Genomic DNA, 52,932 nt, shown 5'->3' on the forward strand with positions numbered 1-52,932 from the left:
TATGTCATCAAAAATGTCACCAAAATGTCATAGTATAGTATGTCATCAAAAATGCGACAACAACACCATAGTATAGTATGTCGTCAAAAATTTGACAAAAATGTAATAGTATAGTATGTTGTCAAAAACAGGATAAAAATGTCACAGTATAGTATGTCTTCAAAAAATGTGATAAAAACGTCATAGTATAGTATGTTGGCAACAATGTGCCAAAAATGTCATAGTATAGTATGTCGTCAAAAAAAAGGATAAAACATCATAGTATAGTATGTCATCAAAAATGTGACAAAAATGTCACCAAAATGTCATAGTATATTATTTTGTCAAAAATAGCATAAAAATTTCATAGTATAGTATGTCGTCAAAAATGTCATAAAAATATCATAGACTAGTATTTCGTCAAAAATAGGATAAAAACGTCATAGTACAGTATGTTGTCAAAACTGTGACGAAAATGTCATCGTATAGTATGTCGTCAAATAAAATGATAAAAATGCCATAGTATAGTATGTCGTCAAAATTGGATAAAAACGTCATAGTATAGTATGTTGTCAAAATTGGGATAAAAACGTCATAGTACAGTATGTTGTCAAAATTGGGTTAAAAACGTCATAGTACAGTATGTTGTCAAAATTGGGATAAAAACGTCATCGTATAGTATGTTGTCAAAAATGGGATAAAAACGTCATAGTATAGTATGTCGTCAACGTTGGATAAAAACGTCATCGTATAGTATGTTGTCAAAAAAGGGATAAAAACGTCATAGTGTAGTATGTCGTCAACATTGGATAAAAAAGTCATAGTATAGTATGTCGTAAAAAATGTGACAAAAACGTCATAGTATAGTATGTCGTCAAAAATTTCCGAAAAATGTCATAGTATAGTATGTCGTCAAAAATGTGACAAAAATTTCTTCGTATAGTGTTGTCAAAAATTTCACAAAAACGTCATAATATAGTATGTCCCCAAAAATGTGATAAATATGTCAGTCTTTTATGTTAATCAAAATGTGATAAAAACGTCACGTCTATGTCATCAACAATGTCACAAAATGTCATTGTGTAGTATGTCCTAAAACGTGTTAGAAATCATAGGATAGTATATCATTAAAACAAATCAAACAACACAAAACATGTTGCATGCATTTTCTTTTATTCTTAAATATGCTTGTTGAATCAGAATCACAGTACAGAAAGAGCTACAGAATTTCACCTCCTATCATAAACCTAGAGTATGTATGTATTTTTTCATGAAAAAATAAAAGGGCTCAAAGTAACCTTTTCTTTTTATTAACCAGTTAAAATCAAGTTTTTTTTCCATTTCTTTGATGGTCTGCTATATTGTAAGAAATCAAAGTACAGTTTCAACATTAGCCCAAAAAAGAAAATCCAAATATGAATATGGTCCAAACACCAAACACCACTGTAGAACAGATATTTCATTACCGCCAATACACAGCATCTACAATGAGTTCTTTACCCATTCCTTCTTTCCTTTTATTAGTTCAAGTTTTTATTATTTCCACAGAAACCACAAGAGAAGAAGAATAAATAGTAAAATCTGCTGAATTTCTCAGCCAGTGGCAGATCTTCTGGTCCTGTCCATGTGCAGAGGTGAGATGTGCCCGGGAGGAGACGTACATCAAGGTATTAAAAGCATCAGTGTCAGCAAGAGGGTGAGGACAGGAGAGCACACCAAAGCAACAGAGGAGCCAAAAATGCTGCAGCAGGAGGAAAGGAATGGATTAAATTAAAGACAGAGGATTTTTGACACATGCCTTATAGTACTTTGGAAAAGGCCCTATGACACCTCACTAAAAAAGGCTGCTGTGGTTTATAGGAAAATAGTTTGTGTAGTCTGCAGGTTACTAAGTAGCTGTGTGCTGATCTTACTGCTATTCTGCATTGTATTGCAATCATATATCTACTTATTGCAGCCTTTGTTGCATTGCAGTGTTTCTATTTTTTTTTTTTGCTTAATATGAACATACACACCTGTTTAGCCCCAACAACATCAAATTAAACTTTTCAAGCCCACTGTGTTTATAACTAACAGTGAGTTGCAAGTGTAACATGTGTGAGTAAATCTGAATACCTGTCATCTGTTGTTCTAGATGGATGACGGGTGATCTCTGGATGAGTGGTGGGATGTGGATGAGTGGTGATTTCTGGATGAGTGGTGGGATGTGGATGAGTGGTGATTTCTGGATGAGTGGTGGGATGTGGATGAGTGGTGTGTTCTGGATGAGTGGTGGGATGTGGATGAGTGGTGGGATGTGGATGAGTGGTGATTTCTGGATGAGTGGTGGGATGTGGATGAGTGGTGGGATGTGGATGAGTGGTGTGTTCTGGATGAGTGGTGGGATGTGGATGAGTGGTGTGTTCTGGATGAGTGGTGGGATGTGGATGAGTGGTGGGATGTGGATGAGTGGTGATTTCTGGATGAGTGGTGGGATGTGGATGAGTGGTGATTTCTGGATGAGTGGTGGGATGTGGATGAGTGGTGTTTTCTGGATGAGTGGTGGGATGTGGATGAGTGGTGGGATGTGGATGAGTGGTGTTTTCTGGATGAGTGGTGGGATATGGAGTAGAGGTGATTTCTGGATGAGTAGTGGGTGATGGAGGAATGGTGGTTACTGGATGAGTGGTGGGTACAATCCTGTAAAATGCATAGCATCATTTGAAAGGCATATTAAAATCAAATAATTTTCATTAAGTTTTGTTTTAAAATGAGAAGTTGTACAAGTGCTGAAAGTGTACTCAATTTGATAACACAATGTCCTACCGTGGTGAGCATGGGGCGTTATCCAGATCTTCAGGCGGATGTGTCATCATCACCGGTTCCACTTGAGGACATGGAAGAACACTTCCATTAACCAGAGGAGTAAGATCTAGCATAGGAAGGAAGTGTCAGTAATGATATACAACAAAACGTCCACTTAGGTGTACAGTAATGTTTCAAAGTTAGTTGTAGAATTCCAAGCAAAACAGTTAGACGGTTAAACAGTAAAAAAAAAAAATAGAATAAAATAAAATATTTGCCTTGGAAGCTGAAGACAAAAACGACACTCCCTCCCTTGAGGAAGTTTCTGGTTTGTATTTCCTCTGAATCAGCAAAATAACGTTTGCCAAGCAGAGGTCCAACAAAGATGGTCTCATTATTGTCATCTACATATGAAGTTCCAATCTCACGAGGATTGCCCCATAAATAGGTACCTGTTTACAGAAAGCATACAGAACATTCAAGATAACCGGTGAGGAAATGCTGTTACTGACTTTTCATTCAAGAGTTAATGATTTTTTAACCATTTCTTCGTGCTCTTTAAACTTACCATCATCGGATGTGCCTAGGTCAGTGGTGAAACTTGCTTGTTTGGACATCTGCAGCTGGATGTTGGGGTTCTGATCCAGCATTTGGAAGGTCACCTGCCTGTTTATGCAAGGCCACTCCAGCTGGTCATCATTTTCACCAGACGTCAGTTGCACAAACAGTCCAAAATATGTCCCATACAGCCCAACCCCAAATGAGTAAGCATAGCCCCCACTGGAGTAGTGCCGAGGGCTGTTTAGAATGGTTGCATATGCACTCGTGGTCAAAAGGTTGTCAAAATCATCAATCTGCATGGTTACGTCTGGACATTCAAGTTCGGACAGATTGATGTCATCAATTGAGAAGCCGCCTGATGATGTTCCTGCTCCTCTACGAACCTCAAATTCCACCCGGAAGTGCTTGGTGGCATTCAGGGAAACATGCTGGAGCTGCCAGTGAGATGTTGGTTGACCTGGAGGGAGAGTTTTGTGATGACTGTATTACATCACTTGAATACTAATGGGTGATATATGAGGTAAAGCTTCAGTCTTAAATACTTTTAAGAGCAGATGATAGCAGACAATCATACAGCTTTACATTACCAGTGATCTGTCCCATGAGATGGAGGGTTCCCATGGGGTCCCATTCATCTTGAAACTCTCTGATCCAGATGTTCAGCTGGTCTGACTGGTTTCCGCTATGGTAGTAGTAGAACTGGAGACACTGGACATGACAATCTCTATTAGGACTCATCGTGTGGGTCTCCAGCCGGGCTGAGTCTCCCTCCATCCCTCCCGCTGTGCTAGCATGCATGAAGTAACCTGTATCTTGACCTGGAAAATTGTGGTCCGGAATGAAAGTGTTATGGCAGATCTGCATGGAAAAGGTCCCCAGCTGGTTGGGAACCATATACTGTATACAATAATGGAAGTAGCTTCTATGGACCTGTTTCGAAGCCTAGAATTCAGCCTTTCGGCCATCACCATCTTGATTTTTTGGAGCCAGAAGTGAACGAATTTGGACAAGAGGATGGAGCTTTGGAGCAGCGAGGGGTGGATCTGACTCTAGACTGTGGTAACTTCGTGCAGACAGCCAGTCACATAAAGAAGCCCTGTGCTTAATTATGTGTAACTGAAAGCATTACTACAATGTAAATGGGTGAGTTACACTATATGGACAAAAGTATTTGGTCACACCTGTTAATTATTTAATTCAGGTGTTTCAATCAGACCCGTTGCCACAGGTGTATAAAATCAACCACCTCGCCATGCAGTCTCCATTTGCAAACATTTGTGATACAAAATGGGTCATTCTGAAGAGCTCAGAACTCAGGAAAAGAGTTTGACACTCAGACGAGTCGACAGTCTGACGCTCTGTGATTTGTTAGTTGCTTTGAGTCATTGAGTTAGTGACATGTTGTTTAACCAGTGGCTGCTGCGCTTTTCAAGTGTGGTACTGTGATAGGATGACACCTTTGCGATAAGACGGTTTGTAAAATTTCACCCCTTCTGGATATTATTAGAAAGTGGAAGTGTTTAAGAACAACAGCAACTCAGCCACGAAGCGGAAGACCACATAAAATCACAGAGCGGGGTCAACGACTGCTCGGGCGCATGTTGCGTAAAAGTCGCCAACACTTTGCTGATTCCATTGCTGAAGAGTTCATGGAATGGGTTTCCATGGCTGAGCAGCTGCATGCAAGCCTCACATCACCAGGTCCAATGCCAAATGTTGGATGGGGTGGTGTAAAGCACACCAACACTGGACTGTGGAGCAGTGGAAACGTGTTCTGTGGAGTGACGAATCATACTTCTCTGTTTGGTAGTCAGATGGGTGAATCTGGGTCTGACTGCATTGTGCCAACTGTGAAGTTTGGTGGTGGAGGGATAATGGTATGGGGCTGTTTTTCAGGGTTTGGGTTAGGCACCTTATCTCCAGTGAAGGGCAATCTTAATGCTTCAGCATACCAATACATTTTGGACAATGCTATGCTTCCAACTTTGTGGCAACAGTTTGGGTAAGGCCCTTTTCTATTCCAACATGACTGTACCCCAGTGGTCAAAGCGAGGACTATTGATGAGTTTGGAAGAACTTGACTGACCTGGACAGAGCCCTGACCTCAACCCCATCGAGCACCTTTGGGATGAACTGGGACAGAGATTGCTAGCCAGGCCTTCACATCCAACATCAGTGCCTCACCTCATAAATGCTCTACAAAATGAATGGGCACAAATTTCCACAGAAAAACTCCAAAATCTTGTAGAAAGCCTTCCAAGAAGTGTGGAAGCAGTTATAGCTGCAAAAGGGGGATCAACTTCATATTAAAGTATATGTATTTGAATACAATATCATTACAGTCCCTGTCGGTATAATGGTCAGGTGTCCGAATACTTGTGTCCATATCGTGTAAATTCACCCCCTGAACAGTTATCATAAATGCTGACATGAGCTGTAGAGACCAAATCCATTTTATGCACCAGGCTGTAAACATGTTTATTTCTGCTGTAAAGTTGGGCATTTTAACATGGGGGTCTATGGGGATTGACTCGCTTCTGGAGCCAGTCTCAAGTGGGCCGATTACAGAAATGCAGGTTTTGGCACTTGAGCATCGGCTTCATTTTTCATCCCTAGAGGTTGCTGTTTAATGGAAACAGGGAATATTGTGGTTCATGGTCAGAACCTTAACCACCAGACATGAAACCCAAAAAATTGTATTTCATTAAACTTTTTACAATAAACAACTGCAGACTTTTAACTTTAAAATTCTGAAATCTTACTATGATTAGAAGTGCCACTGGGTAGACTGGTGTGGTCAGATGTAGGACCCCCGGGAGCATGTGTTACCATTTCCCAGCCACTGCCACTCTGTGAACAGCCATTCATTTGACACATGTTCCCGTCAGAGAAGCTGCAGTGCATCATAAATGCAATGGTTGAGTCTGTAGAGGTGAAAGAAGAACACAGAAATGACGACTATTCATTGAACAGTGAAAGCCTCTCAGTTTATTAAAGTCTGTAGCAGATGAATCAGTGGATGATCGTTATAGCTGTAGTCTGAGGTTTGAGGTTGTCATTAATTTATTTAGACTTTTACACAAAAACATTTTAGGAAACCCTGAGCTTGCTGCGCACCATAGCCATCACAGTATAACCTTATAGTTATTAATCAACCTTAACTTATCCCAATTAGTAGACAGAGGGGTCTACAGTCTGTGTTTGAAGGATATTGGTCAAACTGACTCAGCAGCAACAACAGGTTAAAAAGACAAAGATAGTTAGAAGCTAAAGCCGAACTATAGGCTACAGATCACAGTGTAAAAGTGAACCACCACACCACTGCTGATCGCCACAGAAGACAATGAATATAAAGGGAAACTTTGCTGATATTGAACCAGCTGTGTGGCATCACAGTGTGTGCAGATGAACGGTGTTTGGCTTTGCCCTCGTGCTGCTGCCAGCACCTGGGCCTCTGCCGCCAAATGGGCAGGGATCTCCGTGGGAAGTCAAACAATGTTCATCTGCACACACTGTGATGACACACTGGTGGTGGTTGAATATCAGCAAAGTTCCCCTGCTTCCCTTCACTGGTTCCTGTACAGCAGGGTCGGTCTTTGTTTCACTGTTATAATCATTAAAAAGCAAAAGCAGCGTGTGTATACATTCAGTAGGCTATATCTTCAGTAGCTAGCTAGCTAACCCAACACTTTTCAGGGTTTGATTTTGGTTTGGAACAGGGAAGAAACGTATATCTTTTTCCAACCTCTCCAGGTAACGAGTATCATTAATACACGATGTGCCCCAGGCACAACATTTAACTCCAAATCCACAAAACCAGCCTGAAAAAGAAGGAAATCTGAAACGATTGCATTAGACTCAATGGAGCACAGCTGTGTTGTTGTCAGACTCAGGTCAGAGCTGGCCTGATGCTATGTTATGATTGGCCAGTCTGCGTCTGGGGGCAGGACATAGTGAAGGGTCAATTACTTTTTTTGTCACAGGAATAAACAATACTTCCAAACACTTACTGCAGTTGTAGAGGAGGTTCAGCTCCTGAACATCACTGGGACTCATTTCCAGTCTTTGACCAATAACATCCTGGAACTCTGGGTCAATGGTGATAATTGTTGATCCATTGCCATTGCTGAATGCATCTTTGCCATAATGCATCACTGAATTGTAGTCATACGGGACTCCATGGGTGGTGCTGGTTTCATTGCTGACTTTATCAAAATTATGCTCACGACCTAGGTGACACATATAAAAGCCAAACATCAATTACAGCATAATGTAGGCCTATTAAAAAATCTCAAGAGCGACATAGGTGCTTAAAGCATAATTCACTTATCACTGATTCAACCAGTGGTTCTCAAACTTTTTCTTAAAATAATGTACCCCCTTTGAAAAAGTTTTTCAGCCACTCAACATTTTTGGTAGAAAAAAATAAGCAGGTACAATTCAGCAGAGAGTCAGAGTTAGTAAACAACAACCTGAAAACACTGAAATGATACATTTAAAATGTTCAGAATCCATTACAAAATTCATGGCAAACCATTTTTTTGGAATCATGCAGTGACACTAAGAAAGCATCATAGTTCCATTAAATTGCACCCTTAAGTTGCACTTTCACTTTGGTGATATGATTGTTCTAGGAATTATGAATGACTAATATTAAAAAACAAAACAAAAAAACAATCTCACATACCCCCTGCAGTACTCCAAAGTACCACTAGGGCTACATGCATACCCCTCTTCAGAATTGTTTAACGTATTAATTTTGACATTAATTGACTGATTAATTTGTAAATACTCTTGATAATCCTGCTTATAGTTTAACAATTACTAAACTGATTATAGGTTAATGAACGTATTGCTTCATACGCCTTGATGTAACACATATAAAGAACAGGAATATTATAATGAAAGTCTTAATGAAACCTTCTTCGATGTTCTCGTAGACAATGGTCACATGCTCATCTCTGTCATGTCTGGACTGTTCATGGTAGAAGCCAAAAGCGTGGAGGAACTCATGTTCAACGGTGGAAATTTCATCACAGTACCTCCCGATGGAAAGGACCTGTCCGTTGGGTAGTACTCGGCCAATATATGAAAAACACCTACAATGGAAAAGGCACTCATCAGTAACAGCTCATTACCTTTAAACCTTCATGTAACTGATCTGACCAGGGTCTTTATTTATCAAAGCAAATGTAGAGCAAGTTAAACATCTATGCATGAGAACTTGTTGAGTTACTTGTAGGCAAAAGTAGCAAACAACTGTCATTGGAAAACATGCAAAGTAAGAAAACCAAACATACCCGTCTAACTTTTGGACAGAAATGTAATAGGCCTCAGAGTCCCTTGGTTTGAAGTCAATGCATGACTTTAACCTGAACTGGTTGAAGGCTCTCAGGGTGACTCCTTTGGCATTCAGCTCTTCCGTTGTTCATGAACATTATGTTACAGGAAAGAACAAAGAAATGACAATGTAAATGTAATGCAACTGATAATCCTGCGTGTGTGCATTATTCTGAGACTCTACTCTCACAAAATTCCTCTGTGTATGCTCAGGTGGAGGGGTGGGGTGGTTGTGTTGCACAACAGGATGGTGTGAAATGATGTTGACATGACAGTAAGCCACGTCTCTTTGTTTAAATCAATGAGCTGCTGGTTTCTTTCTCCACTGAGGGGCATTGTTATGTGGCTCCTCACTGGTAAAAGCCTCCAGCTGATTGATGCCTATTCAACTATACTGACTGGTGTACAATTGATGTCACAAATTTCACTAGTTACGTAACATGTCCCAAAGACGTGCTCCTCCTTAAATTTAGACAGACATTATTTGTTATAAAGCAGAAAAAAATATATTTACCAAGGCCATTGTCCAAAACATATGCGACTGGGGAATCCCACAGGCTGTCCACATCAGTAATGGAACTCCTTTGTATCCTTGGTTTCTAAGAAGATTTATAAGAAATGTGTTGGGTGACACACATAATCACAGATACATGTTTATCATTTTAGTAATTCACTACAAACTAACCCATACCCATTGGTAGCTTTGTCACCTTCTACCTATGCCAATCCTCAATGCCTATGTACAGTTTCACATAGATTGACCACGTCAGTGAGTAGAAAAACGTGGGACAGACAGAATGACTGACTGACAGAATGACTAACTGACAGTTTCAGTGATTATGTACAGCATACCATACCATGACTTAGTCATAGCAAAACTTAGAAAAACCCCCAAAACATTGGGCCACAGGGGGAGCCACAGTGATCGGTCGCATTTTAGCCATTTTTAAGCATTTTTCTGTTGTTATAGCGCCACCCAGTTGCCAATTAGAGTTAAATTTCTCCAGTCACCTTGAGGCGTCCTGTTCTACATATCTACCAAGTTTAGTAAAAATCGATATGGCGGTTAGGCCTAGATAAGAAATTAGCTCTCTAGCGCCCCCATTTTGTTTGATGGGGTCAATAATGGAGGGGTCCCCTCAGATTATGTGTGGTCATATGCCTACAAAGTTGCGTGGTGATCGGTGAAACCCTTGAGATGTTATACACCTTTATGTGATGAGCCACGCCCTCCGCAATATTCATTGCCTTATAGAAGCTCAGTTTTAGTAAGTTTTCCAACTTTTGCCAAGAGGGAACTTTAGATATTGGTCCCTAGATTATGTTCACCGAGTTTCATACAGATCGGTCAAACTTCCTAGGAAGAGATCGATTTTAAGTGTTTTTCAAAAAATTCAAAATGGCAGAAAATCTATATAACCGGAAGTTATTGAGGCAAATTTGTTCCTCATGAGGAGAGGCATCTCTGTGCAAAGTTTCATGTCTCTACGACATACGGGGCATGAGAAATGCCCATTCAAAGTTTGTGATTTCAATTGGTTGCTATAGCGCCCCCCTTTGGCCAATTGATGTAATATTGCTTCATTCGCATCCTCCCATGACCCTCTACCACTGTGCCAAATTTCACATGGATTGACCAAGTCAGTGAGGAGAAAAACGTGGAACAGACACACAGAGACACACACAGACAGAGTTTTCATCATTATATAGTAAGATAAGATATGCTAAACTCACCTCCAGGATATCATCTTCCAATGAACCATCTGTGTTTTTTTGAGCAAAAACATTAATAACTAATAGTTCACAACACTATGAAGCCACAACAAAGCTGCTCGGCCAAACAAAACACAAAACACTATCACCACATGAACTATTTAATGATACAAAGATTGTTGTCCTCACCCTTGTTTGCTGTTATAATGTCCTTATCTTCACCAATATCTACAAAAAAAACAAACAGATGAGATGCTGCCTTATAATGATACATTGATTAAATACCAATAATTGAGTTGAATTAATTTTATGAAACAAAATTAATGTTAAATAATGCAACTTACTCTTTATGATTGCTCCATTCTGAAAAAAAAACAAACAAACAGATTTATTGCATCACCATATAGCAATGTAATTCTCAGATATACAACATGAAATATGATGAATGGCATGGTAAATGGACGGCACTTGTATAGTGCCTTTGTTGTCATATGACCTCCCAAAGTGCTTTTTATACTACGAATCACATTCACACACCGGTGGCCGAGGCTGCCATACAAGGTGCCACTTGCCACCTGTGAGTGCCAACACACTCACACACCAATGGAAAAGCCATCGGGAGCAAACTGGGGTTCAGTATCTTGCTCAAGGATACTTCGACATGCGGACTGGAGGAACTGGGGATCAAACTGCTGATCTTCTGATTAGTGGACAACAACCTCTTCACATGATTGCATGATTGCATTTCTGTGCTACGCTGGTCTAAAATGAAAATGTACCCAATTTGAAGTCAGGCGGCCTCAAAGCTCATGATTCTGAAGTTTTTCAAATGTGTCGTAAAGTCCAATTTTCCATTAAAATAAATACTTTGTTATTCATTCATTAAATTTAAGGTAATAAAAAGTACTTAAGAAAATGTGAAATTTGTAGCATTAAATACGTCATAATTTACGCTGGTCTAAAAGGAAAATGTACTCAATTTGAAGTTAGACTGCCTCATAGCTCATGATTCTGAGGTTTTTCAAATGTGTCTTAAAGTCCAATTGTCCACCAAAATAAATACTTTGTTATCCATTCATTCAATTTTAGGTAATTAAAACACCTAAGAAAATGTGTGGGATAAAATACGTCATAATTTGACAGAAAGCAAAACAGTAAAGTCACTCTTACTGGGTTTGGGGAGAATGCTGCTGAAACTGCCAAGTTCACAACAAGGAAAATGTAGCCTTTCATCCTTGCAGTGCGTCTTGGACCAAACTTAAATCATACAACAGAGGTTATATGAAGAAACATGAAAAACTCAAAGACATATTTCCTATTACTGAAACACAATAAAGCATCTATAGATTTTTCATTTAACACCATCTGAAATACCCGTTGTTTAACTTGTATCTACAGACGAAAAAAAATGCCCATCAGTATTTACCTGCAGCAGCCCCGACGGTCTGTTCCTCAACTGCACGCCAGATGCTTAGGCTGTGACAGGGGCTTTTTAGTGGGCATGGCGAAAACAAAAAAATGTTTTATACTTCCCGACAATTGTAGACAACTGTAGTCCTGCAGCATTGTTTAAATTCTTTCCAAATACAATGGCTGTTGTAGTTGCAATGCTGTCAAGATTAACATCTTTGTCATTGTCACTCGTCGGGCCATGAGCTTCCAACACATTATCAGAACCGGAATCAGAATCGGTTTTATTGCCAAGTAGGTTTTCACAAGAATATAAAATATATAAAAAAATATGGAGTAATTAGAAGCATACATATAAAAAGGAAATACTATAAACAATTAAATATAAAATCTGAATGCAAGTAACAATAATAATTGTAATATAATGAATATAAAAAATATGTACACTGTAAACATGAATAGGGTTGTCCTGTGTTGCTTACAGCCCTGTGGTGGTGAGTCGTGTTTTGCCTCCAGCTAATAAAATGACACAGAGTAATGCAATAGACAAGCAAAAGTCAATTGGTGTTAAAATATCTGTATATACCACTATGACAAACCTGTCTTAAGACTCATGGCTGGGATTTGGTAAGGTATTAAATTTACTGTGAGGATGTCTGAATGAACAGGGCTGCCAACTCTTCAGCTTAGTTTGTAGTGAGCTCAGGTTATCTGTGAAGTCATTTTATGAGTAGGCCGTAACCCACCACAGGGGTCAGGATCATCACTCCAAAAAATCATGGCCAGTAAGGAGTAAATATGGTTGATCAGTTTAATAGCCATGTCCAGACACCATCGGTTGATTAATGATGCTAAGTTCATTTAAGAAGTTGAAACCAAGCAGCAGCCTCCAGGGCTTAAAAATGGAGTCAACACAAAAACACATTCTCACTCCAACCTCGTCACACATTGATGTTTTGGTCATGGACCTTCCACGTCCTAATACTTCGTGCAGGGTGCCCCGGGGTATGTTGGTTGTTGACATTCTGGGACACAGTGTCAAGTTCTCTTCTTTCAAGATACACTTGCATTTTCACAGGAAATTTACTGTTTACATACAGTCTCTTTCAAAGTAAACGCACTACGTTGGTACAACACCGCAAACTGAGTTTTTTTTCCTTCAACAACAAAAACACGTGGTTAGGTTTAGGAAAAAAGAACAGGTTTTGGGTTTAGAATGTTACAGGACGTGAACACCACTCTCTCGGGTAAAGGTCAGTGTTTGTTGGACCCATCCACCACCACTCGGACTTTCACCGCCTTAACTTTTGTCCTTGTCCCGCTGTGTTCCCCCCTGATGATATTAAGGAACACCTTTTCTCGTTGGTTTCTGATGCCACAAGTCACTGCCCAAGTGCCGGATTTCGACGACTTTGCACCTCTTGTCTGAACTTTTACTATTTTTAATGGTTGTTTATTTTAAATTGTAAATCATTAAGTAATTTTAAGTAATTTTCTCTTTACTCTTTTATTGTAAATCTGTATCCTTTATTATGTTTTATATTTTATTGCTCTGTAAAGCACTTTGAATTGCTCTGGTGTATGAAGTGCGCTATCCAAATAAAGTTGCCTTGCCTTATGTCTAAAGGTGCAGACACACCAAACCGACATCAAAGAACTAGCGGCGACGAAAGCCAGCTGTTGTGTTGTCTACATCGCCTCACGTCCCCCTGTGTCAGTTGCATATGAACACACTACACGGACTACATCCGACGGCCAAGTAACACGTACGTTCTGTGACTGCGTGAAAAGAGCGGAGTGACAGAGTGGTACATCCTGTCAGCCGAGGGGTTTCCTGTTTGTACAGCCGAGCACCGCAGCATCTCCATGGACTATTACATCCAGACGGTCCCGGTGTTTCCTCCGCAGGCTCCACTTCACTCAGCTTCACTCAGCTGCCCGCTGCTTCTTTCCACTTTAACCTGAATAACAAACCAGGGCTCAGTGCTCCGGTTGGATCCGCTTGGTGTGTCAGGGCCTTAAGCTTAAGAAACAGGAGAATGGTCTCAAAAGAACCCTTAATCCTTCGGTTTATCAAAACAAATAGAAAAAGAAAGAAAGAAAGAGAGAAACAAAGATAACTTGGGTGACATGGGAAAAATAATTTGTTTAATTAATTTGTTTAATTTGTACAAAACAACTCAAAATAGTGAAAGAGAAGAATTAAAGCAGGTGCTTTAGCATGTCCAGCTATAATAACATTAAAAAACAAAGCCTTTCAAACGTCACGATTTATTGCTTTTCTATTCTATGTGTCATTATGAATTGAATATATTTGTGTATTCGAGTAGATGATCAGTCGGACAGAGGTAAAAAATGAAGGAATGGTGACTGCGCTTTTTCCCATGCCTTCAGAAGAGGTAGAGGTTTTTACTGGTTTTGTAATACAAGATTTTCCACATTCTTTGGCTCACAGTGTCCAATGAACCATTACATCTTTCAACATACCATTTGTATTTTGTTTTTTTCTGCAACCTTTGTCTGTCAGCTGCATCTCTGATGGCTGGTTTAGCCGGGTGCCCCTATGAGTCACATGACTCAGGGGGTTAGGCTCAGCCAGGTCTCAGCTGCTTAGCACAAGACTCGGTAAAGCTGTAAATCAAAAAAAGAAACAGGTGTGTCATATTTCTAGTCATATGTTTTTTGCTTGGGCTGATGTCAAAAAGATAAACATATCTTTAACATGAAATATTATTTGTGAAGAAATTTCAGGCCAAATTACATGAACATGTAAACATGCAAAAATGAAGATTATTTCCCATTTGATGTAGCAGTGCAGCCTTAACAACAAGCAGATATATAAAATATCCAGTGTAACTACTGTACTGTACGTTAAAGGTGCTTAAGGGAAGATTTATGGGGAGGCCTGGGTTTTTTAAGTACTATAACACATACTATTGAAGCACAGTGTGAATTTCCATCAGCTCTCATGGCACTGAACCACAGAAATTTAATGGATGCCATGCTGTATTTCCTTCACATGATTTAAATAGTGTAGACGATTAAATGGCATTTAACTAAGCTATTCAGCTCAGGTCTAATTTTAAGACAGTAGGATCAGGATGCACTTGCAAGTCACATGATGGTGCAGTGGTTAGCATTGTTGCCTCACAGCAAGAGGATTCCTGGTTCAAAGCTGGGGAGGAGGATGCGAACCCTGGGGTGGCAGTGCTTGCATGTTCTATCCGTGTGTCAGCGTGGATTTTCCTCCCACAGTTCGGTTAACTGGTGACTCTAAATTGGCCGTAGGTGTGAATGTGAGTGTAAATGGTTGTCTGTCTCTATGTGTCAGCCCTGTGATAGTCTGGTGACCTGCCCAGGGCATATCCTGCCTCTCTCCCAATGTCTCCCCGGCGACGCTAACCAGGATGAGTGGTTACGGAAAATTAATAAATTAAGTGTTAATCTGAGTGTGGCAGTGAAAGAGCACTCAAGTTGATCTTGTTGACATCAGCAACATGTCGGATGACACTTCTGAAGAAGACCGGAGTCACAAGCCCCTTTTACACTGCCGAAATTTTCTGCGAATGTTGGGCCATTTTGCCAGCAAGCTGGGGATCATGGAGCCCCTCCCAGCTGACATTGGGTGAGAGGTGGGGTACACCCTAGACAGGTCACACATAGAGACAGACAACCATTCACGCTCACATTCACACCTACGGGCAATTTAGAGTTAACCTGCATGTCTTTGGACTGAGGGAGGAAGCCGGAGTACCTGGAGAAAACCCACCCTGACACAGGGAGAACATGCTAACTCTGCACAGAAGGGCTCCCCAAGCCCAGGTTCAAACCAAGAACCCTTTTACTGTGAGGCGACAATGCTAACCACTGCACCACCGTGCCACCCCTTCTGTGTAAATTTAAAATTAAATTGAAAAGTCAAAAAGTCAAAAATTTTCAATCATAATAATATTTTATAAACTTGCTTGAACTGCCCCATGCCACATTGTTAATGTTGCTCATGCAGCTTTGTGTTTCATGCCACCTGCACCAGAGTATGACTCTGTACACATAATGTATCCCGCTGTTGAAGGACAGCTTTAAAAACCTGTTTGGCTTGAACAGGACCATTCACAAACAACAAATGTGGGAATACAGCCTTATCACACCACCACTCACACACACCTGACTGAGAGCAGTCACAATAACTTAAGCTGTTCAGTTGTTGATGACCTGCTACGTGTGAAACATGTGAAACGTCTTCTCCTGTAAGCCTGTTTCTTCATTTGATGCTTCCAGTGAAGTTCCTTTAACTGACCCTGACAAAGAAATGCACAGTATTAATTCTCATAAACAGATCTCAGGCAGGTCAAACACCCTGCACCCTCTCTGTTCTAAACAAAGCTTTATAAAACACCAGTAACATAAATACAAATGGACCAATCACTATATAGAACATATGAAAATCCATTGTGAACTAATGTGTAATTTTCTCCAGCCGACTTCTGAAACATGTCATGAGATCAAAATTATGATAATTATACATTTTTTATAAGCAATTATAATACAGATAGAGATGGTTGTGAAGTACCAAGCTGATGTTGGCCTTTGTTTCTCTTTCAGAGTGGCTGATGTGTGAAAGGAATGAAAGGAACAAGAAGTTTTTTTTTTTTTCAACTTTAAATGAGTTTATTTGGTATTTATGTAACCGGTGACTCTGATAAATAACGTATAGTCCCTTAATTACATACTTAAAATGCTTTTTAAAAAGCAAACTGTCTTTTACAATTGATTTTACACATGTAAAACACTGACAACACAGACAGCGACGCTGAATATCACCAAGAGACATTCAATAACTAGTATGTCCCACTGCAACCTCCGTAGTTCACCACGAACTATAAACTGACGTTGCCTAAAAACGCCGACAAAAACAAACCCCAAACTCACTACTACGAATATATTTTCATCTTAACTGTTCCTTCTCACTACAGAAATATTAACGACAATGTCAAACATATTACACAGTGTCTAAACTGTTAACTCACAAGCCTTCTGTCAACTCAACAGCTGGTTGTAGCCGCTATGCTAACAGTTAGCATTAGCTCGTTAGCTTACCTTCCTGCGTTCTCCCGCGCACCTTCAATGCAAGGAACAAGAAGTTACAATCAGTACATCTGTTACAGTGTCTTTATGTATGAAGGTTTGTCATTCTTATTATTCCATTTATCTGTGCAAACGGTTAAAAGGCTTGATGTTTTGCATTTTCTTGACAGGAGCCAGTGGCGTCGCCTGGCCTGGGCATCCAGGGCTTTAGCCCTGAACGTTTTTTCTTAAGCCCTGGATAATTCAACTTCAGAAGAAATAATGATAACTGTACATTAACGAGCCACTAAAGAAGTTGTAGTTTTCCATTTTCAAAGAATGCAACACAGGATGACGTCGAGACTGGTTAATCAGAGAGAGGGGTTGCGTGAAGCATCCGTGTTTTATTGGCTGATAGCCTCGCGTCACCAGGCTCTTCCGGTATCTAAACCGTTGGCGCGCTGGAGGGAGACGTTTTAGCAACAACACGAAAGATCATGGATATAAGACGTTTTTTCAAAAACAAGGAGGCTGACTCGGCTGAGGCTCACGTCTCCGGGGAGCCGTTACCAGAAACAGGTAAATGAATAATTTAAATTCTGTTTATTCCTTCAAAATTATGTGAAACGTGTAGTGTTAGAGGGGCGTGCCGGCGGAGCTGCGGGACAGTCCTCCCCGGTGATAGACGCTCTTAGGTGGGCTGAAAATCCCTGAAGGCTCGGTACGGCTGGCGACTTTTCCCACACATAAATTCAGTGATATTTTTCTCACATAAGTTACCAAAGATACCGCACACAACTACGTAACTGTTGTTAGGTCCTTCTAACGTTGCTGTGTGGGTTGAAGTGTTGGCCTTTTTCTTTTTATTGTGAAAGCTGAGCTTTCACAATAAAACTCCCGAGGACTTCCGAAGGGCTGACGAGCGCTGCCGAGCACCTCTATCTCATTTTGCCTACATATGTTCTGTTGTCATTCAGTATACATTTCTTTGTTTTTCTGGCAGCAGATTCAAAGGATGGAAGGAATGAGCAGATGGAGAAAAAAGAGCAGCAGAGACAGAGGTGCAACACAACACAGTAGGGGTGGAAGGAAAAATAAAATACCAAAAATTAAACTGACTCATGTAATGTGCATTTTTTGGGGAAAATATGGCTCCTGATATAGTCTGTAGGCATCATCACTCAACTTTTTCACATGGTCTGGTGTTAAAAAAAAAGCAAACTAAAAATCGCAAATCATGTAACCTCTAACATTTTTTAAAAATTGAGGGGGTATATGACTTGGCTTCAGTCAAAATATTTACAAAATATTTATTTTTTTGGCTTTAATTCCTGTGTTATCTATAAGTGCATCATCCTGTTTCTATCAATATAATATAATTTTATTTTGACACATTTTGAAGTACATGTTGGCAGTATTTGGCTGTAGACAAGACGCAATAAGGCTCAAGAAAGCATAGAGCTTTTTTCCCAGGTAGTGTCCCCTAGACTTCCCTATAAGGTTCTGGGCTCAGCCCCCAATGTTCTCAGTCCCAAGAAACGCCCCTGACAGGAGCTCATGTTGACAGAAATATCTCTCATCCATCTCACTCTTGTTTGAATGCTGATTAGACTTTGCGTGCACTCCTTCTGTACATGTCATAAGACTGAAACTTGATATGATCAGTATCATACAAGCCTTTTCTTCTGCAAACTGCTGTGTCATTACTTCAAACTCACTGTATCACACTAATATAAAGATGTCCTGTGGTCACATTCTTACCAATCTGCCCTTAAACCCCTCAAAACTTCGTACAAAAGCAACATTCAAGGTAAAAGCTGAGAAATCAATGCTTCCCTAGGTATTACTTATTTAGAGTTTTACAATCAGAACTCAACTAATCAACTTCATTGGGACAGTGTGGGTGTGATTTGATCAGATTTTCTGTGGCAACAACAACAAACAACCCACTCACCTTAAGCTCATGAGACGATCGCAGATAAAAACACATATCAAGAAATCTAGCATTTTTCACGTGATGACTAAAACATAACTGACGTCAGCAGGAAATGTCGTGTTCGTTCTGGAACACAGCGCTCCTAGTTAGGAGCTAAGATATAAAAACTCAGCTAAAAATTTCCTTTGGTACTTGTACTTGTACTCGTTGTCCTCCGCTTATCTGGGTCCAGGTCGCGGGGGCAGCAGCCTCAGCGAAGAAGCCCAGACAGTCCTCTCCCCAGCCACTTTCGTCAGCTCTTCCAAGGGAACCCCGAGGCATTCCCGGGCCAGCCCAGGCCATGTAATCCCTCCAGCGTGTCCTGGAGCGGCCCCGAGGTCTCCTCCTGGTTGAACGTGCCTGAAACACCTCCCAAGGGAGGCGTCCAGAACGCATCCTTACCAGATGCCCAAACCACCTCAACTGGCTCCTCTTGATGTGGAGGAGCAGCGGCTCTACTCCGAGTCCCTCCCGGATGTCCGAGCTCCTCACCCTATCTCTAAGGCTGAGCCCAGCCACCCTGCAGAGGAAACTAATTTCGGCCGCTTGTACTCGCGATCTCGTTCTTTCGGTCACTACCCGGAGCTCGTGACCATAGGTGAGGGTTGGAACGTAGATCGACTGGTAAATCAAGAGCTTCACTTTCTGGCTAAGCTCCCTTTTCACCACAATGGACCGGTTAAGCGCCTGCATCACTGCTGACGCTGCCCCAATCCGCCTGTCAATCTCCCGCTCCATCCTACCCTCACTCGTGAACAAGATCCCGAGATACTTAAACTCCTCCACCTGAGACAGGACCTCCCCCCCGACCTGGAGTGGGCAATCCACCCTTTTCCGGCTGAGGACCATGGCCTCAGACTTGGAGGTGCTGATTCTCATCCCAGCCGCTTCACACTCAGCTGCGAACCGTCCCAGCGAGAGCTAGAGGTCACTGTTCGATGGAGCTAGGAGGACCACATCATCCGCAAAAAGCAGGGATTAGATCCTCCCGTCACCGAACCTGACACCCTCCACCACTCGGCTGTGCCTAGAAATTCTGTCCATGAACAGAACCGGTGACAAAGGGCAGCCCTGGCGGAGTCCAACCCTCACCGGGAACAGGTCCGACTTACTGCCGGCCACGCAAACCAGACTCACGCTCCTTCAGTACAGGGACTGGATGATCCTTAGCAAGGGGCCACCAACCCCATACTCCCGGAGCACCCCCCACAGGATGCCCCTGGGGACACGGTTGTAAGCCTTCTCCAAATCCACAAAACACATGTGGACTGGTTGGGCGAACTCCCATGCCCCCTCCTTTGTTTGTTTTTTTTCAAGAAAGAAAGTTAAATTGAACAAAAAGTATCATATAAATGGACAGCAAAACAACAACAACAAAAAACAAAATGCTTTTATCACACTTACATTGTTACAGTTATTAACTGGATATTCTCCCTTTACATAACCCTCACAGTGAGTGATACATTAAGATCAAGAAGAGTCACAGTTTATTAAAGCTGGTTATTAAAGCTACAATGACATAGGATTAAATAAATCAGTGTATGGGGAACAATGGGTTACTGTATGGGACGTGTGCATGAAGCAGTTTCCATTTGTTTGCAGATGATACTCAAATCTATTTAAGCTGTGATCCAACAAGTGACTCAAAAATCAAAAACATGACTAACCTGTTAAATTGCATTCACAAGAGGATGTCACAAAATTTCCTGCAGCTTAATGCTGACAAGACAGAGATATTGATCATTGGATAAGATACAAGATGTGCAAATGTTCAAATATCAAACAATCTCGGTTCCTTGTCCTACTTTGGCTGGCTTCCATCATCTCAGAAATATCCCCAGAATATGATCATTCCTTTCCAACAAACATCTGGAAACTGTTATTTATGCATTCGTAACCAGTCGTTCAGGTTACTGCAGTTCCTTGCTCTCTGGCATCAGTAAAAAAATCCCTGTCACGCCTCCAGCTCATCCAAAACTCTGCTGCTGCCAGAATCTTGACTCGCACTAGAATCACAACTTCCCTACACTGGTTATCTGCTGCTTTTAGAATTGATTTTAAGATATTATTGATTACATACAAAGCCCTGAGAGGCCTTGCCCCAAGTTATATAACAGATCTTTTATTGCCCTTTGTTCCTTCTCATACCCTGAGATCCTCAGATGCATCTTTTCCTTTTGTTCTAGAGGACTAGATTAATTCACAAAGTTGACAGAGCCTTTGCAGTTAGAGCTCCTTGACTGTGGAAAGACCTGCCTGAGGAGATCAGGGCTAAAAACTCTGTCTCATCTTTTCCCCCTGAAAACCTACTTGTTCAAAACTGCCTTTGGTAATTTTAACTGCATTATTATGTGTTTTTACTCTGTTATGTGTATTCTATTTTTACTGCATTCTTTTATATACTTTATTAATCCCCCTTAGAGGAAATTCAATTTTGTCACTCTGTTGTCATATACACACAGACCTGCAATACACACATATGCACAAACAAGACCTATACATGCATTAAATGGAGAGATGTCAGAGCGAGGGGGCTGCCCATGGACAGGCGTCCCGAGTGGTTGGGGGTTCAGTGCCGTACTCAAGGGCACCTCAGCAGTGCCCAGGAGGTGAACTGGCACCTCACCAGCTACCAGTCCACACTCCATATTTGGTCCGGGTGGGGACCCAACCCAAGTCCCTATGGACTGAGCTACTGCCGCCCCTGCATCCAATCGACGCCATACCTGCTTTGATGCAGAGCCTACATTGTACCCTATGCTGTAGCCTGATCTGCACCCCCCCCAGAAATGTAACTATACTTCTTGGTGACGCAGACTTCCTGTCTGTTTTTGTAAGCTGAATAAAGCATGGGTTTTCTCCAGGTACTCCGGCTTCCTCCCACAGTCCAAAGACATGCAGGTTGGGGATAGGTTAATTGGTGACTCTAGATTGTCCGTAGGTGTGAATGTGAGTGTGAGTGGTGTCAGCCCTGTGATAGTCTGGTGACCTGTCCAGGGTGTATCCCGCCTCTCGTCCAGTGTCAGCTGGAATAGGCTCCAGCCCCCCTGCAACCCTCAAGAGGATAAGCGGTTACAAAAATGGATGGATGGATGGATGGATGGATGAACAATGAAGCCTCCACAAAAATAGCAGTTTAAGTCTTGTGTGTAATTTATCCTTCGGGGATTTATACTTGAGGATTTATCTTGGCTCCATATGAGCAGAGTATCTTATACTTGTTTGGAAAACGTGTTTAGTATAAGTCGGTTGTTTTGTTGGTGAACCTTGTGAGTTGTAATGGAGCTAAATTTTGTTTGCGCTAAAACATTAGCATGTTGTATTTGCGGGGAAAATGTGTCCAGATAAAGACAAGTGCTTTGTCTGTGAATGCTGCAAGTTAAGATGAAGCTGATTTGTGTACTTGTGTTTGAAACTGTCGCTATTGAGCCATGTTTAAATTGTGTTTTGGGTGTATTCTAATCCACTAAAATTTACAGCACTTCACAGAAACCTCCATCGCCAACCCAAGTCCCTATGGACTGAGCTACTGCCGCCCCATTTATCTTGTTTTATTTGCTTTGTCTTTTCATCGGTTTTATAAAACACTTTGTGTTTTGAAAGGTGCTATATAAATAAAGTTTATTATCATAATTATTATTATTATGCCTGTGGTCGTCTGGTGGGAGGGTCTTTGGACAGAAAGAGGAGGGGGGAGCTGCAGAAAAGAGGAAGAGGGTGTATATTAAAAATCTGCCTTTTTTTGGTCTTTTTTTCAGATTTCTGCCTATTATTTTTATTTTTTATTTTTCTGCTGATCTCATTTATCGGTTTTAAAAGAGCTACTCATCAACATAACACCATACAGCATATTTTTAATAAGGTAGCGAAGTGGTTAGAGTGATCTTGAATGGTCATTGCATATAAATTCAACAACATTGTTATTTAGCTGATGCTTTTTACCCTAAAACTCCTAGTATAAGTGCAGTCAACCATGTGGGTACGACACAAAAAGCGCAAGAATCATGCAAGTACATCCATTTCATCAAATATGCCAACAATACAAAACGCTATGCTACACAAATTCTAGCCATGTTACTTTAGTAAGACAAGTGATCCTCTATCTGCTCATGCCTTCTACATTTTCCATCATGACACTGTGAGATCTTTAATTCACACTCAAGGCCTAAAAACTGCTCTGTCACTGTTTCACCACTGGGTGGCAGTGTAGCCTCTTCTATTGGCACAGAGAACACTGGCAGTGTTGCATGATAAATCACAGAGGGATCAAAGATGAATTCAAGTCATTTACTTGAGTGAGTCCTGCAGTCAAAATTCCACTTCAGTAAAAGTACAAAAGAATCATCGACAAAATGTACTCCAAGTATCAAAAGAAAAAGTGTTAATTTGTTAGAATGGGTTCTGCCAGTGTTGTATCATTATATAACTGGACCATTTTATTGCTGCATTAACATGTAAGGTTATAGGTGGAGCAAATTTGAAATGCTTTATATGCTTTTGGGTGGTTAAATCTATAACACAACATCCTGTTTTCTGTACTGATCATATGTTTTGTTTGTTATAGACTTATATTGATCCAAAAGGTTTATTAGTGACTACAGGCGTCAAATAAATGTAGTGGAGAAGTGCAATATTTGCCTCTGAAATATAGTGGGGTAGAAGTAAAGTAGCATACAAAATACTCAGGGTACAACATACATACCTAGAAACTGTATTTAAGTACAGTACTTAAATAAATGTACTTTTTTGGAATCATTTTATATGAACTAACATGTAAGCACTACTTCAATGTCGAGTTGGAGCAAATTTTGACTGTTTCTCAATACTGTTGGGTAGTTCATCCCAAAATAATATATCATATCTTATAAACCAATCAATAGACCACATTAGAACTTTTGCCATTACTGTGCTAGTTTACTGCTTTAACCAGTAAAGCAGAGATAAAGACACAAGTCCCACCTGTAGAATCCCCAAAGCCACTTTCTAGATGATATTCACCCCTGCTTTTCTATGGCCACATACATACAGTGCTGAAGGACTGCCACCATCACCAATCTGTCCAATTCACATGCTAATTATGTCTTTAATATAGAGGCAGCTTTCTTGACAAGACACTCATCTACCAAACTCAAACTTATCTAAAGCTACAAGTTCCCTGACAACTGGACAACAGCTTTGGTTACCCCTATCTTCAAGTCAGGTGCAGCAAACCTGGCAACAAATGATTCCTGTACTTTCTATAGTCTCCAAAGCAACACATTCTCACTTTGACCTCATCACATATCGACATTTGGTCATGGACTTTCTACATCCAGATACGACATGTAAGGTACCCTGGGTGCGTTGGTTGTTGACGTTGTAGGACGCCATGTCAAGTTCTGCCATGTTACATGCATTGTCCTCTTTCAAAATACACTTCTGTTTTCACAGGAAATTTAATGATGACATACAGTCTCTTTGAAAATAAATGCTCTATGTAAGTACAACTACATCCAACTACGTCCTCCAACAACTAACGCACATGGCTGGGTTTAGGCAACAACAACACGTGGTCAGGTTTAGGAAAAAACAACAGGGTATGGCTTTCTAAGCTTACAGGACCTGAACGCCGCTCTCCCAGGTGATAGTTGATGTTTGCTGGACCCACACACCACCCCTTTGACCCCCTCGACTTGGATTTCGCCACCTTAACTTTTGTTCTTGTCCTGCGTTTCCCCCCTGATGCCACAAGTGCCGTTAAACTATAACGGCGACCAGTCACATATCATGCTGATGTCAAATGACAGCTTTTTTGTGTCTGATGCCGCAAGTCACTGCCCACTGCGCCAGATTTTGAGAACTCTGGAGTGAGACCGGGCTCTCCAAAGTCTTAGAAAAGATTGTACCACAGTAATTAATGCCATATTTGGGCGATAATAATATCTGCACCCAAATCCATTTAAAAAATTTAAAGCTTTTAGGATCGGGGGAATGTAGTTACAGCAGTCTTTCTAGAACATTCAATGAGGTGCCCATTAGCTCACCTGCTAGAGCAGGCGCCCCATGTACAAAGGCTCTGTCCTGGCCACAGTGGCTGTGGGCTCAATTCCAACCTATCGCCCTTTGCTGCATTTTTGGCCAAGGCACAGCAACATGAGGCAACGCAGCAGGAGGCCGCTAGTTCTCTGAAGTCGGTTTGGTGTGTCTGGGCTTCAACACTCTAGTACATCAGAAGGAAACTGTAGAATCAGACGCTCTAATATTTCCTTTGCACAAACTGCCTCATCAATTAAAGGAACCAACCTCTGGAATTCCCGACTTGCTGGCTCAAAGCAGGTTTAGGATTTTAAAACGTTTACTACAACAGCTGATTTCTGGTTAAAACTTGAGTTTTAACCAGTTATGTAGGATTCATTCATCTGCACTGAATAGGCTCTACGTCGATGTAGAGCCTACACCGTACCGAACGCTGTAGCCAGACATGCACCTCCCTAGAGATTTAACTGCACGTCACAGTGACGCAGACCTCCTGTCTGTTTTTGTAAGCTGAAACCATTTCCCTCAGTGGTAACGAAGCTTTTATTTACTTTAATTTCACAGATAAGAAACAATAAGTTTTGAAGATAATAAAGCCTCCACTAAAATAGCATTTTAAGTCTTGTGTGTGATTTACTGTGACTGGCCTCATATGAGTAAAGGAAATCTCTCTAGGCTAATTTATACAATGCAAATAACGTTAGCATGTTATTTGATTAGAAAACGTGTTTAGTATAAGACAGTAGTTTTGCTGGTGAACCATGTGAGCTGTAATGGAGCTGAATTTTGTACCGTTACCTTTTTTAAATGTTAGTTCTGTCCCTGGCTTCATATGAGTAGAGGAAAGTTCCACTAACCGCTGGGCTAATTTATACAATGTAAAATGCCATAGTCTTGTGCTAAAAACATTAGCATGTTGTATTTGTGGGGAAAATGTGTCCAGCAAAAGACAAGTGCTTTGTCTGTGAATGCTGCGAGTTATAATGAAGCTGATTTGTGTACTTGTGTTTGAAATTGTCTCTATTTAGCCACGTTTAATGTGTGTTTTGGGTGTGTTTTGAATTAACTAAACTTTACAGCACTTCACTGAAACACTGCCACCGACTAGCGTTTTGGAGGTGTAACTGCAGAGTGACACAGACACACCACCACACAAGTGTAAATGCTAAAGGTGTAGGCCACGTGCGTAGGCCCTGGATAGAGGTCACGCACAAGTACACAAAGTGTCGACTTGTTGGAGATGAATAGTGTAAGCTGATTCTGGAAATACAGGGAAATGGATTGATTCATAGCACACTTTTAAATAACCTACTTATGGCCAAGCCAAAGGTTCAAGTCCAAGTGAAGTCAGGAGTCATTGGTGATTACGTCCAAGTCAAGTTCCAATTTGTCGATTGCTGAGATTGCTTGAGTCTAAAGACATCAACTTTGTGTACCCAGTCTTACTTGAGTCCTAGTCATGTCCACACCTCTGTCTTCAGCTACATACACATGTACATTACATTAGACACTGCTTCTACAGCTGTCAGTGTGTCTCCAGTCGAATAAATAAACTCATAATAAATTAATGATATTATGTTATTAAACTATTTTGTGGTCTAATGTAATTGCTCTCCAACAAACACAACCTTTGTGAAGCTCACAGTGGTCAATTTTTGTTTGGGCTGTTGATTAAAGGCAGAACATTTCGATGCTATCAATGGAAATATAGCTCCTGTCACCGTTTCAACAAAGTTTATACAGTAGCTTTACATATTTCTTGCACAGCTGTTGGATTTACTTAAACTAAAGATGTTCGCCTCCCAAAGAACATCATCTTACCATCCTGTCCTCTCAAAGAGAACAACACAGGGGAGCAAAGAACACATCCTAGGAGCATTTACAAGACCCACGGACACAAGACAGCCATCTTTTCATCTCCACAGGCACTGATCTGCTTATCAAACCTGCAGCGACAGTCTAGTAACAACCTCTCATCTACATCAAAACAACACTGAACCTCTCTTTGTCACTGCGGTGATTAAGGCAAGATGTGTCTTGTTCAAAGAAACTCATGTGCGTCAAACAACACCTCACTCCTCTCAGTGGTCCGTAGTGAGGAGTTTGAATGGGGCAGACGTCAGTCTAGCCGTGTTGGAAAGTGGTCATTGGGATCAAGGCCTTAACGATTCCTTTTGGCTGTTTCGACTGACAATGCAGTGTGAAGAGCTTTTCCCGGTACTCACACAAGTGCTAATCAGGTCTGAAACAGGCAAGAGCATGAAAATGTGAGATCAGATTTTGCATTTGTAAATTCTCAGGGAGCTTTGCAGGGCAGATTGAATTGCAGGAATTTTCAGTTTAGGAAAAAGTACAAACTTAGGCTTTATCCTGTGAGTATGTGAATTATTACTCACTGCAGTCTTTTGAAGGATCAGTCATAAACAAAAATTATTCCCTGATCTGCTCTTCTATCTTCAAAAAAAAAACTAGTGATCTGAGATATCCAGCTATTTCAAGAATGACCCTCCCCCCCTTTTTTCCATGCAGTGTTTGCGGTGTCTGTTTTGATGTAGCCAGGGAACAAATATGCATTGTATGTGTGTGTGCACATGTGAGTGTAAATGTAGTATTGTCGTTGGACTCTGAACCTCCACGTTGGATACTGGCACTGTCAACAGAGGGAGGATAAGGCTTTGTGTTGCATGTTTACATCAGTAGGAGGTTGTGCAATTGTTTTTTTTATGAAAGAAGGAATTCTGTAGTTTTCAAAACACCAAAACACGTCATTTTATAGAATAAAATAAGAATGGATCTGATTTTTCCGAGCAGCACACGTTGCTTTATCTAAAATCAAATGGTATAAATCCATATGTGACTTGTCTAGATGTCTCCCGCATCACGTTGGTCACCCACGTTTTTCACAGCCACTTCTCTATTTTAGTGTTGACACTAGGAAGGTGCAGTTTCATGGCAAGCATTGACAAGTACTAGGTTTAGAACAACAGTCTGCCTCTGGTTAAAAGTCAGAGACGAAACTGTGACAGGAGCCAGGACATGTTAAGACACGGGAGACGAAGTGAAAATATTAATTGCCTCCTGGGAGAAAAACAGCACATGTCCCACTGCGGCTTGTGACCACAGTAGTCCCACTGCATGTTTATGTACTTTCATGAGTAGTGTGTAACGTCAGGATGGCGTGTCAGCACACTGTTTACTCTAATATAGGCAGTGTTGTAGAAACAGATTTCTAGTAGACTTACATATTTTGTAAAAGACTGCAACTAGAAATTAATATTTGCCAGATTCATCTATTTATTTTTGATAACTTACAGAAATTACAGAACAAGTTACAGTTTCCAACTCAACAACACATAGTAAAAACTTTGTATTTACATTTCTGGCAAACGCAGAGGTTTGCTTTGCACCCAGCAATAAATATTAGTTTAATTTGACTTACAGTACAATTCAAACATTTTATGCTTCAAACAGAGGTAGACCAAACAAGGCCAGCATCTTTATATATGATGGAGCAGGTGTGGAGGTTGACTTAGTTGCCTTTGACAAAGGACTGGTAGAGGGCCATCAACTGGGCCTGGAGGTCCTGAGCGTAGGGGTCCAGCTTTTCCCTCAGGTCCTCAGCGTAGGGGGCCACCATCTGTTTCACCAGATTGGCTCTCTGACTCAGCTCAACCTGGACCTTCTCGGTCATGGGGGCCACACTTTCCTGGAAGTCCTGCAGGTGCTGGTCCACCTTCTGCTTCAGGTCATCGGTGTAGGGCCCCAGCTGAGATTGCAAGTCCTTCACACTCTGCTCCAGGCTGGCCTTCAGCTCCTCGCTCTTCTGTATCAGGGTGGTCCTCAGGGCCTCAGAGTCCACGGATTCTGCGTAGGGGGCCAGCTCCTGTTTGAGCTGCTCCACCCTCTGCTGGATCTGGGCCTTCATGTCCTCGGTGTAGGGCTCCAGCTTGTCCTTGACGGTGCTCAGCTCCTCGGTCAGCATGCTTCTTAGCATGTCAGCCTCTGCACTGATCTTGGTCATCAGGTCCTGGGCTGCAGGGGGAAGCTGCTTCTGCAGGGTGACTGCGTACTTGCTGGCTATGTCAGTGCTGTCTGCCAAGCGGGCACTAGAAGATAAACAAAACAATGGTCAGATAATCAGAGGTTTGACTAAAACCATAGGGATCTTTATCACCATGTAACACATGTCACTATAACCCTATTCACAGTCCTGCGTGTCACACAACTTACTTGACTTCCTGTCCAAACTGTGATTTCCTGATCATCTGGAGGGTGTCATCCGCTGTTTGGGTGGCTTTGGCAATGTAGTCCCAGAAAGCATCAGTCAGCACTTCCAGCTGTGGCTTGGGTGCATCGGCATAGAAAAGGTTGGCGTGACAGCCTGTTGGATTAACAGGAGAACAGGTTGAGAACAGTGATTTTTAGCAATTCAGTTCATTCTGACTGCTCTAAGTTGCTCAGTAGGGCTGGGAAATATATCGATATTATATTGATATCATGATATGAGACTGAATATCATCTTAGATTTTGGATATCATAATATCTGTGTTGACTTTTCCCAAATTTAAGGGCTGTAGTACAGTAAAGAGGTGTTCCAGCTGTTCTGTTATTTGCCTTTACAGCCATATTACTGCTGATTATTTGTCATAAATCTCTTTGTTTAAACATTTTGTGAAAGCACAGATAGTCAACACTACAATCCTGTCCCAATATAGATATTGGTGTGATGTTTGACTTAGTCCATATTGCCCAGTAGAAGAGTAGAAAAACACTCAGAAATCCAAAACAAAAAGCTTGCAACTTACCAGACAGCACTGCAACGGCTAGTACAACGAACACCTTCATGACTGCGTCAAGCTGAAAAACATTTATAACTAGTTAACAGTCAAGCTGCATTACAAATGCTGCAAGATTTAAATTTGTTTCCTTAAGTTTGTTTTGAGATTAAGTGTAATTCTCACCTGTTTGCCCTGTGTATCTCTCTCAAGGTTTGGCGTGACTGTGAGTGTGTCAGACTGGTGCTTCGTCTCCGCGTATATATACTAATGCCGCATGACAGTTGTAGTCGAGAGCCCAAAGTCCAGGAGTCCCTTCCATGTTGTCACAATGCCTCTGCTTCTCTGGGCTACACATCACATGACCGCTGACTTTACAATGCAAACACAATCTTAACAGGATATTACGCAGCTTTCCAACACCTTGCTCCAGTTCCCCTCTGACCCCAGAAAGCCTTTAGGAAGAAGTAATTAAGTATCCACGTTGTCCAGTTCCAACAGTTTGCAGATAACTCCAGATAACCTTGGTATGCTGACACCTGTGGACTCTGTGCTCGGGTCAAGCAGCGTTAATAATAAAGCAGCACAAGGCACTAAGATGTTTTTGAATGTTGTTGTAGTGAAAAAGGGTTCACACAATCACACAGTTACTAAACTATCCAGCAGTTTATGAGTCAGTCAGTAAATCAGTCACTTGCCCAACCTTCTTTTAGAAACACAGATTTTCCAGCTGGCTGAAGCACTGTCTTTCAATTTCAGGCCTTCATACTGGAACTCGTCAGATTGTGAAAGACATTTTGCCAGCGAGATTAAAGAGGACCATTTATTTTATAAGAGCACACAGTGGTCATTCTCTGTCTGAGACGGCGGCATAAATAGATAAGGGCTGTAAAAAGAGAGAATTACCAGACAACATTTTTTTTTACAGGTTTTACACTACTGAAGTAACACAAATCTGCAGGGACACTGAAGCATAACCAGGAGCTGGTGCAAACCTCTGAAACAACTTCACAGTGACAGAACACATCACACAGAAATGCATTTTTCTTTCACATCAAAACAGGTCACATATGGACGTCTATAGACAAACTGTATGTTTGATGATTTAAAAGGGAAAAATGCTCAATATAATCTCAAAAAGTGTGAGCAGCAACCAAATATAGACTAAAATCTGATTTGTTAAATATACTTGATACAACCTGCACACCTTGACAGTGAATAAGAAACAGTTTTCCTCTTCAGTGTCTTCTCCAAGATGGCTGTCCCTACTGCTAGCCTTGTAGTCACATCATTTCAAACAGACTAAATTAGCTACTTTTGTATTTGCAGCAGTTCGACAAACAAACTGTGTTTTAGTCTTTTGAAATTAGCTTAATAGAATGTGTCAGTATTGAAGTGGATTTTATTTGGATATAGCTGCCAAAGACTGTGGTTTCGCAGGCTTTTCCATGATGGCTTTTTTACACTTAGTTCTTTTCAGGAAGTGGGACACACTGTTAGAAATTCCAGATCGGAGTTACCGTGTGACCATGACATTAACACTAGGGGTGTTACGATCCATCCATCTGGATCGATATATCGATTCAATGATCAACGATCCAGCATCATTCATGCAAAGTGAAAACATCAATCTAAATCGTCATCTATTGGATAGCTGTGTCACTGTCAAACAGCGGCAGATGGCAAGAAGCCGAGAGAAAGATGATGAAGATATTGTTATTTACTGTTAGCAGTGCTGGTTATGTAGCCTGACAGCAGCAGACAGGAAGGACCTGCGATAGCGTTCCTTCACACACTTTGGGTGAATTAGTCTATCGCTGAAGGAGCTCTCCAGAGCTTTTATCTCCTCCTGCAGAGGATGGGAATCGTTAGTCCTTAGAAATGACAGCTTGGCTGTCATCCTCCTTTCTCCCACCACCTGCACAGAGTCCAGAGAGCATCCCACGACAGAGCTGGCCTTCTTGATCAGCTTGTCCAGTCTCGTCCTATCTGCAGCCGAGATGCTGCTGCCCCAGCAGACCACTCCATAAAAGATGGCTGATGCCACCACAGTGTCAAAGAAGGTCTTCAGGAGCGCCCCCTGCACTCCAAAAGACCTGAGCCGCCTCAGCAGGTAGAGTCTGCTTTGGCCTTTCCTGTATAGTGCTGTTATGTGATTAGTCCAGTCCAGTTTATTGTTAAGATGAACACCCAGGTACTTATAAGATGTCACCATCTCAATGTCCTTTCCCTGGATGTTCACCGGTGTTGGGGGGAGGAGTCTGCGCCTGTGGAAATCCACCACCAGCTCTTTGGTTTTCCCTGCGTTGATCTGAAATAATAAATCGGCAGTGTGGAAATAATTTGGATTTCGGAGAAAATATAGGTCAACAGACAGAGTACATGGCATATTTTACAATGCCCTTACAAGATAAAACACGATGTAATGTTATGCTATGGCAACATATGCTATGGCAACATTAGCTGCTCTGTTTCAACAAAGTTTGGCTGAAAAAACATGCAGGCAGGCTGAAATTCAAGTGAGCTGTTCTGTCGGGAGATGTAGTGACTTAAACCAATGGTGAGCAAAAACAGTAATAATGTTATCTGTAATTTGTTATGCTATAAGTAGAGGAAAAACGAGGTCCACTAGGCGCTAGGCTAATTTATGCAATGTAAACATGCCTAAGCTAAAAATGGGTCACTATGGGCAGCTTCTTCTGTACCAGTTGTGTTAAAGGGGCATATAATATCGTGTCATATCGATTGCAGGCCCCTAAATTGCATCGAAACGAAATTATATCGTGGCAGGCATTGTAATATCGGCAAATATCGTATTGTTGTCCAAAAAATTGATATAAAACTGGTGATATATAAGTCTAATTACTATTGAGCTAGTGGTTTTATATTTCATTCTTTTCCTTTTACTCTTACAGACTCCATTTGTCCCTGTGTTTACCACATTTAAAGCTGTTACTTTATATGATGACTTATGGTTAATTTTGAACGATGATATTCTCTTTATGTCTAACAAGAAGCCCAGTGTAACTAATCTGACAGCTGGTCTGTAACTTTGTGAATGCAGATTCCTTGTCAATGGGCTAATTCAACACCTTTGGTTATCCATCTTTTTTTTCTGATTTATTATCACTAATTGAATATGCTTTACAATAACTTTATCACGTGTTTACCAGTGTTTCCAGGTGAGCAAGCAGCTGTCTTCAGCCTTTATTGTTGTTTGGCTTGCTGCATAGCTGTGCACCTAAATAGGCAGAGGAGTAGCCAAAATATTTTTAGTCATAGTCATATCAATATTCATTGCTAATGCCTTTTAGAAGTTTCGTGTCAAGACTGTCCTTCAAAATACAACCTCATGGGCTGTTTTTACAAGCAGAAAGTACGATCCATCTTTATGTTTTTTTGTTGGGTGGTGACCTCTATTGGCTGTAGTGCTTATTGCGGGAAAAAAGGAGAAGGTCAGGCAACAATATAAAGAACGAGAAAGTCCACTTAGGGTGGGAGGGAGTTGAGGTGGATGGGTCAAACATGCACCGGACTTTCACCCAGGAGTTAATTTAACAACAAAATATATAATGTCATGTTACGGATTTCACATGATGCACGTCGCGTGAGATAGGTTACCTTACCTCAGTAACAAACGTAGTTATTTTATGTCAAACCATGATGTTTTATCTAAACCTAACCCCATAGTTTTGGTGAAACTGTGACTGGTTAGCCACGTGTTTAAACTGCGACCATTAACAGTCATATGCGCTATTCTGTTCCATCAGTAGGTGCGCAAATTTAAGGGTGCTTTCACACCTGCCCTGTTTGGTTCAGTTCAGTCAAACTCAAGTTTGTTTGCCTCCCCAAGTGCGGTTCATTTGGGCAGGTGTGAACACAGGGTGCACACCAAAACAACTGGAAAGAGACCTTCTTGAAGAGATGGTCTTGATCGGGTTACAAACAAACTGTGGTGCAGTTCGCAACTGCAGTCACATGACACATTGTTTGGGTTAAACATGAGCATGTTACAGTCCTGGAGGATTTTTCATGTGCACCTCCTCCTGTACTGCCTTAATATGCACATTCAGCACATCCAATGCATCAAAACATTGTTTTCTAGTTGGAGCTGCGCCTCGTTTTCAAACTGTATGGTTTGACTAAAATGAACAATGACAGCAATATAGTCCACGATGACCAGCGCTAAAATCAACCTGCGTAGTTGTCCCTCCATTGTGACATTAGAAAGTGTCACATTTATCTTGCAAGTGTATTCTTCTTCAACCTTTTGTTTACTTCCTGGATTTTTCCTGCATGAAAATTTGGACCAATCAAGAGCAGCTTTCTCAAGTAAGGCATTTTATCTGGTCAGCTTGTAAATGCTGCAGTGAGAACACGAACCAACTCTAGGCAATTATGCAACTTTGAAACAAATTTAATCCCTGATTTGGACCAAAGCAAGACAACTCTAGGTCTGAAAGCAGCCTAAAAACACTCCTGAAGGTTATTTGGTTGTATGGCTTGGAGGATTCTTTGATCATGTTAGTATTCATTCAGTGGTGTTTCTAAAACTGCTTTAACCTTCAAACTGTTACCCTGCACAATTTATCACTGAGAGGAATAATTGGAATAAGTCGTTGAGAATCAAATAATTAAATGAAGCAGGAGATAAACTGATTTCAGCACACTTGCATAAATGTCTTGAAGGACTCTCAGGGCAAAATGATTGAAATCTTTTCAATAAAATGTTCGAGCTTCAAGTATGAGATACTGTGAAGGATCTTTCCTCGTCTGAAGAAAAAATAAATGAAACTGAAATGCTGCTCTTCCAAAGTGGGTTAAAGACAAGTGAACTTTGGTATCTCTACTTTGTCCTTCAGAAGCTGAATGTGTTTGAGTGGACCAACCTTTGGCCAAACTGACACATAGGAAAAAGCATGACACAGAAACTAGAACCATGAGTAACTGTGGCGTTGGCTGGCAAAATGTCAAGCTAGTAGAGACAATAACACACCCACATATCTAATCAGAGCTGGACATGAAAGAAATAAGGGAGAGAGGCTGTCTGTCTTGGCAGAGAGTTATCTGTGGCTACTAAAAGCTAGCAGCTAAGTGATTACAGACAGGTTTATGAGGACAAGGTTCATTTTAGGTTAAACGTCAGGATTTTGTCCCATCCTAAGACTGAATCGCAGCAGGCTATAAACACCAAGTAAGGCAAATAAAAAGCTATTTGGTAGATGTTCACTAATATATATAGCTGTAGAATATTGATTATATACTTAGCATGTGTGTGTATTGGTGTAACAGTGGGTCTGTGCATGTGTGCCGCGTGGATTCCTTGGCACAAGGTGTAAGTGAGGACAGCAGGGTGAGGCAAGGTGACAGCATGACACGAGCACCTGGACTTTGGGATCATTACAGTGTGGCTTGCTATAAAAGCTGCAGAATCTCACCAGCTGAACACAAGCGCTTCCAAGTGGATACACTTGCAAACTCAGGTAAGATGATGACAAATTAGCTCAGTGTAGCATCTGAGATTTTCATTTCAGAAGTACTTCTTGGTGACCATGCTTTGCTAACCAGAGATACATGTCCATGTTATAGGATTAAACAGCCATGAAGGTCCTTGCTGTGCTCGTCCTAGCCGTTTTCAGTGGTGAGCATGTTGGCAAAATATTCTTTTTTTGGAGCTTGAAAAAGTATCTACTGATATGATCAAGATAAATATCAGGCTGTTATGCATGGCTGAAACATTTCTAACTGCTCTTGTGTCTATCCAAAAGGCTGTCATGCCAACCTTTTCTATGCTGATGCACCCAAGCCACAGCTGGAAGTGCTGACTGATGCCTTCTGGGACTATGTTGCCAAGGCCACCCAGACAGCGGATGACACCCTCCAGATGATCAAGAAGTCTCAGTTGGGACAGGATATCAGGTAGGTCTGACAAGACCATGGTGACTATTGTCGACATGCTTATGATGTTAAAATAAACAGTGGTAACTGACATGCAATCACTCCTGACAATGAACTAAAGACAAACTCATTCTCTCGTCTAGTGCCAGTCTGACAGAGAGTGTTGAGGTGGCCAACAAGTACGCACTCAGCCTCCAGGAGCAGATTTCCCCTGCAGCCCAGGACCTGATCACCAAAGTCACCGCAGAGACTGAAGTGCTGAGAGAGCGCATGAACCAGGAGCTGAGCACCGTCAAGGACAGGCTGCAGCCCTACACCGACGACATGACAGCCCAGATCCAGCAGAGAGTGGAGCAGCTCAAACAGGAGCTGGCCCCCTACACAGAAACCGTGGACTCTGAAGCCCTGAGGACCGCCTTGATGCAGAGGAGTGAGGAGCTGAAGACCAGCCTGGAGCAGACTCTGAAGGACCTGCAGACTCATCTGGGGCCCTACACCGATGACATGCAGGTGAAGGTGGACCAGCACCTGCAAGACTTCAAGGAGAAGGTTATGCCCCTGACCGAGAAGGTCCAAGGCGAGCTGGCTCAGAGAGCCCATCAGGTGAGAGAAATGGCTGCCCCCTACGTTGATGAGGTGAGGGGAAGGCTAGACCCCTACGCTCAGGACCTCCAGAGCCAGCTCACCTCCCTCTACGAGTCCTTCGCCAAAACCAACTAAGTCAACCTCCACCTAAACAGAGAAAACTGTTTCGTATCCCTGGAACACGCCAATGTTTTAACAATGTGAAAACACAAGATCACCAGTTCTGAATGTTGAAATGTCTTTAGATATATTTTTAGTATTAAAACGAAGTATTAAAGATAAATACGGACTAAATAAGTGTTGGTCTGTGACCACACACTGTGTTCTTTTTCTATATTATGTAAATAAAAGTAAAAGCAAAACATGAACTTGTGAGTTTGTTGTGTTGTTTGCAAAGTCCTGATGAAATTTTAAACGAGTGTCCTTCATGAAGCAGGTGAAGACAGAATATCCTTTAAATTCAAATGAAAACAGACAAAAAACAAGTGCAAATCATCAATATTAAATATGGAAATGGAACCTAGAAACTGTGTCTCCAGTGTGGTCACTCACACATGCATGATCGACTAGATTAGCTTTAAATCTGTAAAGAATTAGTGCCATCTGGTGAACATATAGAGTCACTTCATCGTATGTGTTCCTGTGCAGATATGGGCAGCATAGCGGCCTGCCATTTTCAATGTTTGCATTTCACTTTCGACAGTCACAAGAAAGCAAGACATGTTCTAAATCAGCTCCACAGAAAAATAAGTGGGGAATAAATCCTTTCCTGTTTGTTCAGTTCAGGTTGCAAAATCTTGCCCCCCTGCCACGCCCCTCTAAGATTCAGTTGTGGGTCTTGGACGGGGCATGTTCAGGTTTGTCTCTGCAAGTCTGAAAGCTCACATAAACACATCCTGCTTCCACCTTGTTTTTTAGTTTTCCTTTTGTGCCTCCATCCCCGCTGCCAGATCGCTCCCACGCTGCCTTACCCAGTGGCAAACAACATTCCTCTGTTCTGCCCCCAGCTGTCACAGACTACGCTCGCCGTTAACCCTCCGAGCACACACTCAGCTCTGATCTCTCATTATGTCCGATTATGTGAAGCTTTTTGGTTATATTCCAAATCTGCATGTTAAATGTTGTAATACCTTTTTGGTGTATTAATATAAATGCTTACAGGGTTTTACTGGACTAAAGACCCACCTTTCCCCCTTTCTTTTACTTTTCTTGTTCTCCTCTGTTACAGTTGTTTGGATTGGACCTGCAGCTTTAAAATGTGAGGATTCAGGAATTAAGAACCCCATTATTACATAATTATTCAAGAAAAATAACTTTGTAGATTCTGAAAAGCCAATCCTAAGGAAATGATGGCCAGATAAAAATGAAGAAAGACAAGTGAAAACTTGCATGCCATTGTGGATCACTTATAATTACTTGTGATGTTGTGCAATGTAGATTCTCAAAGCAAGAAACTCATGGCTTTGTTTATGACAAAATAATCTGCTGGTGAATGTTTGTCTTTGTCATATATTCTGATAAATGTATAAATCAAAGGAAGAAGATTTGGAGTACACTGGCATGTTTTGGATGAGTTACATCCTTTGGGCCCTGACACACCAAACCAGCATTGAAGAACCAGTGGCGATAAAAGCTGACTACAACACATTTGTATGCCAACTTTGTCACATATCGACATTTGGTCATGGATTTTTCAAGTCCAGATACAAAGTGTGAGGTACCCTGGGTGCGTTGGTTGTTGACGTTCTGGGATGCCGTGTCAAGCTCTGCCTGTTACATGCATTGTCTTCTTTCAAAAAACACTTCTGTTTTCACCGGAAATTTACCATTAACATACAGTCTCTTTTAAATAAATGCACTATGTCAGTACAACAATGCGAATTGATGTTTATTTGCCTCCAACAACTAATGCACGTGGTTGGGTTTAGGAAAAAAAAGAACAAGGTTTGGCTTTATGATTTTATGGGGTGCTGACCACCACTCTCCCTGGTAAAAATCGGTGTTTGTTGGACCCATCCACCACCACTCCCACCTGCCCTACTTTCGCCGCCTTAACTTTCGTTCTTGTCCCGTGGTGTCCCCTTCTAATGCTGCCAAGCACCGTTAAACTATAATGGCAACCAGCTGCGTATCATGCCGACATTAAAGGACGGCTTCCTCGACAGTGTCTGACGCCGTAAGTCACTGCCCAAGTGTCGCATTTCAGTGTCTTTGGAGTGACACCAGGTTGGTTGCTTAGCCTTAGGTCACCTGTGTCTGTGCACCTACACTTGAACACATCGCATAGACTGCAGCCAACTAGCATGTACGTTCTGCACAAGCGTGAGAGGAAATAACTCTATATCCACAGGCGATGATACTCTATATTCGTCACTCAAAAGGGGAAACCGCAAGACCGACCAGATGGATTCAAGATGCTAGTTAGCTAGTTAGCACATTAACATCACAACCTGGTGCGAACAATAACACAGTTACGAACCATTGTCACTAAAGAGCTCAGTGGCTAAAAAACATGATTAAATCTAATATAACAAGGTTGTTTTGGTCTCGTGCCCTCTTGACTTTAGTTGCTTCTTTGCTCCCCTCACTTCCTTTCACGGTGATTTCATTTGCCGACGAGCTCTGCCTGTGTCTGCTGCCGATTCAATGTGCTGAATTGGGCGAAATAAAGCCGTCATGGGTCGACTAGAGGAAATGGCACAGGACACAGTGCAAAGGTTTGGGTCTGACATTGACCAACGGCTGACCTTCGGCTCGGTGCATCTGGGCCCTTTACTCTGTGTCTGAGTATAAATCAGTCAAGTTTCATTAAATTTTTTCAACTGTCAGAAAATTTATGAAAGAAAATGCACGAGACAAATAGCTCAACATTTGGGGAAATTAACTTATCAGCTTTCTTGCAGAGAGTCAGATGAAGTTCAATTCCACTGTCCTGTCTATACAATTAATATGAAGCATGAAAACAACTTGGTTCTGTCCGACGCTAAAAGATACACCTATTAACAAGTTATATCACAAGTATTGGATCCAGGCTAGCTGCTTACCCCAAGCCCCCAGGAACAGTGCCAAACAGTACTTTTCCCCATAGATTAACGTTGTGAAAGAGACATCTGTTTATCAGTGGATACATTTTTTTGAGCGTCACCACCTGCACGAAATGACTTGTTTCACTATCAGACTTTGATCCATTTGGTCCCAAAAGATTTCAGCTGTCCAGAAGAGCTGCATGGTTAAATCATTTTATCCCCATTGAAGTTGGCGGAGGGCTAAACTGGGAGTTAGCCGCTTAGCAATCACAAATCTCTGGTGCGCTTGCTCTCTGGGCCCCATGGTGCAGAAGATCTGGGTAAATTCATACCACAGAAATCAAGCTTTTTTTGGCTTCATGTGCCACCGAGCAACTTTCATAGGCATGATCGGAGTCCGGCCTCAAGTGCTGTGGAAAGTTCTCTTTATACATCCATGCTTTCTGTCTTTTTGCTAAGCTAAGCTAACTAACTCTTGGCTGAAGCTTCATTTTAACATAGGCAAAAGAGATGTATCAAATGTATTCCTAAAATGTCAAGCTATTTCTTTAATTAAATGTAATCTATACTAATTTAAAATAACATTCAGCCTAATAACATATTTTAAAGGAACATGTTGCCAACCAACCAAGTTCCTGCACAGCTTGAACTCTTCAGTAGACATGAGGCTTTTGTTTTTTGGCCTAAAAGAATAAGCACACAATTATCCTGCCCTCTTACCCTGAGCACTGTACAGGGAACAACAGCAGGCAGCAGTGTGACTCAAGGTTACCTTTGTTGATGGACACGCATGAGCTGCTGCATGCATTAAACCTGTGACCCCTTCATTACAGCGAGACAATGCTATAAACACACATCAGCCCCACTCAGACATTTGGCTCCGTCGGCACCCCTCCCCCATCAGCTGATAACTCTGACTCAGAACTAGATGATGGGGGGGGGCGCTGCAGGAAAAACACTCAGTTGTGAACTTGGACGTCCAGTTCAACAACTTTTAACCCACAGACATTAACTGGAGTAACCTCGCTGACTCGTTGAAACAGATGTTTGCCTGTTCAGAGGGATGACATCATCCAGACATAACCAAAAACCAAAATCTTCCACAGAACATCATCAGGCCGGGGTTACTTTTGTTCACACTATCTTAAGATGCCCTTACACACACTGGCTCACAGCAGACGTCGGACATTGCGTCTGATGGTGTAGAGCAAAAGGAGAAGAGAAGCGGCTGCAGTTTAGATGACTGTGTCAGATTTTTTTTTTTTTACTGTATTACCTCACGGTTCTTCTTGAGTCTAACTGTTTCACTTCCTCGTCTGTCCTCTGCCTCTTTATCCTGGAGGTTCAGCAGCAGAAGGCACGGCATTGTGGGTTTGTGTGCTGTGGCCTGTCACCTTCGTTGGTACATGTGTGTAGCGTGGTCGCCATGGTCCATCAAATCTGCACAACACAAACACACGTTCAAGTTTATATCTGTTATCTCCACAGTGGAAATGCATCTTCGTTGCTAGTGACGGCGAACGTTTTACACAGGAGAGTAAACATGTTCCTAACATCTGATTACAGGGTGCAAAAAAATCCTAAAACAAAACAAAAAAGAATCATTGCGTGACAAACTTTATGCAGAATGGTGGGATTATACTACTGATCTTGATTTGTTTGTGTGCTTGAACTGGACTGGACTCGTTATCTAGCTGAACATGCAGTATCTCTCTGTGTGTGACACACCTCCTGCAGTGACACACACACACACTGTTGTCGTGGAATATCAACATCAAAGGTCTTGTTTTTATCACCTAAACGTCTTGACTTTAAACTGGAAATTTTATATTTCATCTCAGTCTTGATTATCATTTAAACATTTTCATTCCTACATAGCTGAACGATGCATTCAAGTACAGCCTCCTAATCACACAACACCGTTGACCCATGCGGGGTTATCACACAGTCATGTTATCATGCTGTCAAACTAATTACCTGACCATGCCATGACCGATTTAAACTTTGTTCCTGTGTAAAGTTGGGTTTCTGTGAAAAATGACAACAAAGAGGCCAAGTCCTAAAGGACAAAGGGTATTACATGCGGGCTGTGATGAAATCAGAGCTGTTGTTTTATCATAACTAACAGCAGAAAAACAAACACTGATACAGTATGTCACGGCTGGTAGGGTAAACATGTGGTGCTCTATTTAAAGTAAGTCACTTTACGGTCATCTTACGACATCAAATCGCAAAATATTACTGTTCATATGGCAGAAGAGTTACAGTATACGACCCTACCTTTAATGTGCTGCTAACAACAGCTCAAGGCTGAATTCATAGAGAGGTGACAGTGGTTCAACATAAGCTGTAATTAAATCACTTTACAATGTATGTTTCAAATTCACAGTTTTGTTCAAATACTGCCTAACCTATAGCTTTCACACAGGGTATGGCATTAACCTCACTAGTTTCTGGTTTGATGTTATGTGTGATCAAACGGTAAAGCTCACACTGTGAATAGGGAAGTCGGTCTTTGAGTTCGTGCAATCTTCGTCAGAACAGAAAAATATATTTTTTTGCTCATGTTCTGCTACTAAACAAATGTATTGCCCAATAACCTGAGGTCAACTCTTTCTTTCTGCATCAAACATCCCCTTTCCTGTGCCTATTTCAAAATCGTGGAAATTTCTTCCTCAACATCAGAGCAGATATGATTTCAGTTTTGTTTTTGTAGAATTACTTCTTTTGTTCAGCGTCGGGTTTACAGGTAATAAAACACTTCATGTTCTCTGTATTTTATTACCTGTAATCCTTCTTTTGTAAAGTGGGCTCGCTGTACCTGAGTGTCCCCCAAGCCCCAACATGCCCACCTCGTGCTGACAGCTTCAGGCGCTAACTGGTAATTTAAAGCTCTGTGCTATGAAAAAGTACAAATACAGTACATAGAAAATACTCTCTGGTGCATATGATCTTAAGACAGAAAACTCACATATGCACCATTCACGGCTTGAAATATGTGAGTGGGATTGACATGCAAAGAGGCCATATGTGTTGGGGGTTGTGTGTCTGTGGGGGGCGGATACGTGGGGTGTCAGTAGTCGACGCTGCATTTCAATATGGATTGAAATGCATGTGTGAAAGAGTTGATGCTAATGATCCGGCAACAACCTGCAAAGTTGTGGTCACTTGGCAGAAAACCTGCGATGTTCAGAAGCAGGAGAATGGCTCAAACAAGTTACCTGCGTAAAAGTAGCCATACCACCATAAAAAAAAAATAATATTAACTCAAATTACACTTTAGTATCAAGAGCACAGATGTCACTTGTGAAATTACAGTTTTGGTCACACACTGTTGCTAAATCCATGTCCTTTATATACAGTTGCATAACGCTCTGAATCATTCCATCACGCTTAAAAGCTACTCATTCATCTGATAAGTGTAAAAAAAAAAAGTCTTTTTTTTAGTTTTCAGTGACGGACTGCAACTACGTACATTTACTAAAGTGGTTTTATTTTTTAGCATGTGTCCTTGTTATGCATTTTATTTATTTTTTCCCCCACTTTGTTGACTGGATTTTCAAGTAGAACAACATTATAGGATTATTGCACTTTTAAATTGTTTGGCAAAAATGGAAAAATAGAACATTAACAGCAGCAAATGAAAAAAAAACAGACAAAAAACAAACAAAACATTTAAAACAAGAATTTACAGGTCAGTTAGATGAAAATTTAACAAGGCAGGCCTCTTGCATAGACAACAGAAGATGTATTAATCTGGAGGGGCATTTACTCGAGTATTGTACTTGAGTAGATTACACATGTAAGATCACTGTGGTTTAAATGAGTGTTTAATTTTTATGCTATTTCCACTCCCCAAAGGAAACATTGCGCCTTACACCGCACCACGTCGATATTCTTTATTTGGCAGCCTTATAGTGACTTTACAGATTCACACAAATCATGTGCTCCGCTTGAAAATAGTATATAAGCAGTGATGTAATGTAACATAGTACTTAAGTATTTTTTGAGAGTATGCAACTTTACTTGAGTTTTTATATTTCTGTCACCTTTTACTTTTACTCCAATGCATTTCCCTAAAGGATCTTCATTGCTTATTGATTGCAAAATAAAGGAGGGAGGGAGGAAAGGAAATGAAGGAATGGAAAAACTGGATTTTGTTTTTTAAATTCTATAAGTTGTGAAAAAGACCCTTTTTTCCTTGAAGTATAATTTAGGCTCCATTTTAAGTAAAAAGAAGAAATGAACTTCATAATTCTCCAAATTCTGACCGATTGCTTTTTTATGAACAGCTTTTACTTGTACTTCAACTTTCAGTACTTCACCAGATATATATATGTAATATATATAATATTGTAAAGCAGGTTTATCTCTCCTGTCTTACCTATGAACATACCAGTTACTGAATTAACTACCAAAGGAGGTGATGTAAGAGCACAGGCACAGCTCCTATGTGTAACTTGATCCACTTTAATGTCCCAAAAAGAACGTGGGACAACTGAACATCCACAACAATAGTGGCATCTCACATCTTCCATATATCACTCCGCCAAACTTAATCCTAACTCTCATTATCCGCACATAAGGTGCGTGATATTAAATAGTTCCAAATTTAATGTAAAGATCAAAATAAAAATATACAATGCAAAATAATGAACAGCGAAAAACAAGACAATCTAATGGATACTTCCTCACGATAATAAATCTCATCTTACAATATCATAAAATTAGTTTACATACTTAGGTAGTTCACTCAAATAATATTGTAACAGAAGACCTTAACTTCCACCAAAGTCATTTTATGGTAAAATATCTGTACTTTTACTTTTAATTTGAAGTAGATTTAATATAATAAAATTAGTGTTGTAGTGTATATATATTAGTACTTTTACTCAAGTAATAGTGTAACAGATGACTTTAACATTAATACTTTCTATTTGCTGGTAAGATATCTGTACTTTATTTTACAATTAAATAGATTTAATATCATAGAATTAGTTTTGATACTTAAGTAGTTAGTACTTCTACTCAAGTAATATTGTAAAAGGTGACTTTAACTTCTACCAAAGCCATGTTGTGGTAAGATATCTGTACTGTTACTTTCAATTTTAAGTAGATTTAATATCATAAAATTAATTTTGATACTTTAATACAGTAAATATTAGATACATGAATACTGTTACTCAAGTAATATTGTAACTTGTGACTTTAACTTCGACCAAAGTCATTTTCTGGCAATATATCTGTACTTTTACTCTAAATTTGAAGTAGATTTAATTTTATAAAATTAATTTTGATAATTAAGTACAGTAAATATTAGATATATTTGTACTTTTACTCAAGTAATATTGTAACAGATGACTTTAACTTCTAGTCACTTTCTGGTAAGATATCTGCACTTTTACTTTCAATCTTGAGTAGTTTTGATATCATAAAGTTGGTTTTGATATTTAAGTAGTTGGTACTTTTACTCAAGTAAGACTGTAAAAGGTGTCTTTAACTTCTACCAAAGCCATTTTCTGGTAAGATATCTGTGCTGTTACTTTAAATTTTAAGTAGATTTAATATCATAAAATGGATTTTGATACTTAAACACAGTAAATATTAGATACATGAATACTTTTGCTCAAGTAATATTGTAACGTGTGACTTTAACTTCTACCAAAGTCATTTTTTGTTAAAATATCTGTACTTTTACTCAAATGTGGCGTTCAGGTACTTCATCCACCCCTGTAAATAAGGCCGTTCAGGGTTCAGCTCTATGTTGAGTAGCACATCTCATGTATTTTCACCTCTGAGTGGACTAAAGAATAAAGCAGCACATAAAGTATCCCTAATTACTTCACCAGAACATGTACTTTACTACTTTCTACATCTGGCAGCAACACATTAAAGTTTCGCTGCTTTTGAAATTTTGTAAATTCCGCTGTGTTAAAAACACAAACACTGAATGTCAAACTTTCACCCTGTTACTCTCGTTGCAGTCTGATTGCTCAATCACCCGCTCACACAATGCAATGGAAATGCAAATCTGTGAGAACTTCGGACGTGGTGTTGGTGCTGGCAGGTTGCGTGGAGGCAAACAGGAATCTGTGCGGACAAATCATCATCACCACGTGAACGCGCGCCTCCTCCCCCCCTCGCGCCACACGCGCAGCAGCAGCAGCAGTAGTCTCCTGCCACTGTATAAAAGCCGTCAGTCACCGTCCAGGGAGCACGGAGGAAGCTCAAGCTCACAGGTGAGTGGAAGGAGCGCACCGAGACCTCGTGGCTTCTTATTAAATACGACTTTATGCAGAAGCTGCTTTCTGTTAAGGTTGTTTTTTTCTGTTTAATGCTCAGATAGAGGCTGTGTTTATTTACATCTGTTAAAACTTTGACTGAATTGCTTTCTATGAAACATTTTCTTGTAGTTAGATGGAGTTAAAAATCCATCTCTGCTGCATATACTTGCATTGTTGTTGATTGCTCACATTTCTCCTCCTTTAATGCACAGGTGTATCTGTCCAACAATCATGCAGGCTGTTGCTTTGATCCTCGCTTTGGCAGTCATCACAGGTAAGTGCACTACTGATAGAAGACTAACGTTAACTATTTTTTTATCAAATCTGATGTCTAACCACTTCACATGTTCCCACAATAGGCTGCAATGCCCGTGCTGTGCGCCAGGCTGATGCCACCCCAAGCTGGGAGGACAGCGTAAACCGCTTCTGGCAGTATGTGGCTGACCTGAACGATAAAGCCGAGGGAGCTGTGAAAGACCTCAAGGCCTCTCAGCTCAGCAGGGAGCTAGAGTAAGTGAACTTTATCATCCTCTTGTCGACTTTTCAGTGAGCTTCACTTCCACGTTGTCTCTTTCCTAGTTTATACATTTGTCTGTGATTTCCAAATCTTGTCCTCCCTGACCTCTCGGTATGCTTACATTTGCCCTCATGTCTAATCATCTTGTTTTCCTACTTCCAGCACTCTGATCACTGACAGCATGGCAGAGCTGACAGCATACAGAGATGAACTCCAGACCAAGCTAGCCCCCTACACTGATGCCTCCACCGGCCAGCTGTCTCAGGACCTGCAGCTCCTGGCCAACAGGCTCCAGAAGGACATGGTCGACGCCAAGGAGCGCAGCACCGAGTATCTGGGTGAGCTCAAGACCATGGTGGAGCAGAACAGTGACGACGTCCACGGCCGCATCACCACCTACTCCAACAAGCTGAAGAAGCGCCTGAACAAGGACACAGAGGAGATCCGCAAGTAAGTTTTGGGGAGGCTTGTGCACTTTTAACTCTTTCTTGTCTTTGTTAATATGAACTCTAAATGTCTTTTTCTTCTACCCTCCTCACCTCAGCACTGTGGCCACCTACCTGGGTGAGCTCCAGTCCCGCACCAACCAGAACCTGGATGCCATGAGGGAACAGGTTGAGCCCTACGTCCAGCAGGCCAGTGACACCGCCATCCAGAAGCTGAGTAACATTTCAACCCAGCTCATGATCCAGGCTGAGGGCTTGGGCAAGCAGCTGGAAGACCAGGCTGAGGGCATCAAGACCCAGCTGGAGGCCACCGCCCAGGACCTGCGCACCTCCCTGGAAGGCAAGATCGACGAGCTGACACAGATGCTCTCCCCCTACGCCACTCAGCTCCGTGAGCAGATTGAGAACGTCATGGATAAGGTCAAGGAGACCACCACTTCTTAAAGACAGACTCTGATTTCTTATCACCCTGGCAAAGAGGGGGGAAGAGGGGGAGTTGAGAGTTACTGATGATATCTTCAGTGGGGTGCTTTTTTGTTAAGGATAAGAGGGTTGATGAGCTGAAGGAGGGAGGATGAGGTGTATCTTTTACAGAGCAGTCAGCAGCTAAACGTCTGTTTGGGTTCTTCTGCACAGTCACCCTCTCTTCTCTTATCAACTCCCTTCATCACTGAACACAGGCACCCCAGTCAATAACAGCCTTTAATACACAAACAGGAGACAATTATTTGTAATATGCTTAGCTTTTCTACTTTTAATCAACTGTTCTAGCTGCCTTTCCTCCCCAAAACGTTTTGTATTGAATTTTCTACATTTTGTTTGGTTGTAAATATAACTGCTGAGCCTCATAGGCAGGGATCCAAGCCCATATCATCCCTAAATGCACCAAACACAAGTGTCTTTCATTTCAATAAATGCACTGAATAATGCTGACGATCAAACGATACATACAGTAACGTGTGCGTTTTTTATTTCTAAAGGTGAACCACTAAAATGCCCTTCTGTATTGTTTGCATTTCATGTTGTGCTTCGCAGAGAAGTGGAATGTAAAATGACTCCATGCATTTCTGACAAGTGTAATGCTGCCTGTCTGTTCTTCAGTCTCTCGTGAGTCACATGTCATATGCCCACCATGCTGCTCACTGTAAGTACACTGTCGGTGCGCTGAACAGTGCTGAGTGAATAAAAAAAACCTAGAAAAAGACGCTCTGCTTCCGCTGCTTGTTTTTCCTCTGATCAAACATTAAAGAGTGATCTATTATTTAGGGTGAGGTTCAGTTACACTTACAAGTCTTCACAAAGCTAATGCTGGTCCAGTGGTGTATGTTTAGCCTCAAAAGCAGTTTGAATATGTCTAAAATAATCTCAAGAAGAATTGCAGTCTTACACATGTGCTATTACTATATCTTGAGCAGCCTATGATAGACTTAAATCAATACACATTACATTTATCACTTGTTGGATATAATGTCAGGGGCTAGTTATATAAAGCATGTACCTGAAGCACTTATACACCTCCTAATGCACACACACATGATCACAGAGGCCCATGTCTTCTTTGTTTCATCCAGTCTTAACTTTTGTGACAGGAGCAATGAATCTAGCTCTCTGTACCTGTACTCCACCCAAAGTTTCGGTCCGCTCTCCCCATACAAACAACCCCCCCACAATTTCTCAGCGTGCTATTTCTAGCCCAGACTTGTAAAGATGTGTTCCCAGATTCCTTTCTCTTGATCCATGCAGGCTTTTAGGAACACGCTGTGCCCTTCATTGAATTCTCATTACGGGGACACTATCATTTCCACCTTTATCTCGGCTCAGATCACATTATAAGCCTTGCATCAGAGCGTTTACAAACACATAGATGTGCTCAGACACGCCAATAAGATAGTCCTACGAGCACAGATAGGGTTTTCAGACAGTGTGCCCACATGCACTTCTAAGTTTGCAAGCATGTGCATCCTGGTGGCCTCGAGGTTAAGATGCATATCATTAAACTGCAGTATTAGTTTCTGGAAGGAGTTTGCTGTCTGTCTTCCAACTGTCAGATATTGAATAAAGGCAAAGTGCCAAAAAAGGATATGTTTTCTGACAGGTCTTACAACCATTAAAGGAAAACTTCACCCACATAATGAGCCTTTTTTTTATATCAGTAAGGCCCAATCCCAATACCCCCCCTTGTCCACTACCCCATAGCCCTTGGCCCTACCTCTAGCCCTTGCCCACTACCTTGGGGTAGTGGGCAAGGGCCTCGAAATGAAGCGACGAGAGGTAGGGGTTGAAATCATGTATATGTAACTATTTTAAACAGGAAGCTGTGAGCCATCTACATTTCCAACCAGCATCTACAATGGGGCTCCAGGTGAGTCCATCCTACCGATTGCGTTTACTGTATTCATCATGCTTTGTTTGATGAATGACAGACGGCGAAATGACATGTACAACTGGGGACTTCTGCTAGCTAGCTAACCAGCTAACATTACGAGCACTGGTGTGCTATCATAATGTGAAAAATCCGACAATTTTGCTGAACAGGACAGATGACAGATGCCAGATAGTGCGAGCTAGCTAGCTAGCTAACAAGCAACCTGACGACGGTGAGGTTAGCTAGCTGGCTAGCTTTCTGTCAACTCCAATCCTGACTAGCAATAAAAAATTGGTATACCGTTCTCTACAGAAATACACAGTTATTCGAAAACGTTTTCACAAAAGTTCCATGTTTATTTGCGAAATTATAGGTACATGTATGAACTTTTTTCCCTGTCTCTTGCTCGGTGGTAGCCATGGCGACGTCTACCCCTTGCTGGCAAGTCAGCATCTGTAATCCCTCGCTCCGAAGAGCTAGTTTCATACCCACTACCCCTCGTTATGCCCCCTACCTCTACACGCAAAAAGGAATTGGGACACCCCTACCCCTCGCGGGAATGCTGCAAATCTAGGGGTAGGGCCAAGGGTTAGGGCTAAGGGGGGTATTGGGATGGGCCCTTAGTCATGGTGTGCTACTGTAAATTCATACAGAAAACTTGAATTCAAAGTATGACGAACGATTTATTATATAACATTATTAAGTACCAACAGTGAAACTATATAAAAACATCTCTTTACAAACTCTCACACAGCTCGTGCAGTCTAACCCTAGTCTCATTTATCCAGTCCTTTATCATTATCACTACAAAAACCCTTTTACTGGAGTCTGGCTGTGAAGAGAGCATGAATAAGTTTCCCTTTCAGTCAAGTCTTAAGTAATAAGGTTGGAAAATTCATGTGTTTGGGAAGTACTGAGAAAACAAGTGGATAAATGGGACTTGGACTTCTCCATGAATGCAAGGTTACACAGCATGACTAAGTGACACACAAATGGTCATGTTGTGTGTGAAGCATTCCTTGAAGAAACAAATCCGTCCCCAATCGGAAACCTTCCCACACAATAGTGACTGCAAGGGATGTAAATCCAAAAGAGATTTTAGGCCTGCAACACATCTGAACGTGCATGAGAGGAAAAGATGAGTATGATTGTCCTAAACTCAGATCACTCACTTGTCCAATAATAATAATAAAAAAAAAAAATTATGCTTATGAGACCCAGCAGGATTTTTCCTTTGAAGTGCAGAGCAGAGGCCAGCAGAGGACACCATTTGTCCCTTGATCATATCCTCTCCTCTCCTCTGACCCCTCCGCTTGAATCCATGCCGCACCAAGATGCAGCTGTGTTTTCGTTTTTGGGAGATAAAGTAAACTACATTCGCCTCATAAAGAAACACAAACCTTGTGAGTTTCAAAAGCAGAACACACATACTTTTCCAGGGATTTTAATCAAGGAGCTAGTGACAGCTCAAAAGTCTTTCTGAGGTGTGTAAAATTAAGATAGAAGTATGAAATAAGAATTCATGACAACTTGAGAATTAGTCTAATAAAACTGATACTTGCATGTCATGATAGTGAGTTTGAGCTGGGCTGTTACTGTGGCCTGAGGGTCTGCTACTGAACATCCATAGATTGAATCAGACTGGAGACCTTTGTTGGATATCAGCCGTCTCTCTCTGTCCTCACATTTCCTGTTAAACTACCTACTGTATGATATCAAAATTAAAGGCAAATGCCCCAAAATAATCTTATGTAACATGTATAATGCTAAGTTAGTTGCACATTGGTCTCTGAAGTCAATCATTTATTAATATAAGCCTCTCTCCTTTACAAAACAACCTCATCGTGTCGCAAGAAAACATGTTTACCCTTTCTGTCTGTGTTAAAGGGCATTGCATGTAAAGTGAAAGAATGACTAACACCATGACTATGTGTTTGTGCCTTATGATATCACTCCTGTCAGGAACCTGTGTTTATTTAGAAACAGACAAGTGAAACTCCTACATTAAACTGTCTGTTGTTGCAAGGAGCAGTCATGGATGGTAAAAACAGGAAAACCACAAGCATCCTGCCAGATCAGCACTTCTGCTCCGTCTGCTCCTATAGGGTGTCTGCACTCTGAGTACTGCCCAGCAACTAATAAAAAAAAAAAAAAAGTCCCAGCAAACTCACAGGTGCTAGCTAGCCCATGACTGCAAGTAACCCTCCCAAAAACACCCCATGCAGAGATTTTACCTCCTATTACACCCCCCCCTCTCTTCTTTCCATCCTTTCCTTCCCCTTCAGAGCTGGCACACAAAATCAGTCACCACAGGAGCCCTCGGCCAAACACAAAAACAGCCTCTTTGTAAGCTTGTTATTGCAAATTGGGAGCACGCAAGACGTGCACTTTCACACCGTGTGCCTCCTACAATTATTCAAGAGAAGCTCATATGCACGCAAGCACAAGCTCATACATAAACTCACTGGCCACTTCATGACAAAAGAGATGGAGATTTAGCCTTTCAGAGGTAATGTGTGGGTGTTGAGGCATGTGAAGGCGCATTTAACTCAATTGTGGGCTATTCATCATAGCGTTAGCACCTTATAGGCTGAGTCATCAGCAACAAATGGGCATTTGGCCCTTTGCAGCAGACCACTCGGTGTGAAAACAGGTATGTTAAGCAGTGATGAAGCCTTCAGACCATCAGACACAGACTTCCTGGCGCTAACTCAGCTCACACTTGTAATGAGGGGTTACTGCAGTTCATCTGACTGTACTGTTTTTCTGTTGCATGCTAACTTACAAGATGGACCATGGGGCATTGTCTGACCTGCTTCCCTTTAAAAAAGGGAAGCTCTGGATAAAAGAGAACTTTGAATGAGACAATGGGATTCTTAGAAGAACAGCAAAGGGACAAAGTACAGCAACACAGGATAGCAGTCTGCTTCAGAGTGAAGACTATCACCTCTGCCCCATTAACTAAATACATTCAATACATTCAATAAGGCCAGGGTGTAAAGTAACTACATGCTGTGGTCTACATTTCCAAGTACTTGTACTTTACTTGAGTATTTCCATTGTATGCTTTTATGCTTCTAGTCCATGACATATCAGATGGATTTATTGAATTTATACTACATAGCTACCAGTTAATTTTCTAATGAATATTTTACAAACCAGAATACCATCATCTTACTGCATAGTCACAGATTCATTCATAATTCAATTGAATTTAGCTCCACTTTGATCAAATCAATATTTTGGTATTGCTTGCTTGTAGTTATTGCATCTATAATAATGATACTTAAACCTCCAATCAGAATCTCAACTCAACTCAACTTTATTTATAAAGCGCTTTAAAACAACCACAGCTGAAACAAAGTGCTGTACAGAGGTCATAAAACAACAAAACAGTGAGATAATATAAATGAATCAGCTTTATCGGGCGAGTATGTGTACACATACAAGGAATATTTTTCAGTAAGCAGAGTAGACATACAGCTATAAGCAAGGACAACAAGCTATTACTAATGTCATGGAAAGGAACAACAGTGCCAACCTACAATATGTGGCTATGTGACCTAACCAGCACACTACATTTGGAAAGGATACGATGCGTCTTGAAGGGCAGACTCTCACAATACACCACAATCTGGCATCCTCTCATATCACACCTCGCACAAAGTACAGTTCCTGAGTTGTAACCCACTTCTCTGCAATATTCTATTCTGATTATGACTCTATGAGTGAGGCAACAGTGAAGGATAAGGGAATAGAAAGGGTTAAAGAAGTCCTGTATCTAGACTCCCCTTCATTTTCCCACATTTCCCCAACACGTATGCACTAACTAAACAGCTAACTACTCGCTGGTGTCCTTTTACAGATCCACAGCCAAGAGCATCCTCTCATGCTGTATTTCTATGTGGTTTGCTGGGTGTTCTGTTGCAGACACAAAGACTCTTCAGAAAATCATCAAGACAGCAGAGAAGGTCATTGGTTGTCCCCTTCATCTCTCTGTCAGTCACTGCAAACTGCCCCAAGAGCCAATAACATCATTAAGGACAATACACATCCCAGCCACCACCTTTTCGAACCGTTAGCCTCTGGTCCATAGAATCCAGAACCACCAGATTCATTGATAGCTTAATAATTTCACTAAACAAACATAGTTAAACAAATGCAGTCCACTCACTGCACTTTATCACATTATTGC

The 52,932-nt window shown here is 41.2% G+C and overlaps 5 protein-coding genes across 7 annotated transcripts; 2 read left to right on the forward strand and 3 right to left on the reverse strand.

Annotated features, from left to right (window-relative positions):
• Positions 1–1,135: 1,135 nt before the first annotated feature.
• On the reverse strand, positions 1,136–11,888 carry LOC117265345 (meprin A subunit beta-like). Its single transcript, XM_033639783.2, has 16 exons — positions 11,804–11,888; positions 11,548–11,634; positions 10,722–10,740; positions 10,567–10,605; positions 10,399–10,427; positions 9,179–9,263; positions 8,625–8,742; positions 8,245–8,423; positions 7,335–7,553; positions 6,087–6,248; positions 3,912–4,142; positions 3,332–3,781; positions 3,042–3,215; positions 2,785–2,890; positions 2,095–2,658; positions 1,136–1,720 (listed from the first exon to the last, which is right to left on the reverse strand). The coding sequence occupies exons 2-16, from the start codon at positions 11,608–11,610 to the stop codon at positions 1,642–1,644; spliced, it is 2,517 nt and encodes an 838-aa protein (XP_033495674.2). The 5' UTR covers positions 11,611–11,634; positions 11,804–11,888; the 3' UTR covers positions 1,136–1,641.
• A 471-nt stretch (positions 11,889–12,359) lies between these two features.
• On the reverse strand, positions 12,360–41,915 carry LOC144464498 (uncharacterized). Of its 3 annotated transcripts, XR_013492198.1 has the most exons (4): positions 41,406–41,915; positions 40,402–40,565; positions 15,952–16,085; positions 12,360–14,418 (listed from the first exon to the last, which is right to left on the reverse strand). XR_013492198.1 is itself a non-coding variant. In XM_078171710.1 (3 exons), exons 2-3 carry the CDS (start codon positions 40,489–40,491, stop codon positions 31,343–31,345), a joined length of 675 nt encoding a protein of 224 aa, XP_078027836.1. In that variant the 5' UTR covers positions 40,492–40,565; positions 41,406–41,915; the 3' UTR covers positions 30,064–31,342. The 3 variants fall into 3 exon arrangements, 2 of the variants coding, with proteins under 2 accessions (XP_078027836.1, XP_078027837.1); XM_078171710.1 differs by lacking the exons at positions 12,360–14,418; positions 15,952–16,085 and adding an exon at positions 30,064–31,927; XM_078171711.1 differs by lacking the exons at positions 12,360–14,418; positions 15,952–16,085; positions 41,406–41,915 and adding an exon at positions 30,064–31,927 and having other exon boundaries at positions 40,402–40,685.
• On the reverse strand, positions 28,112–29,915 carry LOC117265480 (uncharacterized). Its single transcript, XM_033639988.2, has 4 exons — positions 29,803–29,915; positions 29,647–29,698; positions 29,072–29,222; positions 28,112–28,947 (listed from the first exon to the last, which is right to left on the reverse strand). Exons 2-4 carry the CDS (start codon positions 29,684–29,686, stop codon positions 28,371–28,373), a joined length of 768 nt encoding a protein of 255 aa, XP_033495879.2. The 5' UTR covers positions 29,687–29,698; positions 29,803–29,915; the 3' UTR covers positions 28,112–28,370.
• On the forward strand, positions 34,992–36,467 carry LOC117265548 (uncharacterized). Its single transcript, XM_033640090.2, has 4 exons — positions 34,992–35,099; positions 35,206–35,257; positions 35,385–35,535; positions 35,658–36,467. The coding sequence occupies exons 2-4, from the start codon at positions 35,218–35,220 to the stop codon at positions 36,232–36,234; spliced, it is 768 nt and encodes a 255-aa protein (XP_033495981.1). The 5' UTR covers positions 34,992–35,099; positions 35,206–35,217; the 3' UTR covers positions 36,235–36,467.
• A 3,354-nt stretch (positions 41,916–45,269) lies between the features above and the next one.
• apoeb (apolipoprotein Eb) lies at positions 45,270–47,576 on the forward strand. Its single transcript, XM_033639579.2, has 5 exons — positions 45,270–45,364; positions 45,622–45,683; positions 45,769–45,919; positions 46,089–46,376; positions 46,471–47,576. The coding sequence occupies exons 2-5, from the start codon at positions 45,641–45,643 to the stop codon at positions 46,814–46,816; spliced, it is 828 nt and encodes a 275-aa protein (XP_033495470.1). The 5' UTR covers positions 45,270–45,364; positions 45,622–45,640; the 3' UTR covers positions 46,817–47,576.
• Positions 47,577–52,932: the final 5,356 nt, after the last annotated feature.

The sequence above is a fragment of the Epinephelus lanceolatus genome, chromosome 10 (genome assembly GCF_041903045.1).
Source record: "Epinephelus lanceolatus isolate andai-2023 chromosome 10, ASM4190304v1, whole genome shotgun sequence".
In the NCBI taxonomy this organism is placed as follows: domain Eukaryota; kingdom Metazoa; phylum Chordata; class Actinopteri; order Perciformes; family Serranidae; genus Epinephelus; species Epinephelus lanceolatus.

Excerpts from the sequence above, each read along its gene's own strand:
- LOC117265345 (XM_033639783.2), bottom strand. The coding sequence starts at position 11,610 with ATGAAAGGCTACATTTTCCTTGTTGTGAACTTGGCAGTTTCAGCAGCA. Across the intron at positions 10,428-10,566 it reads CATTATAACAGCAAACAAGG|ATGGTTCATTGGAAGATGAT; the intron begins GTGAGGACAACA and ends AAAAAAACACAG. Across the intron at positions 7,554-8,244 it reads CTACGAGAACATCGAAGAAG|GTCGTGAGCATAATTTTGAT; the intron begins GTTTCATTAAGA and ends TGTGTCACCTAG.
- LOC117265480 (XM_033639988.2), bottom strand. The coding sequence starts at position 29,686 with ATGAAGGTGTTCGTTGTACTAGCCGTTGCAGTGCTGTCTG. Across the intron at positions 29,223-29,646 it reads AGCCGTTGCAGTGCTGTCTG|GCTGTCACGCCAACCTTTTC; the intron begins GTAAGTTGCAAG and ends TTAATCCAACAG. Across the intron at positions 28,948-29,071 it reads CAGTTTGGACAGGAAGTCAA|TGCCCGCTTGGCAGACAGCA; the intron begins GTAAGTTGTGTG and ends TTTATCTTCTAG.
- LOC117265548 (XM_033640090.2), top strand. The coding sequence starts at position 35,218 with ATGAAGGTCCTTGCTGTGCTCGTCCTAGCCGTTTTCAGTG. Across the intron at positions 35,258-35,384 it reads CGTCCTAGCCGTTTTCAGTG|GCTGTCATGCCAACCTTTTC; the intron begins GTGAGCATGTTG and ends TCTATCCAAAAG. Across the intron at positions 35,536-35,657 it reads CAGTTGGGACAGGATATCAG|TGCCAGTCTGACAGAGAGTG; the intron begins GTAGGTCTGACA and ends TCTCTCGTCTAG.
- LOC144464498 (XM_078171710.1), bottom strand. The coding sequence starts at position 40,491 with ATGCCGTGCCTTCTGCTGCTGAACCTCCAGGATAAAGAGGCAGAGGAC. Across the intron at positions 31,928-40,401 it reads GACTCAAGAAGAACCGTGAG|ATCAACGCAGGGAAAACCAA; the intron begins GTAATACAGTAA and ends TTATTATTTCAG.
- apoeb (XM_033639579.2), top strand. The coding sequence starts at position 45,641 with ATGCAGGCTGTTGCTTTGATCCTCGCTTTGGCAGTCATCACAG. Across the intron at positions 45,920-46,088 it reads CAGCTCAGCAGGGAGCTAGA|CACTCTGATCACTGACAGCA; the intron begins GTAAGTGAACTT and ends TCCTACTTCCAG. Across the intron at positions 46,377-46,470 it reads GACACAGAGGAGATCCGCAA|CACTGTGGCCACCTACCTGG; the intron begins GTAAGTTTTGGG and ends TCCTCACCTCAG.